General features: G+C 36.5%; 8 protein-coding genes across 16 annotated transcripts in view; 2 read left to right on the top strand and 6 right to left on the bottom strand.

The window, feature by feature from the left end:
* The window catches only part of hoxd3a (homeobox D3a), a 19,181-nt gene extending 2,124 nt beyond the window's left edge, over positions 1-17,057 (bottom strand). The window contains exons 1-3 of one of the 6 annotated variants that reach the window (XM_038280196.1): positions 16,747-17,057; positions 3,109-3,168; positions 1,061-1,631 (exon numbers count right to left, since the gene is read on the bottom strand). In XM_038280196.1, coding sequence (XP_038136124.1) covers positions 1,061-1,553 — 493 coding nt within the window. In that variant the 5' untranslated portion in view covers positions 1,554-1,631; positions 3,109-3,168; positions 16,747-17,057. Of the gene's footprint in view, positions 1-1,060; positions 1,632-3,108; positions 3,169-4,695; positions 6,155-6,517; positions 7,484-14,378; positions 14,529-16,746 lie in introns of those variants that run through there. The other 5 variants (XM_038280201.1, XM_038280198.1, XM_038280200.1 and 2 more) reach the window with 5 other exon arrangements.
* On the bottom strand, positions 8,510-11,739 carry hoxd4a (homeobox D4a). The gene is made up of 2 exons (XM_038280204.1): positions 10,744-11,739; positions 8,510-10,335 (listed from the first exon to the last, which is right to left on the bottom strand). Exons 1-2 carry the CDS (start codon positions 11,141-11,143, stop codon positions 10,037-10,039), a joined length of 699 nt encoding a protein of 232 aa, XP_038136132.1. The 5' UTR covers positions 11,144-11,739; the 3' UTR covers positions 8,510-10,036.
* Positions 17,058-22,327: 5,270 nt separating the features above from the next.
* On the bottom strand, positions 22,328-24,749 carry hoxd9a (homeobox D9a). The gene is made up of 2 exons (XM_038280203.1): positions 24,087-24,749; positions 22,328-23,739 (listed from the first exon to the last, which is right to left on the bottom strand). The coding sequence occupies exons 1-2, from the start codon at positions 24,664-24,666 to the stop codon at positions 23,495-23,497; spliced, it is 825 nt and encodes a 274-aa protein (XP_038136131.1). The 5' UTR covers positions 24,667-24,749; the 3' UTR covers positions 22,328-23,494.
* A 1,364-nt stretch (positions 24,750-26,113) lies between these two features.
* hoxd10a (homeobox D10a) lies at positions 26,114-28,189 on the bottom strand. 2 transcript variants are annotated; one of them, XM_038280186.1, is made up of 2 exons: positions 27,336-28,189; positions 26,114-26,812 (listed from the first exon to the last, which is right to left on the bottom strand). In XM_038280186.1, the coding sequence occupies exons 1-2, from the start codon at positions 28,039-28,041 to the stop codon at positions 26,535-26,537; spliced, it is 984 nt and encodes a 327-aa protein (XP_038136114.1). In that variant the 5' UTR covers positions 28,042-28,189; the 3' UTR covers positions 26,114-26,534. The 2 variants fall into 2 exon arrangements, with proteins under 2 accessions (XP_038136114.1, XP_038136115.1); XM_038280187.1 differs by having other exon boundaries at positions 26,114-26,809; positions 27,336-28,187.
* A 2,133-nt stretch (positions 28,190-30,322) lies between these two features.
* On the bottom strand, positions 30,323-33,182 carry hoxd11a (homeobox D11a). Its single transcript, XM_038280246.1, has 2 exons — positions 32,400-33,182; positions 30,323-31,776 (listed from the first exon to the last, which is right to left on the bottom strand). The coding sequence occupies exons 1-2, from the start codon at positions 33,025-33,027 to the stop codon at positions 31,541-31,543; spliced, it is 864 nt and encodes a 287-aa protein (XP_038136174.1). The 5' UTR covers positions 33,028-33,182; the 3' UTR covers positions 30,323-31,540.
* Positions 33,183-36,942: 3,760 nt separating this feature from the next.
* On the bottom strand, positions 36,943-38,894 carry hoxd12a (homeobox D12a). Its single transcript, XM_038280247.1, has 2 exons — positions 38,325-38,894; positions 36,943-37,254 (listed from the first exon to the last, which is right to left on the bottom strand). The coding sequence occupies exons 1-2, from the start codon at positions 38,839-38,841 to the stop codon at positions 37,022-37,024; spliced, it is 750 nt and encodes a 249-aa protein (XP_038136175.1). The 5' UTR covers positions 38,842-38,894; the 3' UTR covers positions 36,943-37,021.
* A 15,026-nt stretch (positions 38,895-53,920) lies between these two features.
* On the top strand, positions 53,921-59,109 carry evx2 (even-skipped homeobox 2). The gene is made up of 3 exons (XM_038280184.1): positions 53,921-54,850; positions 55,225-55,466; positions 55,839-59,109. Exons 1-3 carry the CDS (start codon positions 54,457-54,459, stop codon positions 56,454-56,456), a joined length of 1,254 nt encoding a protein of 417 aa, XP_038136112.1. The 5' UTR covers positions 53,921-54,456; the 3' UTR covers positions 56,457-59,109.
* A 9,855-nt stretch (positions 59,110-68,964) lies between these two features.
* The window catches only part of lnpa (limb and neural patterns a), a 15,882-nt gene continuing 13,940 nt past the window's right edge, over positions 68,965-70,906 (top strand). For 2 of the 3 annotated variants that reach the window (XM_038280193.1, XM_038280195.1), the window contains exons 1-2: positions 68,965-69,103; positions 69,721-69,823. In XM_038280193.1, the coding sequence (XP_038136121.1) occupies positions 69,797-69,823 (27 nt within the window). In that variant the 5' untranslated portion in view covers positions 68,965-69,103; positions 69,721-69,796. Of the gene's footprint in view, positions 69,104-69,254; positions 69,280-69,720; positions 69,824-70,906 lie in introns of those variants that run through there. The other variant, XM_038280194.1, reaches the window with a different exon arrangement.

The raw sequence follows: 70,906 nt of genomic DNA, 5'->3' as shown, positions 1-70,906 counted from the left end.
TCCAAGTATTTAGTTTAGAAATCTATACAACATTTATGTTAATTCTGCTATGCTCAGTTTTTTTTTTGTTTGTTTGTTTTTGTGCTTTATAGATAATGTTGGCTTGACTAACCCTGCTTTGAAATAAATAAAAGGGGAAAAAATAGCAACCTTAACTAGATTTTCAACCAACTTTGTATATATTCTTACTAACAGTTTATTTATTTGGGTTAGGTGAACTGATATAGTTGGGGTAGAGTTGGAATAAACATATGATTTACCTGTGGCTTCCAGTTTTGGACCAAGATATGAAGAATTATTGAGGTACTCTAAAGTTTCATAGTGAAAATCTAAATAGAAATCTGCAGAAACTATGCTATGCATAGTTCATTAGACACTGATCATGCTTTAATCCTCATTTTTCTTCTTAGTCATTTTGACTTTTTAGACTTTAGGCACTAAGAATTTTAGCTTCTCAGGGATATTTGTCAAGAACATTCAGCTGATATATACTTGGTAACATATAGACCAGAAAAAAGAAAGAAATGGGATTTGATTGTACAGTTTAGTGAGGATCTAAGGAGACATTCATTTGGCTCTTCTATCCAGGTAATCCACCAGCCACCAAAACACCTCTCACCTTTCTGTTCATATTTCTATGTTTTAGAATTTGTACTTTTTGCATGCAATACCTTGTTTCAATAAATCAATGGTAATATATTGCATTATGTTTTGGTTACAATCAAGTCACTTCAAATTGTTTAGTACATAAATAGTCAAGAGTTCCTTATAAACGTATTTTTTCATTTTATTTGTTATTTTATTATCAGTAATGATGTCTATTAAATTTCCTTTAGTTCAGAACACAGGGTGAAAATGAATACAGTTTCTTGGTTTATAGTAGTTTATCATAATGAATAAGAAGAGGTAAATGTTTTATGTTAGAATGCTTTTTAATAGAGAGTTAAGATACACGAATATTATCTCTGCTAACAAAGATTTTCTGGGGACCAATGGGGTTAAAGTTTGCTTATACCTCAGGCCGGCCCTGCATGGTCTCCACACACTCACACATACGCACCATCAGGATCTCTACCTGCAGCAGCGCAGCTGTTGTTGTTCTTCTGTTTTGAGTTCTGCCTGGTCTCCTTCATCCAGGGGAAAATCTGTTTGGTGAGGGCAGGGGTGGCCGCCCCTGACGCGCTGCCATTTGGGGACTTTTTCTTCTGGGATCCAGAGCTGTTGGAGCTCGGGGAGGATGCAGACAAAGGGGGAACCTGCTGCTCAGAAATCCCGTTCGCTTGGCTGCTGCCGCTGCTGCTGCTACTGCTGCTGTTGGTGTTGCTCTGGCCACCGCTTTGCCGCAAGCAGTCCCCGTTTAGGTCACTGTCTTTGAGGGCCGGAGGTGGCCTGACTGCAGAGCTCTGAATAGGACACACTGAACTCTGATAATCAGTGTCAATATTAGGAGCAGGATAGGACTGATGAGCAGGGCCGTAGTTGTAGGAGTCTGGTTTGGGGTAGGTGTAGCCTCCAAACAGTCCAGAGTTATCGTAATAGGTTGCCTTCTGCATTTTGTGGATTCAAAGCCACAAAATGGGTGTTGATTATTCACGTGATTGGTGCTTCCCACAGTTGCTCCAGTCTGTGAGCTGTAGGTAGACAAATATCACTTATTATAACTTTAGCACCTATTTTGAGGATAAATTATCATTATCAAAGTCAATTCAGCATTTAACTGAGAGAATCACATTTGCTGGTCTTTAAAGCACTTACATGTTAAACTCTAACATTTATCCAGCTTTAAACTCCTGTCATCTTACTCTTTTTTGCTACAAAGCAGTTAAAGTTTAACTTTTTACAAAAAGGGACCCTCTGGGAGGCTTTAGTAGTTGCTCACAATTAAGTTGAATCAGCATTTGTCACACACATAAACACAATGCCCTTTTCAGTAATCACAGGCCTCACAAAGCCCGCAGCGCACTCATTGTTGTTTCCGCGCACACGCATTCAAGGATCCATTTTTACGCACGCCAGAGGCTGATATTAGGGGAATTATGAACGGGGGTGGGCTTTGCGTGAGCGTGCACGATGGATCGAGCGTGCTCGTGAAATGGAGAAAGAAAAAAAAGAGAGCGGGAGAGAAAGATAGCAAAGAAAGGATGCAGCGTGTCATGGTGGGACATGGATTATTCATTATAACTTGGGCAATGTCACATTTTTATGTTTCCATATGATCCACGCTTTATTAATTAATTTATTTATTATTTTATTTTTTATTCTTCCTTCCACTCCCCAAACTATTTTTTTCTAATTGATTTCATTATCAAAAAAAAAATAAAAATAGATAAATGTTTTAATAGCATACTTGGTGTAATATAAATATGACTGGTAAAAAAAAAAAAAATGCGGATAAGAACATTTTTAACCCAAGGCAAAAAACATCAAAGACTCGCGTTTACTGTACGATGGTGTCTTCGGGAGGTCTGCAGTCTGCGCCGCGCATAACAATTGCACCTGTCAGTGCGGACCGCGGCGAAATTTATGGCCGCAAATGTCCTGGTTGTAAAACGGCCTCAGAGAGGAATGAAAAAGCAAAACACTCCCTGAGAGTCTACAGCCCGTCAGAAGTACAAAACTAAGCGTAGGAGGAAGGCAAAGTGAAAGAATTTGAGCCAAGCAGGTCTACCCCGTTTGTAAACGATTCTGCCTCCATTCTGCCTCTGCACTGCGAGCCAGCAGCTGTAGCAGGACAAACGGAGTCAATTTTGTTGTATTTTTTTTAACCTACGAGTTTGGATAAAATTGCGTAATTTTCCCTTTATATTCTTTATTTTCGTTTTTATTTTATCCTATTTGTTTATTTCGTTTTATAGCAACACAACAAGCGATTAACAAAAGAGGAATTTATTTTCAGTTCCTGTTCTTGTTTTGTTCTTCAAGTGGACTTGCAGAAAATGGAAATATGGCCTGCGTAAAGATTTACGCGTCATTCTTCATGCCTTCCTTTGATCCAATTCTTCTACGAAACACTGGGGAGCTTAAATGTGCCGCCACATAACGCATCGCCTTGTTAGCGCATGTTTTAGTTTGGTATCTCGTTTATCAATTAAATAAAATGTTACTCACCAAAATCTGCGCAGATCTCTTTTATAACGCTCACGCATTCATCACCGCCTCCATCTCGACCTGGAACACAAATAAGTGTTAAAAATAATATCTTAGTGATTTTTTTTTTGTTTCAGTAATAAATCCTTCATGTTTCATCTTAAATTGACATTAAAATATATTTTTTTTATTCGAAGAAACTCCAATAAAACAATTAAATTAATTTAAAGCTTTAAAAAAACCAATAGAATTTTCCTAAACTCATCTAATAACCACCCAACTTTTTTTTTTCTTCCTTTCAAGAATGAAAAGTCTTACATATGCACTTTCGCACAAAGCGACGGGCCAAATATCTAGCAGTCATAAGCGTTTTTAGGTGACCTTTGGGTCATTCTGCATTAAGCCAAAGTTTAATGAACAACGAGCTTTTTTGGCTCAAGGAGCTAAAAGTCGCCACCAAATTCAGATCAGTTTCTTTCTGCTAAGAGAGACAAGGGGATATGGTCGGCTGGAAATTTAACGCGAGATTTTTATTATTTTTTTAATTCCTTTTTAATTACTAGGAGGGCACCATGCAAGCCTGTTGTGGCACAAACCAATTTATTATTATTTTTAATTTGTCTGATTATTTTTATTGCATTGTGTGAAATATATTGGGAGGCTCGCTCGATAATTTTCGCCCTCCAGTTGCTGTTGAGCACCCCGAGTTACTAGTAGCAGACAAGCCTCCCTTTTCACACGAACTGTGTTTTTCGCCTACGCGTTGTCACGGTAAGTTTGATCAACACAATGGGTCGGGACTCAAAGAGAAGTATTATTATCTCACGCAGTCGTTCAGACCTTCCAAAACCTTCTTAATATTTCTGTTGAATACACATACTTTCCAAAAAGGAGGAAAAATGTGATTTTGAGTTTGCTGCAAAGAAAATATCTATTATTTTGCATGCAATAGGCTATATGTATATTTTTTTTCTGTAGAAATCAAGTAATTTAAAATTGCTGTGGAAATAGAGCTGTAAAATAAGTATTTGAATTAAATGAACTAGAATAAGGTTACATCTTGGCGCTTTTATATTTGAATTACAGACAAAACCATGTAAAGAAGGCAAATATCACTCAATTAATGCATTGTTAACTTAAAAAAAAAATACATATATATTTGTCTTTTGCTATTTGTCAAAACCCTTAAAGAAACCTCGAGCACAAATCAGTACAACATATAAAATGTTGCAAGCTGACAAAGCCATATGGAACAGAAACCACATAAATCAGAGCAAACGCCAGTGTGACGATAAGACAACAAATTAATGTGATTTACGATCCAGGACTCAAAAAAGAAAAGTTCCTCCTACTCTTCTCTTCTTCTCCCTCCGATCAAGCTTCCATAATGGGCTGAAAAGAACAGGTCTCATTCTGTCGATAGTATTCGAATGGGAAACTATATTTATATATAGGCCTATAGGTGGTTATATGAAGAGTTGTTGCATATCCACTCATTTAACAAGCATAACCTCCCAGATGAAATGCATCAGAATATGAGAGAAAAAAATCATTTGCATTGTATTAACCCGCTGTTGAAGGTTTCTTTCTCGCCATGCATTTGCTTACCTGCGAATCAATTCATCAAAAAGCGGCTGCCTCACAGCTCTGACTTCCTCTCCGTGCAGCTTCTAGAATAAATCCTTCACCCCTCTTTTTTTCCCCCTGTCTGCAGACGGTACTGTCCTAAACCTGATCTTGCTGTTTTTCCAACATTTCCATACACCGGTTGGAGACAGTATTCCCGAAAGAATGGAATAAAAAAAAGCGAACCAGGTATCCTTATTCCAAGGAAGAGGGGGGAAACAGAAAAAAAAATCCACTGGCAATCAATCAACCAGTGAGATATCGAGGATAGGCCTGTGTAGATTGGGATTTTTTGGGGGGGCTTGTTTCTGAAGCTTTTATGATGACAAATAAAATGGCACTGCCTTTTAGAAACAAGCATATGTGTTCACGTGATTTGCCCTCTTCCTCATGCAGGGAGCTCCTACCGGTCCACTTTGATAAAGGGTGGCGTTTATATGCTCGTCTGAGGTTTGTGATTGAGAAAATGTTCCTACTTCTTTGAATATCAAGGACTGCAACCCGCATGCCTCAATATTTAAAGGCAGGACTGTTTGCTGTTTTTTGTATCTATTATCAGTCCCTATTATTGCATTTTGATAACAGCTATTCTATAATCTATGCAATAACCATGTATGATGATAAGGCAATTTTGCGTTGCAATGAGAGTACTTTGATAAAGGCTTTTAAGATTAATACATTTTGCAAGGAATTTATAAATAAAAAATAAGAAGAGTGCTTTTGACGCATCACCCATGGAGAGTGGCATTTCTGCAGATCACTGGTGTGCCATTTGTATTTTACAATGATTTATGAAATAAATTACACGATAGGTTTTCTTGCAGCTGTTCCTGGATTGTATTCAAATAAAACACATTATCATCCTGCGTTTGTTATTTGTCTCTGTGTATGTGTGTCTATCTTCAACCCCTGCTTGCAGCACAAAGAGCCACTGGAGCATGCTCGGCTTCTCTTGCATTGTTTTCCGTATTAATCATCAAATAAAGGGAATGACGCCAAATAATAATAATAAAAAAAAATGCATTGGAAAACTAAAATGGATTAGCAGAGATGCATCTCGCAACTGCAAGCTGGTTTGTTGAGCGGCGGGTTGTTCTCGCTGCAGAACAAGAAAAGAAGAAGGGGTTGCAGAGCTTGTACAGCGTCACCGGCATATGTACAGAGGGGTAATAAAAGTGAAAGATTTACAGTTTTCGGCCGGCCCCCCAAACAGTCTCCCTCGCACCTTTTCAGGAATTACTGGGAGTGATTTACAAGGAGGCAGAACTGTCAGGCGGTCCAAACCTCCAGCACTTCTGATGAACCCAATGCAAACAATGCCCTTCTAAGAATAAAAATATTAAGACATAAATGCCCGAAAATAAAAAAGATGCATGAGCAGCTATTCATCTTATGCTGCTACAATATCCTATAAATCAACATCAATTTATAACTCACTCCTGAGTGTCATTTTAAAGTCCTAAAAAAAATAACTTTACATCCTTAAATGCTCGTTTAAGATATATTAAAGAATGCAAAAATAATAAATAAACGGACTATCACTACATATTATGATTACACCCCTAAATTCAGTCAATATAAACGCTTAAAAACAGTGAATCTTAAACAAATGTAATGATAAAAAATAATAATAAAAAAAGAAGGAGGAAATAGGCTTGTAGACACCATAATCCGCAGCTTAAACATTTGCGCCCATGCAGGAGCGCACACAACAGAGAAGGGGGTGCAATACATCAAATATCATCGACATTTGATATCGTCATTTGCCAAGCTGAGGCAACATGAAAGATGCTGAAATATTTACCTACCCGAGCATCCATCGGTTCAGAGCCGCAGCTAACAGTCGCGCCGAGTATCGGATATTATTTTCTTTGGAGGGGGGATCTCTTCAGTTTTCAACTCTGATAGAGTCCTTGCGATTAATGACGACGCCGTGTTTCTAGGGGGACGTGCTGCATTAATTATTTAGACAATCACGTGGTTAGAGAACAGAGAAGCGGAGTGGTATGTTCTCTGGATTATATTTCTGAATGCAGACGGAGCACTTTAATATTATCTTAAAGGGGGGGTTGGTTGGTCGGTTGCCTGTCTGGCTCGGAGAGGCTTCTGTGAACCAACAGCTGGAAATCAAATATGGCCGGATGGAGAGCAGCAGCGCTGTGTTCCTGTGCACTGGTTGCAGTGTCATTGAAAATGGCACTGCCTTTGGCTCCCATTTATTGCTGTTCAGACATGTAGGTCAGTGTGGCTGCACGCTGTATATTATGGGCTGTTCTGACCCGCTAACAGAGTTGTTTGATTTTATTTTCTTGTTGCAGTTCCAGCAGCTGCATACAATGTAGAGGGATTCCACTAAATAATGAGTAAAATAAAATGCACACACTTATACCAATGGAGCAGTAATGCATATTAAGTCATCTACAGGATTATATGTGCCTATATCATTTCATCTCTGTATGTATATCACACATGCTTAGGTTGCACACATAGGAGCATGAGTAAATGGAAACGATAGAGGGAGGACTGCAGATTGTCTTTCCACATGTCTGTTTATAGCCGCTTTGTTTGTATCAGAGTTGATTCTTAGAGTGAAGGGTCGGAGGTCACTGCTGCAGAGAGACATCCCCAATAAAGCCACAGCTGAAATAAGCACAGTGCCCCGTTCTATGTCTGTGTATCTTAACGGTAGAAATGAAAAAATACAATGTGTTTTCATGATATGTAGCCATGATAGGGGGCAATGTGGTTTTTGGAAAGATGCAAGTATGTGTGATTGGATTTTGTTTTTGTCTTGGGTTTCAATAAAAACAAAGATATTAAATTTTTTTTTTTTTTTTTTTTTTTCAGTATTATTCTTCTTACTTTTGATCAATTCTGCAGGGAAGACTTTATCGTTTTGGAACCGCAACGGGAAAAGAACATTGGCATGTTCAATTAGATCAGCAAATTGGAGTATTTAGGTGCTTATGCTGAATATTAAAAGTACTTACTGGATTTTTTTTTTTTTTTGTGGGGGTGGGAGGGGGGGGGGGTGTTCACACTAATTTGTAAACTCTATTCAGAATATGTTAACTCAAAAATTGATTTTGATCTAAAATAAAATATCAATATTTAGTAAGGTCTCCTTGCAATGTGTTTTTTTTGTCCCTTCGACTCTTTTTAATGACTTATATTGACTTGGGGGGGACATCTGTAGATCCTTTTAGAAAGGATCTACAGATATATCTAAAAGATACACACACACATATATATATATATATATATATATATATATATATATATATATATATATATATATATATATATATATATATATATATATATATGAATCAATCCTCTTTTCATGTAAAAACAGAGCTTCCCCCTAATGCGAACAGATGAAACATTGTTGTTTGTGAAAGTCACATTTTATAAGGACAGAAGGCTTTATAAACCCATGCAGTGCGCATTTGCCCCATTTGTAAGTATTTTCTGAAAGCCTCCATGTGTTTAGCCTCAAGGGGTGATCTTCTTGCTAGAACGTGTATACACACAAATATATATATATATATATATATATATATATATATATATATATATATATATATATATATATATATATATATATATATATATATATATATATATATATATATATATATATATATATATATATATAAATGTGTGTCAAAATGAGCTGACAGATTTTAAATAGCCCTTTTATTTTGAATGAATTATCTCCCAATCTGCGTTATGTTTCATTGCCGGGTGAAGGAAATAAATAATAATAAAAACTATAAAACTTATTTTGCCAATATTCAAACTAATAATCAGTAGAAATCTTTATTATTTATATAATTCTTACATCTCAAAGCACCGTACAAAGTAAAAAGCATTTACAAAAATAAAAATTGAGGGAAAGAATTGCATATTGACAAATGCAGGAAGACAAATACAAATCAGAGCCTCCTTAGGCAGGGGAGGGGTAATATAAATACTGTTAAAACACGTGTAAAACTGCGGAATTCACTGGCTCTTTACTGTGAATGAGCTTTAGCTTCTTCTTTTTTTTTTTAGGCAGTCTGACAGGCTTTTTCTCCTCCAAACTGAAGTAGCGCCTGGGAGAGAAAATGTTGCCTGTCCGGCGGGTCAGGAGGTGCTGGGGTCAGTCCTTGCGGCTGAAATGTGTCCCCTGGATGAACCTGGTTTAGCTGCTTTTGTCGATCTTCGGCTGAAATACCTTTTCAGTTCTCTGTTCAGAAAGACTTAAGAAAAGAGAGCTCCTCGCACTGGGAAAACGATTGGCCTTTTCTTGTTGTTGTTCGAGCACAATGACGGCCTAAAACAAGAAATATTTGCCCCGATGAGTGACCTGAAAGCGCTCCCTTCCTCCACTCGGTTGGTTTGGTGTTACCAAAAAAAATTATCATATTTTTGATCGAAAGTTTTCAGAAAGACATGCTAAAATGAGCAAAACCTACTAATTTTTATTAAAAAAGAAACTTTTTAACGAAATTTTTGAGTAAACGCGTGTGCTTTGCGAAGATTTACATTTTCTTCATCAAATAAATAAGTAATAATCAAGGGAAAATAGACATACATTCCTAATATTCAGGATTTGGGGAGTTTCTAAAAAAGAAATGCAATTTTGGTGCCATGCAAGAACAAATAATCTTTCATGTGAGAGAGAGTTTTCTGAAAATGTACACTGTTTACAAAGATGTCAAGGGAGATTTATAAGGGCACTCGGAATCCTTTCCGCGCGGGAATGTCTTAGGTCTGGGAATAATATATGAGCTAAGATAATTTTTTACAAAATAAGTTAAACAAACAAGTTACAGAATGAAAAATATATTTTTTTTCTTTTTTTTTTTTTTTGGAAAGAAAGTTCTACGAGTGTTTATGCAAATAACGCTTCCTTCAAGTACCTATATTGTGCGTTTTGTGGGATGAAAAAGAAAAGATAAAAAGCGAGGGTCTTGCCTCATTGATGTAATATAAGAAAACAGAAAAAAGGAAACACTGAAATTTATGTAAGAGGAAACAGTTGGCCTATATTCGTGAAATTAAACATTAAATAAATCATTATAGGCCCAATACAAATATAAAAAAACATTATTTTCTGACTGTGATGAAATTAAATATAAGTAAGAAATATTTCCAACCTCTCAGTAAAAGAAAACGATTGGTTTTCTGATTCATTCTTGGGTCAAAATTGCTGGAATCAATTTTGTTAAATTAAAAAAAAATTCACAAACGACACCAGTCCATGCAAAAGTCGAAATGCAGCTTTTGTCTTTGTTTATGTACAAAATATGTGTCCTGAAACCTCCTCCTATGTCCTTTATAACGCTGTTATATCAGTCTGGTTGTCCTTCTGATGGTTTTGCAAATGGCCAGAGGCCGGCGCGGATCTGCCTTTGGTGTTGGGAAGCTTGTGGTCCTTCTTCCACTTCATCCGTCGGTTCTGGAACCAGATTTTTATCTGTCTCTCGGACAGACAGAGTGTGTGGGCAATCTCGATCCGCCGCCGTCTGGTCAAATAGCGATTAAAGTGGAACTCCTTCTCCAGCTCCAAGACCTGCTGCCGAGTATATGCGGTTCTGGAGCGTTTGGGCTCTGATCCCGTGTAGTCGGGGTTCACTGGTTTGGAAAACAACAAGAAGAGGAAGGAGGAGAGAATAAATCAAGAGTTACCGCATGTCACCAACTGAAGCATGCAGGCAAAAAAGAAACAAAAAACAACAACAAACAAAACAAAGAAAGTAGCTGTTGTCAGTGCGCAAAAAATCCATAAAAAAGTGTAAAACGCAAAAATAAGAAGCCCATTGATTAGTTTAAAAGAACAAAAAAAACTTTTAAACATTTCCTCCTCAGATACATGCACTGGTGGCCAGTATGTGCCCTCTGAAGCTTTCTGTGGCCTATTTCCTCAGCTATAAAAATTTATGACTAGTGTAATTGTCTAGGCCTTTGAAAGACGCCCATAAATATTACATTAAATGACTTCCTATAACTACCAACAGGGAAAAACAGGAAAGTAAATCTTACCAGTAGTTACATGAACTTTCTTCATCCAAGGGTAAACTACTGCAGGTTGCTTGGCTTGGATCCCATTCTGATTCTTTGCGTTTTGCTGCAGCCCACAAGTCCGAGGTCCGGTGTTTTGGACTGGGGGCCCTTGCTCAGTCTGTGCCCCAAAGTGGGCCGTGTGCCCGGGATGACCCCGGGGCTGCACCGCGGAGTCCGACACGGGGCTGCAGTTGAACGGCTGCTCTGTGTAGTTTGATCGCGGATAGAGGATCCCTGGGTGCTGGAAGTCCGCGTCCTGCGCCGGGCTATAGAAGTCCGAGCCCTGCTCAGGTATATAGTTGTTCTGCGAGTATTCCTCGCAGGGAGGAAATTTGGGATCCACATACTTAGAGTTCACCATATACGAACTCATGGCCATTAATTTCTGAAGGTAGAAAATACTAATTTTTCTCGAGTTGTCTTTTTTTCCTCTCCTCCATAGAGCCCTCCTACTTGGTGTCAACTGAATAAAGTTAGCGAACCATGTGACCAGAGCGGCCAATGGAGGTGATGCGGGTCCAAACACGAGTAAACATACAACTAAATGGGATCTTGCCTAAATGAAGACACACCTAGATAAGATTCATCAGAATAAACAAACATCTAAAACTGCTGCATTAGTGAGTAAGCAATACCAAAATTTAAAATGCACACAAAAAACAACAACAACAATAAAAAAAATTAAATAAAAATGTAAACCATTTGCACAATTATGAGAACATTTGCATAGAATTATTTAGAAATATCTTGCAGGTTTAAGTTTTACAAAAGCAGATATATAAAAGATAGAAAAGTTACTTGAAAGCATGGTGTTCAACAGAGGGACCAACAAAAGCTACAAAAAGCCCCTTGGCATAAAAGCAGTGAAATAATGACCAGGGACAATTGATGGACAGTGGCTTTGTCATGAAGGGGTCATCCAAAAGTTACACCAATCTCATCCCTTCATCTGCCCCTGTCTTTCTCTTTTTAAACCGTTTGTTTCCTTTTAAACCGTTGCTGCTGCCCAAAATTTCTATTGGGCAGCAGCAACAGCAGCAGCACTCCTCTGCAAATCAATAATGTGGAGACACAAGAGCCAAAAGCCACAGCTGGAGCGGGCTGAAGCTTCTTTTTACTTAATGCATTTGGATTCTCATTCCAAAAAAAGAAACAGCAACCTCAAAAACAGACACTTTCCTGATCAAATTATTCACTCTCACCAGAATCCCATTGTGTTTCTGTGAGTAATGTGTTGTTAAGATTTACTAGGACTTTTACTGTAACAATACTTTGGGCCTCAGAAGCCCATAACTCAGGGTTTTGAAGGTTTTTCATCGACCATATACTCCCCTAGAAACGAATCTGTGAATCTGGTTCCATCACACAAATTCGGTTCTACAGGGTATATATAGACGACGGGAAGTGACACTCTCCAAGGCATCAGTGTTTCACATGCACAGCAGTAAGTACCCCATAAGATAAGATAAGATAAGATAAGATAAGATGAAATAAAATAAGATAAAAAAGGCGTACAACGCAACATTTGAAAACCTATGCAAAGCCAAATAACTTTTTAAGGGCCTTTTACATTGGATGTGCAAATAAAAAATTTGGCATTCCTAAGAAAAAGCAGAATAAAACCCTATAATATTATCTAATTGATAGATGACACATATCATTCCAATTTTGACTATATGCATTAACCCTTATGCATGTTTTCATCAAACCAACTAACATTGGCAATTAAGAAGAATCGCCCATATATATATATATATATATATATATATATATATATATATATATATATATATATATATATAGTGGTGTTTTTGAGTATTGTGCAGATGACGGAAAAGGTTAAAAGTTATAAAACATTTGCATTTTAAAATCTTTAATTTACTGTTACTGTTCTATAAAAAATCCTAAATTTTATGTGAGATTGAATAAATAAATGAAATTGTAGATACAGAAAATAAATAAAGAAATAAATAAATAAAGCCCTAAGGCATAAACATAAAAAACATACTTCATCATTGTTCTTATCCCCTTCAAAAAGCCCAAGTTCATCCCAATAAACAACCATCCCACCAACGAATAGAGACTAAAAAACGTTCTAAATATCTGAGGGGTCGTTAAAATCTTCCAAACTTCTGATATAGGACTTAAAGCTTTTGTCAAACAGTTCAGCACCACTTTGGGCGCATGAGCAGATAAGCCCCCAGACGCTTCGTGTGGCTGCTGGATGATCTTGAGGCTCTTATCACCGACTGGCCGAAAGATGAGGCTAAAGGCCAGCAGGGTCAACCAGAATCATTTACAAAACTATCAAAAACTTTAATTATTTTTGCTGCTGCTGACAGCTCAAAAGGGTGCAAAAGTTTACCAAATCCTCCCCAGCTGATACCCCAAAGCAGCCATAGCGGCGTACCACGGCGAGAGGCCTGCACTGGATTTAAATTACTTCAATTCTGGATTTTAGTTACTTTAATTTAAATCCAGTACTTCACAAATTAGATACAACGGAGAAAATGTGTTTTTAAAGATATTTTGCATCAAACCGACGATTTAAATAGTTAAAGGATAACAATAATAATAATAATTTAAAAAAGCAATAATCCAAATAAACGTTGGGTACTTAGAGGGAGGATTCTTGGATCGAAAATCGAGAAAAAAAATTACATTTACAATTAGACTATAAAGATTGGATCACAATCATAATCAAACAAATGAATAAAAAGATAGATAGATGACTAAAGACGTCCGGAATTAAGCAAATTATTCACTGCAAAACGTTTAATTTAATAAAACTTATTATTAGTGTTTTTGTGCGTTGAGGGGTTAATTCATAAGGCCTTAATATAACCGAAGTAAGCCTAAAAAATATATATATATATATAAACATTTTAAAGAACTTTCTGCCAACGAGTTCCATGTTTTACACATTAATGTAACTGAGAAAACAAAAGAAGAATTGGGGACCTTATTTGTTTTATTGTTTTTCATTTAGGACAACAATTAATGTATGTGCGGCAGCTATAATATGGGAAATATAAAAACCTCCTTTCCTACTTCGGGTTATAATATAAGACGCCCTGACCTGCCTTTCACCTTCCCTGCTAGTCGTCCAGACGGGTCAAAGCCGAGAGTCACAACAAAAGGAATGATAAAGTCAGCATTTCCTGCTGCTTGACCAAAAGGCAGCCTTTCTGAGAAGCCTTTCTTTTAATCTGAAACCATATTCTGATACAGCACGGTCAGACAGCTATTCTCTCAAAAAAATATTGAATTGACTGTAAATAACAGAAAACAAATCCAAACCTGTTTTTGAGCAGTCTAAAAGCTAAATAAAATCTAAAACAGCAGCCATATTAAGACAAAAATAGGATTGTCAGATGTTTTTGCATTTTTGAAGACAAACAGAAAACAAGGTGAAAAATCAAAGCATATTGTTTAGCCAGGCCTCTTGTTTACGCAGAGTAATAACATCAAGCTCAACTCCCACACATCAACGAGTTGCGGCGTTAGCTCCCAGCCCCGTGCAAATCCAGCTTTTACAGACAGGAAACGGTTCAGCCTGAGCATTACGCATGTGACATCACACGCCCATAGCACAATGATAAAACAGAGCTTACCATAGAGACTGGAACACATGGTGCACCCTGCGCCAAAAACACATCCACAGTGGAGGAAAAAAAGGATAAAATTCAAGCCGGTGGAGCTCCCTTCTTTGTATGTCATTGGGAACACTATTCCAGCCCATCTGGACGCGCTCACTTATACACAATGAGAATTATATTTTGGCTTGTCAAGTCCCAGGCCATAAAACAAACTTTAATGGCGTCACGTGCTTTCTCACAGCCATTCACGACGCTGCGCGGGCCCATAAATAACCCTCAAAGTTGCACTTGCTCAATAATGCAGATTGCATTAATGCTCCCTGCAGGAGGGAAGAATGAGCAGAAATGGAGAAGCTGATTAGAGAGAGAAAAGTATTTGGCAGCATTACTTAAATTTACATTCTTAAATATTTATCAGTGTTATTAATAACGATGCAAACAGATATGTGCAAAATTATTTGATTTAATAACATAGGGTTGTTTATTTCTAATTTTAGCTTACATCTGTACTTAAAGCTTTTGACCTTTAATTTCCTTCTTAGCAGTGTCTCAAGTGCATTTATCTCCCAAGTGCGCTTGCAACAAGACTGATGTCATTTATTCTTCCACCAATCCCTGACTGCAGCCAGCCTTTGCTCCTCCTACACTAGCTGAACAAATACAGGAACTCTGAAAAGATTTCCTTATATAAAAGTTCTTCTGTTATTAGATTCCCTCATTGATGTGTTTGTTGTTCTATATCAGTTATTTTAAAGATATTCTATAATTAACCTCTGCAGTCAATATAAAGGCCTCATAATGAATGACATCTCCATGAAAATGTTTTATATAAAAAAGGTGCATTTCTCTTTTTATAGCAAAGAAAGGGGTCAAGTTTCTGTCAGCACATCATATTTTCTGTGTGGATAATCTGAAATTAACATTTTTTGTTATTTCAAAAATCCCACTCAAAGACAAGCTAGACCACATGACTCTCAACCCATCCATTCACTGTTCACAAGGAAGTAGCTTGTAAAAGAGTCGAGAGGCTGAGTGTTGGGCAACAGCGCCTTCTGCTGGAAATTTACACTCTTTTCCCACTGCAAAAGGATGCATTTCTACATTAAGGCCAAACAACCCAATGATAAAGGACATTCAGTGACGCAGAAGTGCATCAGTAGAGAGTTATTGAACAATACGACTGCAAACAAATAGTCATGTATCAAATGACATGATGGAAGGTAATGTTTTGTTGTTCAAGTTGCATTAATTCCCAAAATGGCACAATATGTTGAGAAAAACAACTGCAAAAGCATAATTTTATGTTTCATTATTTGATAAATGTATTAATATCAATATAAGTTAAAATTGCAGTTTTTGGTATGAAATTGGTTTACAGGACAAACTGAAGGTGATTCTGGGGATAAAAGCACGTTTTAATAAAATAAAATGAAAATAAAACACCTGAAAGAATTATGTTAAAGTAGGTTAAACTGAAAGCACCTTTGAATATTACTAATTAAAAAAACAGTTTACCAACCAAACCTCTCCCCATAAAACAATGTTAAAAAATCCAACAGATTAAAAAACACATCAGTTAATATACATGCTAAATCTAATCCAGTGGTTTAATTCCTCTCAAGCATTTAGGTTGTATAATCGTCCATAAAATCTTTGTCTAGGCGAAAGCTGCCTAATTTTCTCAAGCTTTGCACCTCTCCTCTATAGCAGGGTCCATTTTGCCGCATTGCAGTAAGGCTGTAAATACTTTCGCAGCTGCCTGTCAAGCTGCAGTGAAATACTGTCTTTGTTCAGAGGCCCTCATCTCCAAGCAGCTAAAAACAGCCCCAAAAACTGGACTTTGTATGTTGGACTGTGCAAATGTGGAATATATTAACAATTATCCTATCCTGTGAAAAACACAGCGCAAAATCCAACGATTTTAGCTGCATGGAGTAAAGGATTAATATTATTGCTCCTGTGTGCAATGATTCCACACATGAAATCCATTCAGATCTGATATATAAATGAATGCAAATAAACAAAAAAAGTAAAATTTTCAAATTGATATCTTTCCTAAATAATATAATATAGTTGTTTAAATAAAAAAATGCAGCCTAAGATCTTTTTTTTTTAGTCGAGCAGTGTTTATGCACAATGTAAAGAAGCTCCACCATAAAAATACAGTTTATCATTTATCAAACAATTTTATGTCAGCACCACAGCACTGTAGCAGTAAAATATTAAAATTAATAGAAGTTTGGATAAAAATATAACATTTTAGCATACTGTGCATCATCCGAAACTTGTCACAGGATTACCTCACCCCTCATTTACATGACTAATGAAACAGGAAGCTGTCAGACAGCGCACATGCACAGGGACGCGCACAGGCAGATCTTACCTGTATTCTGTAGGTAATCCACTTTCGTTCTTTCATATTGATCAAAACAGTACATTTCGACCAAAGCTCCGATGAACTGCAGCTACTGCTCTGCAAATGGACGAAGAGGTAGAGCTGGAGCTGTTTTGTTTTTTTCCCCGTCGCTTATCTCTTGGGCTTGAAGTTTGCTCAAAAACTCGCCGATCTGATTAGACGGTTTTTCTAAAACGAACTGTCGGAGATTTTAAACGGAAAAAGGCGTCTGGTTCGTTTTGGTTTTAACGGCGTATGGACGCAGAATGCAGTGAGGGGGGAAAAGTCGCCTGGGAAATCAGGAAAAGGGCCATGAAGACGTTTGCCTCTCACACATGACCAGTGGCATCCAATGACAGGCGATGGAGGCGCATAAAAACGCTCTATTGCCGAGTTGTAAATTGTCCTCTCACAAAAAAAGGAATTTGGACTGCAGCAATTCTCCCTTGCTCTGCGCATAATGGAGAAGCCCTTCACTGTCCTCCGTCCACTGATCTTCCCACAGAGTTTTTGCAAACTATTGCTCACCCTATGAAGGCCCTATAATGTTTTTGGCTGAATTGTTTTATTATGAATGCAAAAAACTAAAAATAAATAGATAAAAAAAAAGAAGGCAAGAAAAATCATTTGGAAGCTGCTTTCTTTCATATTATTAGATTATAAAAGTATCCAACTATACATAAGGCTAAGGCTTCTAAATGTCATATAACAAAACTGATTTTAAACATTTTAGCTGAATCCCCACTAAACGTAAAGATCTAAATTTGATTTGAAATGTTTCTTAAAGACACAATTAGAATAATTCTCAGATTTCTATTGTTCTGAAGCATTCATTTTAGCCTTAAAAGCGTATTTTACGCACCGCCCTCTCTGCAGCTTTTACAAATAAAATAGCTAACCTCTTATTCCGGGTGAATGTTTTTTAACCAGCTAACCTTCGAGATTTGCAGTCTGAATAATAATCCAACCTCAGTTTCATGCATGTTACCATTCCTTCCTAGCAGCAAAAAAGGAATTTCCCTCATTTCATTCTTGTTCAGTCTGGTAGCAGCTGGAGTCAGCTCTGTGGGATTTATTGTAAGGCTGTAGCTTTAGTTTCCTGTATGTGCACGTGTTTTCACCAGTGTTTTCGTGTGGATGTGGGGACCACGACTTTATAGTGTCATTCCACGGGAGGTAAATAGATTAAGAGATTATTTGTCACTTATTGCTCCTATATAGCCACTGCAATGCTCTGACATTACAGAGTCGCCATGGTGCAGCAGATTCCTTTGGTCTTCTGTTGACCATATGCGGGCAAAACCAAATGAACAAAATAGTTGAAAAATACAGGGCTTGGGTTTACATAGACCTGTATCTGTAGAATTTATAATGGTCAGCTTAATAATACTGTGCATTTCTGCAGGTTTGTCAGTGAATGCAAAGAATAAAAGTGGCCTTTTTTTTTTTTTTTTTTTTTTTTTTTTTTTTTTTTTTGAAGGTACCTTATTGATTAAAGAGTATAAACAAAATAAATGCCTTTTCGACAAATTTTCTCTGTAGCTACCATCGGGGGCCAGCAGCTGCAGTTTTATCGGACGAATGTATGGATGTTTACTTCTATTATTCTTTCAAATAAACATGTATCCCCACGGTTCAGTTCGGGTGGGGGAGGTTATATGGAGGGTAGATTTAATTGCACAGCTTCAACCCTACTGGACACCTAGTCTAATAAAGACTATGGGCTTCTTTTATCTTTTTTTCAACTCTCCATTTCAGTTGAGTTGCAGATTGTCACGGATAAAGACAATTGCTTAATATTAAGGAAGTTATATTTCTTTGCGCAGTTGATGATGATCATCGGTTTGCTTTGACTGGTTTAAATGTTTTAACAAAGAATTTTGAGTAGGCTGTTCACCATCAAATTATGTAACAAATGCTAAAATATTTCAAGGTTGGTCGCAAATCTTGGAGATATATCAGTGCAATGAAAATATTATTAATTAGATGTCTAAAGCAAAAAAAAAAAAAAAAAAAGCATCTCATTCAAGGAATTCTAACATCCCTTGTTTCACCCCAAGCAGGATTTTTTTTCTTTCACGACAGACAAAATGTCTGTTCCTTTCTCAGTATACACTTTTCTTCCCAGGGAGTTTCCTTTAAGCTTTGTTCTGTTTCATGTTTCGATTTAAAGCTCCAAGGAAATAAAAAATAATGATTTTGATTTCGATTTCTTAAGGTGAATTCAGTTGATGGTAAACAATATAAACTGCATTAAGTTTGCTGCAATATACAGAATTTAAAAACGTGTAGCATATATAACATTTATTAAAATCTTTATAAATATGTGGATGTTTTGTAGGTGTTATTTAAAGTATTTTTGCTTAAAGTAAAGATGCTTCAGTTATTAATAGCTTTAATAAACAGTGCTTCTAATGCGTGTTTTTTTTTTGTGTGTAGTGGTCAGGGTGTAGGCCTTCTCCTAAGGTCACAAAGCGTGTGAATATTACGAAACCGCGGCTGCAGCATGGCTACAGTCTAACATAGCTCTATCATGGTCATGCAGGCACATGACACATTGTCTCTCTCTGTTGACACTGAGAGAAAATTCCGGCAACACAACATAATGCACTCCAATTTGCATGCCTGCGTTATATTCCTTCTGGCCTCTCTTTGCTTCAGCCTGCGGGTTACAAAAGAACAAACCAAACCAGAACACTGTTTCCCTCCACAGTTTCAATTGTTCACTTTACAGCCTGCACTAATTTAGACTAGTCATATCTACACAGGAAGGGGTATTTGATTTTTTTTTTTATTGTGGGCTAAGTGTCTAATCAGAAGCACGTGGCCTCCATTTCAAAGGGTGCAGTCTTTCCGGCCATGACAGTCGCCTTAAAATCTCCATTAGAGGCGGTGCTCTCATCACACGGACACCCTGAACACATCAAGGTTGTAGATTAGAAGCAGAAGAATCAATTCAACATGTCTTCTAATTGTTGTAATATTTGTCTTTGTCTTGTGCTTTAATGGCGCCGTCCTCTGCTTGTGTTTGGACATTTGAAACATCGATGACGCTCAGGACTGTTTCCATCAAATGGAAGCAAAGCCCTGAAAGTGTGGCCAGTTCTCCACAGCATAGTAATATATTTCTGTTCGTAAAGGTGTTAAGTCTATTTGATGGAGAAAAAAATGTTGTCCCCGAATTGTATTGCTAAAAAAACATATAACAACCTTTATCCATAAAGAAAAACTGAATTTAGTTGAAGTTGCTGCATTGCGCTTTAGCTGTTCCCCCAAGGAAAGGAACGGGAGTTTGTGATTGGCTATTAAATTTCCACCATTTTTAAATCTTCATCCACCATCAAAGAGCTTAAGGTCCTCATTCCAGATACCGCACCCCCCACCCCCAAATAAGGTATTTGAAAATCATGTACTCCAACTCTCTTTGGGCTTTATAAAGCACACTGCAACAAATAGCTTTCTGATAGATATGCACTTGATCAAAAATCAAAATCTAGATAGGTCATTTTTTCTTAAAATAATTGCATTTGTTCCTGAATTGAGGTAAAAGAGGCATTTTGCCAATGGAACAAGACAATTTACACTTAAAATAAGAACACACAATTATTTTATTTCAAGTGCATATTCTCTAATTATCGTATTTTAAGAGTAAACATATCATTCCATTGGCAAATCTTATTTATCTTCTCAACCTGAGGCTAAACACACTTAATTTAAGACATTTTTACTAATTTCTAGATCATTTTTGCAGTGTGCATGAAACTTGCACTTAAATTAATATAAAATAATACCAAATAGGTATTATTAAATAAGTTCCTAGTTTTCCCAGATTAAAAACCTATGATGTCCAGTTTTAGCTTTTGGTTTCGATGCACCCAAAGGCTATTGGTGGCCCCCATGTGGCCAACCCATTCAAAGCTTCCCATAGTCCCCCATGATTTTATCACAACGAATCTAGCATTTTCACACGGTTTATTTGCCCTATTCCATTTTAAGAGAACTCTTTGGTACCAAATACAAAGAGTTGTTTCCACGCTTATTTTAGATTAAGAATGTGCGTTTTTTTTCGGGGGGTAGGTAAAAAAAAAAATGAAGGGGAGCTTAATTTTTTTCACTCCAACCACGGCCGTATTGTTGTTGTCTTTGATGTTGCTTTTGCTCAGTAAATTTGCTGTTATTAACAGCAAAGTTTGACAGAACGCTGAAGAAGCGCCAGAGCCTTTATGTTAGTATCAGAACTATTAAACCACTTAATACCATTCATCTGCATAACATTTATTGCATGTTTTATCACTGCTTTGGCTAAATTTACAGATGCTCTCTTTCTAAAACACACATCTATCAAGAGACTAACTATATAAATGAGGAAAAATAAGTCTACATGCAGAATTACATAAAGATAAAATAAATCCCAAACATTGAGAATCTTCTTCCACTGCATAAAACATCTAGAATTAAGTACAAAATTTCTTAAAATAAGTGTATTTACCCTTAATTTTAGTAGGTAAATAAGATAATTTGCCAATGGAATGAGTATTTCTACTCCTAATATAAGACAATTAGATAATATTCACTTGAATTAAGACAAAGCAATTTTTTTTTCTTATTTTAAATGTAAATTGTCTTTTTCCATTGGCAAGGTGTCTTACTTATCTCCTCAATTCAAGGCAAAATTAACTTAATTTAAGCAAAACAAACTCATACAGATTTCCATTTTTTGCAGTGTCCACAGTTATAATAAAAATAAAGTTTCTTACAGCTTACTTTATTGTCTAACCAATGTAGACTAGTTTAACGTGGATTCAGTTGTTTTATTCCAGCCATGTATTATATTAACTATACTTATAAGGAGGTAGATCAATAGGGGTTCTGTAGGATTCTGAACTATAGTAATATGTAGACTTTAACAGTAATATCGCAGTTTAATTGCTAATTTGTTTATGCATTAGTAGTAGCAATGAGTTGGAACCAGCTTATAAGAGCAAGTGGGTGACTATTGGGTTATTTGTGTAAGAGAAAAATAAAGGCAGTTTGTTACATTTTGCTTAGATATGTTTAAAGATAATACAACACACCGACAACACAGCAACAAACCCCCTTTTGTGCGGGCAGGAAAACAGGACATAAATTTGATTTATTTTTATTCTTAAATTAATTATAATAGCGCGAAATGATAAGAACATCATGCCTCTCGCTTAGTTTCAAAACATGGTTATTTTCTGACACTGATATCCCGTTTGAGAAAATATGTGACATTCTGCAGTAACGTGGAGGCGGGGGTCTGGGTGCTGCTTTCCAAATATTGCTCTTGTTTAAAAACGCCAAATACATATAAAAAGCTTGGGTCTAATTTAAAATAAACAGAAAAATGATGCTTCCCTTCGTCTGATCATACGTGTTTTGTGTGCAAATCACCAGACTTATCTATGTGATTATATTTAATACATTGATCCTTAAAATCAGCTGCTATTAAAGACCAACATTGCCCTCTAGCGGGCTTTTTTATCCCTGAAAGTGCTTCAATCAGGATGGAATGTTACATTTTAAATTGTTTTTTTGTTTTTGTTTGTTTGTTTTATTTTTTTAGAGAGATCTATATTTTTAGTGAAATAGAATAAAAAATCAAGTCAGCAAGTTCGAGAGCAAAACCGCATTATTACAAATTGGCAACACCTGATGCGCACACAGAGCTTGGAGTAGCTTAGCATTTAACTCTAGAGTCATTAGATGCAGGGCCCACACTGCCATCCATGCAGTCAAAGTGAAGTTTTTTCCCATCGGTGGGAAGTGCAGTTGATGAATAAACCTGACCATTAGATTGGGGGGGGGGGGGGGGGGGTGCATTTGGGGTGAATTTCCTCTAAAACAATTCATCGTCCAGACACCCCTGGTGAAAAAAGAGCGTCTATCCTCTGTTTGTCAGCAACAGACGCAAAAAGCCCAAGGAGTAGCTGATAGGGGTTTTCAAAGAGAGGGTGCAATTACTGAGCAGGCTCCATAAACTAATTTAGGCCAGACGTCTGGCCATTTCTATAGCTTTATTGGGCCGCCTTTCTTCCTGCTTTAAAGCAATTACTGATGCAACTTGGACAATAAATTTGAAATCCTCCAAAAATGCGATTTTCAAATAATAAACACTTTATTAGTACTTTAAAACCCACTGTTTTTAAAAAATGCGTCATTTAAAAATATATTTATGTCTTAACTCCTGGTATTTTCTGTTAGAAATAGGATAATATTTGTGGTGTGAAAAAAAATAACTGTCAGAGCTACTTTGAACGTTTTTAATTATGCAATAATTATTTCGAATAGGCGTTTTTTTTCTGTAATGATCTCTCCTCTTCAGTAAGCTAAGCTGCACATATGCTTATTATTTTCTGTAAACACTGATCATATATAACTCCCGACGCACATGTCACATATGTGTGTTTGCTCAATGACATAACAGTCAAAAGCTCTAGCTGCAGCAGAAATGTTTTACTCCAAATCTAGAAACAGGCGAAATACACTGGCACATTTCATGTTGCTTTTACGTCCCAGTTTGCAGCTGACGATGGTGAGAAATATTCAAACCAGTTCAGCTTGAAGTGATCCGCCAGGATCTCATCAGAAACAAATTCCTCATATGTGAGGCATATGGGTCCTTGACGGCGTCACTTAAAGGCCCATCTGAAAATGGCTGTACGAAATAGATTTGAGAGTTCAGATCGAGTTTCTTGTTGCAACAAAAACGAGTTTAAATGATCTCCTTTCCGCTTCTTTCTCTGTTCATCTTCTTCATCTTCATCCTCCGGTTCTGGAACCAGATCTTCACTTGTCTTTCTGTTAAACTCAGTATGCGGGCCACCTCGTAGCGCCGGTCCCTTGTCAGATACATATTGTAAAGAAACTCCTTCTCCAGCTCTAAAGTCTGATATTTAGTGTAGGGGCAGCGCTTCTTTCTCGTTGAGCGGGCGTGGATCCAGTTAGCTGCAGGATTGTCTGAAAAACAAACAAAAAACAAAAAAATTTAATTTCATATGAGGTTATCTCAATCGTGGTTTGAGTTCTTAAATACTATATTATGGGATATTTGATGAAACGAATGTGTATATAAATTAAGAATTAAAATCGTTGTTATAATCTTAAAGCATGATTGATGTAACTGATTTGGTTGTATAAAAAACATTTAAAAAGTTCCCTACCCCTCCCCCTCTGTCCACATCCCTGGTATAATCCAAGAGACTTTTATAGGTTTGTAAAACTGGAGGTTTTACGCCCCCAGTCCATGCAGTTCTCCTGGTTGTAAATCAGCATCAGCTATTTCGACTTTTTTTTTTTTTACTTACTTGGGTCAAGTTGTTGCTTCTCGTCTTTGGGCTCGCCATGACTCGAAGCCTCGCTCCCACTCTGCTCCCGGCTCGGCTTTTCCCGACACTCCGCGCTGCCGCAGGAGAACTCCGCCGCCGGGGGACGCGCCTCAGCCCCAGGAACCGTTTCTGTCTCCTCCAGCGAGTCGCAGCCTGCAGGCTTCGCAGGCAAAGGGAGTTCCGGCTTGGTTCCGTACGGTCTGCTGCCGGAGGAGTGGAAACCAGCGAATGAAACGTGGTTGGAAATCGGGTCCATCCAGGAGCGCATGCCGACGTATCTGCTGTCCGATGCGGGCAGATGGGACTGGTGGTGGTGGTGATGGTGGACATAGGGGTGATACAGTCCCTGAGGGTGCATCGAGGTCCAGGATGGGGAGAAAACGGCGGACTTTGGCGTAAAGCTACATGAGGAGAAGTCTGCGCTGTCCCCGGCACCTGGCGGTGGCCTCGGGGTCACGGTGTGCTGGGGCTGGATGAAGCGAGCCCCGTACAGCTCCTCCGGCTCCTGTCCCATTACAGCGTCCACATAGCAGTTACTGAGAGCGCCGCTGGAAGACATTTTTCCATCCCTTCCTTACTCATATAAAAAGGGTCGTGCTGTTAACGGGAAGCTTCCCTCTATGAACAATCATAGTATTTTTGCTGGCCTGCATCTTACAGGGATTGGTTGCATGGATCACGTGATCATATTTACCAATACAGCTAGTGAATCAATCCTCCCCTTTTTCATCAGGTTTGATGTAGATTTTTTTATCGCAGTGAAGGATAAAAACTAATGGGATTTAAATACATGCACCCATGTACATATTCTGAGAAAAAATGCAGCATTAAGATATTTAATTTTAAGATCAATTAGAATTTCTCCTGTTATGTTTAGTAAAATTCTTATGATATCACCCCGACATACCCCCAATGCCTGTAAAGCTCTTTATAGACTTACAAAGTCCTCGTAAAAGACATGTAATAACACGCTGTAAAGTAGCAGTGGCCGTTTCCGTTCACAATGCGGTGTACGCATTGTTAATATTTGGCAAGGAAGCATATATTATGCTCTACTCAGTCACATTACGGCTTGGATTCATTTTGCAAGTTCATGGAGGAAACGGAGGAGGCTAGAAATGTTTTCATTCATGAGAGAAATTATGTTATAATAAATGTTTTATGAGGTGCTGTGATTATACATGTCGTCATTTTTTCTAAAACAAAAAGAGTCATTTGTTGAGATTTAAAAGTGTTTTTTTTTTTATCTCTTTATTCTATTTTGTACTACGGGATGTTCTCTCAAATTCCAAACAGCTGATTTTCTTCCCTCGTTAAATCCTGGTAGGATTTCCAAATTAGAGCAACATAATAATTGAAAGATTTATTTAGCTTTTAAATGTTATAATATAATATGCCGCACGTGCAGTTTTTTTTTTTTTTTTTTTTTTTTTTAAGCAGGATAGTTAAAAGGACTATGCATGGCTCGGGTTGCATTTACAGCTTTTAATTATGCACGAATATAAAAATCTCTTATGCAATGTTTATTGAGTAATATTTAAGTTATAAACAGGGTTAAACATCAAGGTAATCGCTTGTTCGTTTACAGAACCCACGCCTCTTTGCATCGCCTGTTTTTTTATGCATATGCACAAACAAACCTGCGGGTTTTCGTTTAATTATCTGTGCGATTTAAATCACTACGATTATAATAAACCAGTATGGCACTATTTATATGCATTCTCACAAAACCCAGATGTTTTTTCGTCTTCTATCATTTCATTTAGCATTAAGTGTTCTCTTCTGAGCTCTAATATATTTAGAATGAAGCAAATGAACGTTTTGAAGAATTCAGTACACATCTTCCAATTAACATATTTTCTTTACCACTTTAAAAATGTTTTGTGCAACTTTCGGTTAGTAAGCGCAAAAAAAATACCTTAATAATTTCTATACGTTCCGCATATATTCCTCCACTTTGGATAACAGCAAATATCCCCTGTTCCCATGAATACAAATAAAGAAACTTATTTGACCACATATTTATTGCAAGATACACATGCACCAAAACATGCACTAAATCCACAGTTCATCGTTGCTTTCCATTGAGGAAATGCGTTGGCACCAAGCAAAAACAGGGGCTTGCACAAAAAAAGAGAGCAACACAAATTATTCACAAAAACACCACAAAATGTGTTCCCGTGATTCCACAGCTTTATCATTTCCACTCTATATCAGGAAGTCTTTTGGTGAAAAAAAAAGGAGTGTCACGTAATGTTTTGAAACCAAAAAGTGCTTTACCCTGTTATGAAATAACACTAAAACACGATGCTGCTCAACACAGGGGACAGTCACAGCTTTGTTGAAAGTTAGGAGAAAAGTCCAATGCCACCAAAATAATTACGGGGAATTTAAAAATAAAAAGAGCGATAACCAAGTGGAGCAGGCTCAGGTAAAGGTGAGAGTCGAGGTCAGTTCTCGGATGCGGTTTTCCCGGTTCATTTTCTTCAGTTTCATCCTCCGGTTCTGGAACCAGATCTTGACCTGTCTGTCGGTCAGGTTGACGCTCCTGCTGATCTCTAGGCGGCGCTCCCGGGTCAGGTACATGTTGAACAGGAACTCCTTCTCTAACTCCAGGGTTTGGTGCTTGGTGTAGGGGCACCTCTTCTTCCTGCCGCTCTTCGCCGTAAGCCAGTTGTTTGTCAGCGTCTCAGTCTTGCACTCTGCTGGAAAAAAAGGGGGAAAAAGTCAAATTACACACGGCTGAATACAAACATCTCACCTTCTGCTTTTGGATCTCACCTCTGGGAAATAAGAGACAATTAAATGCTTTCCCTGAGTAATAAAAATAGTTTGGAGCTTTGTGGAGGTTAATGAAAGGACTAAACCAAAATAAACTATATGATGCAAGATCATATTTTCATCTTTTTACTGAAATCCATTCATATTTTTGAAAAGTGCCTGATTAGTTACATATTATTTGTGAGATCAATTTAATGTGTATTTTAAATGCAATTTGAGACAAAAACCTCAAATGTATTTTTACAATATATATTGCAGTTACATATAAGGGGAGGCTAATACAGCATAGTGAAAGCATCCAGCTGCCCATTGCTGCAACCGGATAAAGACTATCATTAAACGTTACGACTTTAGGGCTGTTTGTGTTTTATACTTGCTTTTATGATGCTACTGGAGCCTCCTCAGAGCTGCAGATAAAAGCTTTTCATTTCACTACACCCAACCCACCTTTCCCTTCCTTCTGCTGCAGCAGCTCGGGTCTGGACTCTTCTGTTTTCTCATCCGAGCCCGACTTTGGGTCCGGGCTTTCACTTCGAATCGGTGTGCTGCTGATCCTTTCTGGTTCCCGGACGCTATTTTCCGCTTCTGCAAATCCAGAGGAAGAGGAGGAGGAGACGTGCTGCGGTTTCGGCGTGACCCGACCGAGCTGCGCAAGCGTCGGTGTCGGGCTTCGAGGCTCCTGGCAGTAGTTTTCCGGCTGCTTCCCGTTAGTGTAAGCTTGGCTTAGTCTGAAGTAGCCCGGAACCGGGATCTCCGGACCGTCCACGGCGCACGGTTCGTTAATGAGATTGGAATATCCCTCTTTGTGGACTCTTTTATCTGAGTACATGCAGCAGTTGCTCTCTTCCTTGATGCTCTGTGGAAACGTGCAGTTTGACATCTCTGATCTGCAGGTTCTGCTCGGATCAGCCCAGGTGTCTATCTGAGGTATATATGAGTGGACGTTCATGGAAGTGTTTTGGGGGGCAACATCTCCTCTTTTACCAAAATTCGGCAAGAGTCCACAAGTTTGCATTCCGTATGTCCCGTGCATGTCCGAACCGGACGGCATGTACATGCTGCCGTTAGAATAGAAGCTGTCCGTCCGGCATGCGCCGATCAAAGAGTCCACTAGGAACGGGTTGGCTGCAGGTGAGCTGCTGGAGAAAGACATCTCTAATTTTTGAGTCTTTAAGTTCTTAAGAGGAGAGAGATGTCTTTTTGTAAGATGACATGTCTTGGAAAAATATTCTGTAAGTCAGGATGCCTCCGCACCACATGACAAAACCACCAATGAGATTTGAAAATGGCCTTGAGACGCAGCCTCCTCTGGCTGGACGCACACACTATGAGGAGGGAGACGTGGTCAACAGCGACACCTATGACGCGTACTTGAAATTGGTTTTGCACCAAGTGCAGGAGGCAATGTAGCTTGTGGCAAGTTTTTTCTTTGTGCGCAAAGTCTGAAAATATGAAAATGCGAGTAATACCGGTACACTAAATTTGTACTATGTGTTTGGGTCACTGTATGTATGTATATGGTGTCATGAGTGTGGTTTATTTTGTAATATAGTTTAGTCCAGTTTATTAAATAATATCCTCACACACACACACACATCCACAACACACACACACACACACATATATTTATATATATATTTATATATACACAAACACACACACACACACACACACATATATATTTATATATATATATATATATATATATATATATATATATATATATATATATATATATATATATATATATATATATATATATATATATATATATATATATATATATATATATATATATATATATAGTATGGAACAAGAAAAATTTACATTTAAAATAAGAAAACAAAATTGCATTGTCCTATTTTTGTGCATATTATCTAATTATCTTATTGTAAGAATAAAAAAATCTAATTCCACTTGCAAACTATCTCAATTACCTACTCAAAATAAGGGTAAATACACTTACGTGTATGTATTTGTATATATATATGTATATATGTATGCATCTATATGTATATGTTGAAATATATGTAGTGATTTAACATATAAACAAGTATAATATATAATATAATGTTCAAAAATAAATAAAAGCAAAAATGCGTACCAATTTACATTGATGTGTGTATCTTTTTATTTGTACAACGCTGAAAGCATGTTCATCGAAAAAAAAAAAAAAAAACATCCAAGGAAGGCAACTGTGAGCAAGATGAGAGTACTCATCAATGAAAACAATAATGCAACCGTTTTTTGAATTAACCTAATCATATTTAGTAACTTTATCACAATTTTTTATGTTAGCAGGATAGGACAAACCATTGTGTTAAAGTAACTAAATATGATTAACTAAATGCCAAAAGCGGCTGCATTACATTTGTCAGTGCAGCTCTAATACTGAAAAGCGATTATGAGGATTCTAAGTCACAGAATCGGACTTTTTTAACCCAATTATTGGCAATAAATAATAATAATAACAACAATAATAATAATAATAATAATAATAAATATTATTATTATTATCATTATTATTATAATAACAACAATTATAATACTTATAATAATAATAATAATGTTATAGCAATAATATAAAAAATGTGTGAGGTATATGTTATCCGTTCAACATTGTTAACAGATGGAGAACAGATGGAAAAAACAAAATAAAATACTGCAGCACAAATAAGCCGAAAAAAATGATTTACTGAAGAAAAAAGAAGTAAATTTTTTTTTTTATTATGAAAATATTTTTAATGCTGATGATCCTTTTTGTAAAGTCAATGTTATACTTTCAGGATAGTGTTTACGCACCCCTTCTTGTGGGGATATGCCGGTTAATTGAAGCCATAGATTCATATAATGCATTCAAAATATACACAACAGTCATTGGAATTAAATGGATCAAACGACCCGACTGAAAAAAAAAACAATTTATTAACAATGAAATAAATGCCACTATTTAAAATAAATAGCAGAACTATTTCGAAAGAATAATATAATATAATATAAAACGATTAAAGCGTTTTAAGATTTAACATGAGTGTAACTCTTTTAATAACGGCTGAGTTAACCACATACATTTTTCGATTCAGCCTTGATTCATCTTAAATTTTTCAAAGAACACAGACATATACAGAATATTGAAATAAGAGATAGAAAATGCAAACATCAACAATGTGGTATTTTATACGTTGAACTGTGTCTGACTTGCAATCAACGATTGGCCTTAACCACCCATTTCAAACTTCATGGATTGTTTAAAAATGTGACTTTATGGTAATTTAGATATTCAGAAATACACTGTCTTAAAAGAAATAATCGATAATAAAGATGATCATTTATAAGAAAGAAAGAAAGAAAGAAAGAAAGAAAGAAAGAAAGAAAGAAAGAAAGAAAGAAAGAAAGAAAGAAAGAAAGAAAGAAAGAAAGAAAGAAAGAAAGAAAGAAAGAAAGAAAGAAAGAAAGAAAGAAAGAAAGAAAGAAAGAAAGAAAGAAAGAAAGAAAGAAAGAAAATCTAACTACTGAAATAAATTATTCGGTTTAAGGAACTGCTTAAAATAAAATCTCAGTAAACCTTGGGCAGAACAGACTGTCCTAACCTCGGGCTGGTTGCTTTCCATGTTAAATTTGCTTAAGTCTGCATTTTCACTCAGTTAGATTTGAAAGTCTGCCCTCATGTGGATAAAATGTGAATCAAAAAGAAACACTCCACTCAGTTGGTGATCTGCTTTCATGTCGGTAGTAAATCACGATCCAAGGAAATTAGAGGACATGAATCAAAAAGAAGAAAAAAAATCAGAAATACCTTCAACATTAATTCATATTCACATGAAATCACCAGTGATTTGTTCTGCACTGCATGTATTATTAATAGGTTTCTGAGAAAGAGGGGAGGAATTGTTGCAGTCAGATGCAGAAAGGAGACACAAAACTAATTTAAAGCACATTCCAGCACATTTAAAAACTCTAAAACAGGAGAAAAGTAATCTCGTTTCCCTCTCAGCGCCCCATTAAAAAAGACAAAACTGAAGCTGAATTCGCTTGAAAGGGGCAGAGAAAAGTCTCTAGATGTTAGAAGTTAAAGCGCTTTAAGACCGGAAGGATGCGTTTTCATGTGGTTTGGGGGCTGAGACACCACAGTCCAATAGCCCCTTATTTAGACCTTTACAGCTACCATTTATTGCGCTGTCTAGACGGTTCAAGGTTTAGCAAACAATTCAGTTTTTCAAAGCCGAGGAAACAACGGAACAAAATAAGCGTTTGAGTGCCAAACTGAAGTTTCTGCTCCTTAATGCTTTAAAAGAAAAGACAAAAATTATTATAGTAAATCTTTGTTTAGCACAATTAAAGCAATTTTGTAACGGAGAACCATTTGGTTTGCTTATCATTTCACAATACACAACATTTATTACATGCATGTCACAAATATGTCTACAAAAAAGAAAAATAAAGAAAAGGACAATATATGCTACTTGGTATGATTTAGAATAAAAATATTCTGAACTGACAATAAAGCCAATATATGATTGAATACATTAAAATAATCGTACCACCCATATGAAATAAATGGGCATGTTAGGTTGCAGCTCTTACATAGTACCTAGGAGCTTCTTCAGCTGAGTCTGTGTTTGCGTTTGAATGATTATCTCAAGCCTCATACATCAGAATAAAGGATTCCCAGTAAAATATTGTAGGCGATCGCGGTTGAGTTTTTTCTCCTTCATTCTTCTATTCTGAAACCAAATCTTCACCTGGCGATCTGTCAAATTTAGCATTCTGGACAGCTGGAGACGCTTCTCTTTGTTAATGTACACGTTGAAGAAAAACTCTCGTTCAAGTTCTCGGATTTGGTATTTGGAGTATGGACACCTCTTCTTCCTGGACTTGGTTGATGAACCTGCAAAACAAAACGAAACAAAACAAAGAAGCTATCGTGAGAAAAAAAAACAAACACCTAAAAGGAAAAAAGGTATGGTCAGTCCCCAGGACAACCGCGCTTAGGAGTGCAGTAAATACGCAATTAATAAGGCTTTACTTGTAGAAAGGGCCCTGTAACACCCCCCACCCCCACCCCCTGCACACACACCACCCAAACACACACACACACACACACACACACACACACACACAACGACAACAATCACAGGCTATTTGCATAAAAACACCCCATTCCAATGCGCGAATTTGCAAAAAAACGCATCGATTTTTCCACTCAAGTCTGTCATAAAGGTATGCATCTGTACACCAAAATGATCCCATTTGCTATGCTTAATCAATCCAAGTTAAATAATTCCACTCTGCACACAGAAGACCTTGAAGAACGGTTTCTTTAACTGTTTCCCATTGTAAATTCTTTTACAACCGTAAAGTAAATCTTATAGGGATATAAAAGCTTTTGCATGCTTATAAAAGTGCATATAACCCACGGGCCGTCACGGAGGTGGACACTGTGCAGCCAAGACGCCTTTAACAGCTTCTGGTTGATGCAGAAAAAAAAAGGAAAATGCTAAATAGACTTACTCTGACGATTGTTCTTGTCGCCACAGTTAGAGGATGAGTCCTCGTCGGCGCTGCCGGGAGGCTCTGCGTTTTGTTGCTCCAATTTGGTTACAGCCTGGCTGATGATCGTGGCATCATGGTCATCACGGTGATCGTGGGAAGCAGGCTCAGCAGCCTTTTGTTTGGGAAGCTCCGTGTTCGGAGAGTCAAAGAACTGATCGAAGCCCTGGGGGAGAACACCGTTTCGACCCACTCCTGCGAAGAAATTGCACTGCGCGCTGGTTCCCCCATGATGACCGTACAAGGGCTCATTTTTAAATATAACATCTGCCCTGCCGCTCGACGACTGGATCAGTTCCCGGTGCATTATGTCGTCTGTTGAGTAGTAGGAAGCGTAATTGCCCCTGTAGTGCCATTTCGGATGGTCCAGTCCATAATCCCTGAAAGCGACCTCTCGGACAGGTTGGACTTGGGTTATGTTTGGCGAATAGGGAAAATTGATCTGACACGAAGTGGTCTGCGGTAGAAAGGAGGAGACTGAGGTGAAATCGGGCGTCGAAACGTAATAAGTGCAACTGGGCAAAAACATATTTGACGCACAGCTTCGGTCGTCGAATTCCGTCATTTTCCTTCTTCCTCTTTCCTCCATGCAACAGAGGGACGGAGTTGGTGGCTCGACCGCGTTAAACTTTGTCCATCTGTAGCACTACGGGCGTGTGGAAAGACCCCGACAGGGAGGCAAAATCGGAAACGCAGGCAGACCTGCAATACATCTTGATCGATTCCTGAGGTAATTGTGTCATGTGATCCAGCTAAGAAATTACCATACATCAATATCAGTCATTAAAAACAGCCTGAAAAAAAAGCAACTCATGTGAGCTCTTACAAGAGACTCTATTGGCTCCCTGGCTCCAACGGAAACTCCTCTCCAGCCCTTTTTTGCCCCAAAGCTCAAGGGAAAAAAAATATATTTTTTTAACCATTGCTGAGATATTGACTGTAATGCTTTACAGAGGGATTATCTCCGCTGGGGACTGATCTCTGCAACCACACCCACTTAATGCTTCAGTAAATTCAGAGAATGCATTGTCTGCAACAGTTGAAAAGATGATCCGCACGCTTAATCTGAAGGCACCATGCTATCAATTTATGATTTCTTGCTAAGAAATGTTAAACTGCGCAGGTTTATGGTCACTGTGCGATATGCGAAATTTAACAGTACCCAAATGAATGGGAGAATTGGAAGCATTTGCATTAATTAAGAGACAAAAAGGAAAGATCAGCACCGAGGTGGAACACACACGAGGCTCTGGTGAAATAGTGGAAACAATGACAGATCTCAATCTCTAGCAAAGCAGGGAAACACTTGTTTGACAATTAAATACTTAAATATTAAATTAATAAAATGCAGGGAATGATTAAATTACCCTAAAAAGAAAAAAAAGAGAGATTCAAATGTGAATATCTGGAAAGTTTCTGCACTGCCAAGTCCAAAACAACTGGCTTTGACCGTCTGTCGTGTCTAGGTGATGTCCAACAAGTCTCCTCCGCAGCCATATCGTTTTATTGCTCCACAGGCAGCCATGCGTGCAAAGCTTGCCTCCTTCCTCGGTGGGAACACTCTAGTTAAAAACACAGAGGGAAGGAAATAGCTCATCACTCCAGCTTCGAACAATATTTTGTTTGGAATTGTGAGTATTTTTTCTTAAGCTTTTTCTACATTTTTTTACCCTCTCTCTTCTCCCCTTTTTATTTTTAATTTTTAGGTGATACTGTAATATGATAATATCCTCGCGTCACTGGGTTAAATTATATGCTGCATTCAAAATCCTGTGGTTTTGTAATTTATTTTACACAGAGCCACAGTGCGTGATGACAAGCCGAAAAGCAAGTAAAAATTATACATTTGTTGGTCGTTATAATTAATTTTTTTGGGGGGTCTACTTTTTGATTTAACGTGGATGGACATGCAGAACTGTTTGTCTGTCAGTGAATAATAAATTGTAAAAAATCTATGTTTTAAGATATTTTCTACGTGTTTGTCTCTATGTGAAACTGGGTTATCTTTTTTGCCTATAGTTTTCTTTTACTTAAATTCAACCAGTGTTTTTTTCTTCAAAGTCTGAAACACAAACAACAAAATAATTGTCGATTGCTAAAAGCTCCGTTTTTTTCTTTACATACAGGAACACTTACGTTAAATTATTATCAGAAAAAATACGGTCATGCAAATCAGGTGGCCTTTACAGAAATATGGTCTTTTTAACTTTTTTTATTTGAACTGTGTCTGACGTAAGTTTTGATGTATTATAATTATTATTATCGTTCGAATCTAGATGTAGCCTACATAACTTCTAAATTCTGGTGTTGCAGACTTGAGTTTTACGCAAAGCTAACTCGGTGAATGTCTTTAAAACGCAAAATGTGCAAATAGAATGTTTGGTCGTTTAAAAAATCTCGTTGTGGTTTTGCAAAAATGCTTGTGTAAAAATCTTTTTTTAATCAAAAACCTTATCTGGATTGCTTCTTAAAGTTAAAGTGCCTATATCTACAAATATCGTTGCTGTCGGGCTGCACTGGCAAAACGATCTAAAAATAAGTAAACATTTCTTAAATGAAGTGTATTTACCCTTAATTTGAGGAGGTACACGAGATAGTTTACCAATGGAATGAGTATTTTTACTCTTAAAATAAGATAATTAGATAATATGCACTTAAAATAAGACAATGCCATTGTGTTTTCCTATTTTAAATGTAAATTATATTGTTCCACTGACAAGATGTCTCTTTAAACGCCTAAATCCAAGAACAAATTCACTTATTTTAAGAAAAAATGACTTATCTAGTTTTGGATTTTTTTTCAGTGTGTTTGAAGCAACTTGACCTTAACTTTGTTTTCTTACCCCGAATCGTGTTTAGGAGCTTGAGCAACGTGAAGGAGCTTGGCAAAAACTGACATAATAATACCACGAGGAGAAAAAAAAGCAAGCAATACTTTTTTTTTTTTTGTATTGCATCTTCAGCACTTAAAAGTTGAGGTACAAGATAAACAAATGGCGAAGTACACAAAGAGGTGTTTATGACAGTTTTGGGGAGATATTTTTACCATCTCTCCCTGTCTCCCTCCCTCTCCACCTCTCTCTCTCTCTTTTGGGCATCATAGGGTGCAATAAGTAGCCTACGCCAGAGACACTCAGGAGGTGTTTCTCTGTTGAATGGTGGGTCGCAGCCACAGGATTTTCCAGCTCTAAGTAATGGTGGTTACAGTCTTACGCACGGTGAAAAAGATACGTATAAGAAAGTGAAATGATATCACTACAAGGGTATTTCATATTAAGCCAGGTCATCTATCACGAGATATGATATGATAATTATGACGTGGAATAAAAATAATCTTTAAAGCTTGCTTGCTCTCAAGGGTACTCAGAGGGCATGCTGTTATCTAATCACAGTGTTATCTTGGCCGAAGAACCACACACACATATGTGTGTATATATATATATATATATATATATATATATATATATATATATATATATATATATATATATATATATATATATATATATATATATATATATATATATATATATATATATATATATATATATATATATATATATATATATATATATATATATATATATAGTGCGGGTGTGTGTGTGTAACACTTTGGAAGTATACATATATATTTAGAAATGGTCGTCTGCTACTTCCGGTTTACCAGCACCAGTTCTCCCACTACCCATGTAGGCAACTGCTCATGTTACCTGCAGTTGCATGCTTTGCAGTGCTAAATATAAACACTCAAATACAACTTTTCAGCCAAATTTTAGAATCACAAGTGACTTCAGTGTGGGAAACATTTTATTTGGAGTTGAGTGCACGGCAAAGACATAACATAAATCAAGATAATGTTTAGTCGGAGACGCTTCAAAACCTTCCACATCTATAGTTCGCTGGAATATATTCCCAAGCAAATGGGCGGAAATAAATATTATGAAATAGAAATACAAGATAATAAAATGGATTTAGAATTAAGTTAGCACATCTTAATTTCATCTTAGTAAAATTGCGATAAAAGGGGCATGCAAGCACATATGGTATCTAATATCCTACATATTTCCCAATGGATAACATTCCGTTATATCAAAACTTAAAATAATTTTACAGACAAGAAAACAACAAACGTTATATTAGGAAATTTGATTCAAAGATCAGTATTATAATTTACTTTGAGTCTACTAGACCTCAGGGTTCTAATACTAGAAATAACAGCATTGCAGCTTAATAATATTGTTATAAGGAATACGGTCTGCGTAAAAGTGTGGGTGGGAATTACTTTTTTTTTTTCAATGAAAATTTGTGGTTCAACCTAAATCCTTCTTTCTTGCTTTCCTAAACTGAACCAAGGTGCTTTTGTTTCTTCAGGCAAACTACAGTCAGGAGCGAGTAGCCATCCTGTCTGCAGCTTGACAATCGTTCAATCTGTGCTCCTGCAATCCGCTCAGCAAAGCTTCCAACAGACACAAATGATAAAACTGACATGTACAATTTAATATCATTGAACAGAGGAGGGAGAGACGACACAACATGTCTGGAATCAGTGTCCAGTCGGTTCAGGATCAAGTCCAAAGATCACATCAGTAGAAAGCGTGTTCCCGCATCATCAGGCGCTTCTTCTTCATCCTGCGGTTCTGGAACCAGATTTTCACCTGCTGGTCACTCAGGGAAAGTCTGTCTGACAGTTCCTTTCGCCTCTGGCGATTGATGAACTCGTTGAGCAGAAATTCATTCTCAAGTTCAGTGAGTTGGGGTTTGGTGTAAGGCTTCCTCTTCTTACGCGCTTTAATGTGTGAAGGGCACCATGGAGCACCTGGACAGGGAAGGGAAAGAAAGCGACAAGCTTTACACCGACTTGATTAAGAATTAAATAAAAGTTAAAAATAGATTGTAATGTTACCCAACTGGAAAATTTTGCACAACTAAATATTTGGACTGCTTGCAATTTGATCTAAATATTTCGGTATGATAGGACGGAATTTGGTGGGTTTGATTATATTGTAAGAGAGGATTGACTTCTTTTAACTGCTAGAAGCAAGTAATTAATGGACAGGTGCAAAACAGAAAAAAATGGCTTCAAACAATCAGGAATAAAAGAAAAAATTAAAACACTTACAAAAGTTATCATTTTTAAACTATTCGTCTGATGTATCAGCAACCCTGGAAGCCGATCTATAAAATGCATGAGGTATGTTTACTGTTATAATCGTTAGATTGAACAGAAAAACTGATAAAAAAAAAATATTTCGTGTGAAAATGAATCCACCTTAAACTTAAAGTAGAAAGCTAAAGGTGGAAATGTTTAAATAGGAAGATGTCTAAACAGGTATTATACATGATTGATGTTATTATGGTATTATAAAGAGCCCGTTTGCCTTATAGTAATGCACATTCCATTTGTACTTTAAATGCACAATGTTACAAGGATTTAGATAACTGCACCGGCCATGATTATTTCGTTTTTGTAAGTTTATATATTCATTTTCAGTAGTTTTTTTTATATATTTTTTTTGTGTGTACGAGATTTATGTTCCTGCGTTTTTACTGGTACATATTTCCGGAATATTATTTGATATTTTGAGTAGGCTACTTTGTCTATCACCTATGGAATTTCTTTTGTTGTTATATGTAATGTTTTTGATCAATTTTGTTTCCCTGCTTTTACCTTGTGTGAAAAGAAATCTGAAACGAATCCTTGGAATCTTTGATCTTTGGTAACTAAGATTTTCAGGCCATTCAGGATTGTGTTTACCCATTTAATGTTGAATCCAGTCTAAAAAGTTTTTGTCATTATGAAAAATAAAAATATTTTTAAAGAGTGAAATAGGTTAAAAAAAATAAACATTTTCTTAATCCTCGAAAATCTGCAAGTGAGTCCTTCACCTTGGCCAAATGTGGTCCTGCAGCATGGATCATTTGATGTTGCCTCAGTGGGTTTGTGCTCCTGTTTGGTGTCGCTCACAGGAGCTGATGGTTCCGGATTAAGCTGAGCCTCAGAGCAGTTTGACCTTGTTTGCAACTCTGAGAACCCACGGATCCGGTGTTCCGACGCGTATACAGCTTCCTCTAGTCTACCAGCCTCATCAGTCTTTTGAAAGCACTGAGTCTCGTCACGCTCCTCCGGATGCGCCTTGGTGAGGCCGCCGGTGGAGCTGGTAAACGGCGGGCAGAAGCCTCCAAAGGAGCGGCTCTGAGTCGGAGGAGCCGCGGCACACGAACTTGATGGAGACCATGGGTGCGCGCACACCTCTCTCCTGCCGTACGCAGAGAGCTGATGCAGTGCCGGTATGTGGGCCCCATTGCCGCGGAGATTGGAGAAGTAAAGCGATTCTGGGGTCGCGAAATTCAGCAGGGAACCAACATAGCCTGGATTTAAGGGATTCCGTTCACACATTTCCATGAAGCTTTGCACAAACCGCTTTCTTGTCAGCTCTTTTAGCAACTCCTGAAGAATAAAGGGAAGGTAATTGTTGATTTGTTAATGCAGCGTCACGTGATATGCAAAATATGTTGTCCGCCCCACCCTTGCCCCCCAATCCTTCAAAACTAATCCATCGGGTAATATGTTGATATGAACTAGATCAATGATCTGTTTTCATGCTTCATTCGCTACATTACAATATCTTATGAAACTCTAATATTTACTCCAGCTTCTAAGAATCTGAGTTTGATTACATCATCTAAAACATGTCCAAGGTGACCGAGAGCCACAATGGGAGCGCAAAGATCAATTCCTCTTTCATATAAAGCGCAACATAAGCATAATATGTGCGCCGCACATAAAATATTCAGATCCTGTATGGTGCAGAGCTGCTCCTGGAGCTGCTTTCTTTGTGGTCTCCATTTTACAAGCTGTTCACTCCAGGTTTTATTCATATAAAGGCCTTAAAAATGTGGAGAAAAGCGCAATTATGAAACACATCAGCACGAAAAGCTCCGTGGGATTTGGTTTGGCCAGCACCCTCCCTTCTTCTTCTAATGCTCTCTTTGAAAAACCTAATTCATTTTCAAAATATTCCACCTGCATCATCTTTTTTTTAAACAAACATTTACAGATTAATTAAAAAAAGGACCTCTGGTTTACCTAAAAATAACCGAAACAGATACAAAATATGGTCACTTTCCTATAAATGCTTATTTAGAACGCATATTTCCACCTCAACTGCAAATTATAGGCAAAATTAATGATTTACGCACATGCTTTTGATTAAAACACATAATAGAAACCACAACATTCCCACTCAATTTCCCTATATGTAATATTCTCCCATGTCTTCTGCTTTAGAGGGCTAACAGTGCATTTGGATTCAGACACCCGATTGGACCTCTGTATTGTATTGTAAAGGTGCCAAATACCGATAGGACGTTTCCACTGCTTGTTCGCTGTGTTTTCAGCTGTTTCAGAGTTTATATTTTGGAAAGTATTTGATATATTGTAAAATAATTATTTAGAGATATCAACTGCTATAGAAACATAGCAGTTTAAGAACATATTTTACATATTATATTGAAATGTTAGAACAGACTAGACTGGATTAGATTGGAATAAATTAGATATGTCCGTTTTTTCAAAGAAGGAAAAATTTGCGCAGTCTTGTATGGTGTAGGCAAAGTTTGCGTCGTGTTTTTTTTTTTTTTTGTTCTATTTTCTTTGGTTTTTTTCAACAAATCAAAACGAAGGAGAGGGCCAAAAACATGTTGCCAGCTCTATTTCCATCTATTGCGTTTGGTTCTCAGCCCAGAGCAGTAAGACGGACATATACATGGTCAGTGTTGTGGGATTAAATATAGGCAAGACCAAAAACCGCTGTTTAGAAGGTTTTCAGAATTGGAAGAATATAAGTTCCCAATCCTGCTTCAGTTATCTTAGCGAAAATAGCTCATGTTAAAGTCAAAGTAGTTCTGAAGCTGAAAGGTTTAAACCTAAAAAGGCTTTGATTCCAAAATAGTGGAATAGATTTAAAATATATTAGTATTCCTTTACGCAAAATCAAAAAACAGTTCTTAATTTCAATAACATTTCAAGAGCAATGCTTTGAACAAAATTATATTGGAATTAGTTAGAAAAAAAGGATGTTGAACAAATTTAAAAAAGTCTGAAAACTTTAATTACAACAGGTTGTATTCTTAGTCTGCCCTTCTTATTCTTCCCCAATCTCAGTTAAACATATATATATATATATATATATATATATATATATATATATATATATATATATATATATATATATATATATAGCCTATATATATATATGGCTGTGTGTATGTGCGAGAGAACGGGTTTATTTTATTGAAATAGTGACTTTTTATAATAAAACTCTCAGTTTTTTATTTGGTAAATAATATCGTATTACTATTATTACAGAAACTACTGAAAGGAGTGTCTGGTTCAATTAATTCAAACATTAGGATAACATTTAAACTAGCTGCCGAAGAAAAAGACAAGTAATGTTTTAGTTTTATTTCTTCAATGCCCCAAGTGTCAAACAATGGATGTGCTTCTTTCTCAGACTACAACCAGCGAAACCAAACGGACATTAATTCAGCGCCATGCGGCTGTTAAAACGTGTAATTGTTGTTTTATCTTTCCTTATATCAAACGCATCAAACGCGGCTGTTTGTATTTGCCTTTTTGAGCTACTTAATGCTTAACTCGGTAAACCTAAAGCTGTGGCTACTCCTCATAAACGCCTCAATTGCAAAATTAGGGAGCGTTTTAGTGTTTTAGTTTATAGCTCCTTGATCCCCATGTTTACGGTGCCAGGAGCCGAAGTGAGGAGCTCCTGTCTGGCTGATTTCCACGGCCTTTGAGGAAAGCGCTTCCCCGTCTTTTGTCCTTGGTAATAAACTTGCCTCTCCCCTCGTTCAAGTTCTTTGCACTGAGAAACGACTGGAAACGTCCAGACTCTCAGCAGCAAACAACAATAAAGGGAAAGTAGCCTATAATAAGTGAATTAAAGATGTAGAAATAGTCATTCCTTTTTACATAATTTAACAACGTCAACATGAACAAGAAGTTCACTTTGTGAAACTAATATATATTTAATAAATTCAATCAGTCTTCAACTTTATTTTGCGTTAAAACAAAACTAGACCAGAGTGCTCCTTTGAGATTTTAATTGAATATCAAGAGAAAACTGAATTATTTCATCATTCCTGCAAAGTTAATTATGAAGCCGTGAGTTACTCATGCTCAAACAAATTAAATCTGAAAAGAAGAGCCATTAGGCACTAATTAAAAAACAAATAATTTTCGGCTAAACATTTTCGGATCTGTTTGTTATTAGGGAGAGGAGGCAGAAAGAGGATTTAAACTCACTGCGGAGAGCGATTTTTTTCATATAAGCAATTTAATTTTACTGAGTGGAAAATTAAACAGCTCGTTTGATGTAAAAACGCGGCTTGTTTATTATCGGCGGTAATAATCATACGCTGTGATGCAGCTCTCACTTTAATATGGAGCTCGCTAAGAATAATAAGATCAAACGATTAAAATTAGGAAATAATCAATGTAGAAAGGTGGTAAATTAATTATGAGTAAAGTCTGGGTTAGAGCGGAGAAGCTATGGGTACTGGTTCTAAAAACATAAAAACAGCTGCACTAAACTATTTGCAAAAGTCCAAATTTTTGACAAAAATGAAGCCAACATCTTTCCTTAATATTTCTCTTTAGTATGGAGAGTTATATTTTGTCTTTAAAATAACATATTATTCCTTTATGCGGGGAAACTTGATGAGAACCAAGTTCAAATAATCAATTTTCCAAATTTCAAAATGCCATATATTTTTATATATATATATATATATACATATATATATATATATATATATATATATATACATATATATATATATATATATATATATATATATATATATATATATATATATATATATATATATATATATATATATATATATATATATATATATATATATATATATATATATATATATATATATATATATATATATATATATATATATACACAAACAGTTTGGAATCTACGTATACGCTTTATCGAAATAGTCTGACTCAATTATTTCCATTAATATATACATTAATATATATTAAAGACTTTGTGACTTGGAGGTCACAAAGACAAATATTAGTGTTTTTTTTCACTGCACGATTTATTCCAGGCGGATCTGGAGCTTTGGTAGAAAGGTTCCTTATTTCTTTTTTCAACATAAGGGCGGCCAGAACAGTTGATTTCCAGTTGCGCTTAGCTGCATTTGCAAACAATAACCACTAGATGGAACTCTCATTTAAGGAAAGAAAATGGAAGTGGGGTTTCTTTAAGAAAAAGTCACGTTTGCATACTGAAATATACATAAAACTAAAACTCAGAAGTATTTCTTAAAGCCTCCCAACCCTAACTTTCATAGAAGTAGACATGTTGTTGTATGTTTGGTAACATGTCTTTACCAAAGTAGCATATATGCAAACAGGTGTTTTTTTTTTTTTTTTTTTAGATTTTGACAACCTTAGTCCAACTTGATGGAGATGATCTCAGAACTTCAGTTATTAAGCCCTCAACAGTTTCTCAAGCGGATTTATTTGGACTTTTAACACGCCATTTAAACATTCATCTGATCCAAAGCATTGGTTCTTAGACTTTTTGCACCACATGGCACTGCACAATATATCTTTCTGCTTTTGGCATAGAACAGTTATGTGTTCTATCTGCAGTAATTAAGTTAGCTAGTCAAGTTTTGTTAAACATTTTTTACACCTTTTGGGTGGATGTCTTTATCTTATCAACAGTAATCTTACATTCCCACCAGACATGTGTGGCTATAATATGTTAGAAAGGAAAAAGAAGTGTTCATCTGTAACTAATAAAAAAAAAAAAAAAAAAAAAAAAAAACATAATCTCATTTATCTGCTTGTTGAACTGTAAAGGAAAAATGTTTTTGATCTTAAAGCAAATTTGACATAACCTTTTCAAAATGTTCTCATATATTCTGAGCTGGTTTAATTTTATGAGATCATGCCTATGTGGGGAAACTTCTCAGTTGTACCAACATGCCATGATTTTGTCTCAAGCCAAGCAGCTCAATCTGTGTTTAAACCTTTGGCGCTGTTGTATAAAAAAGCACTCAAAGTCCCAGATCAAAGAATAATGAAGTGGTACCACTACAAAATACTGGAGAAATAACAGTCTTTTAAGTTTTAATAGTTTAATAAGTTTTTCCTTTTTAAAATTAACTTTTACATATATCAAGGATCTTGTCCCAGAATTAGAACGATTCCCAAAGTCAGCAGAGCTGGAATCAGAACCAGGGTTGCTGTGGAAACTATAAACCTGCAAAATATAAAACATAATTTGGTCAAGGTTCCTTCTCATTCAGAGGGCCTCATACCAGGAACAGTTTACCACCAGCAATAAAAACGCTAACTGAATTTAGACTTTTTATATCCAAGGTGAAATAACAGCTGACAAAAAAACAAATATGTGAACACTGATCTACCCTGTTTTGGAGAGATAGTTCTTCTGTATTAGGTATTTTTATGCTATTTCGAATGTAGTCCTAGAAATTCTATATGAATCATTGCATTTAATATTATTTTTTATTAGTAAAGGTACAACCAAAGACTGAGTTTTATCATTTGCCCGTGGCTGCAAAACCAACGTACAGAATTAGTTTGTTTTTCTTCTATATTGTTATATACTCTGTTATTGATTAAATAAACGTAATCAAATCAAACGTACTCTTTCAATTGCCAGCTTGTGTTAGTAAATAGAGAAGTTTGTCACTGGAAATGGCTAAAATGCAGAGGCACAGACATAGATGATTTCTTGCAGATTTATTGCAGCCAAAGTATAAGTCCAAAATTAAACATCCAAGGTACATGGGAAGCAGAACAGACTTAACAGGAGGAGAGTGACAAGAACTGATAAAGACATAATAATGAGGATCCAAACAGATAAACTGCAGAGGAAGGGTATATATAAAATAAATATATGTATACATATCTATATGGATAGTCTATGAATCTATGAAGTCTAATGAATCAATCATTCAATAAAAGCAAAAAGATTGGATTAAAGATCTGAGTGGGAACAGATGTGCAAGGAAAGAACTAGAAGAAAACCAAAGGGAAGGAAGGTGACACTAGGGGGCAATGGAGAGTTACTGTAAAATACAACCTAAAGATAAATGAAAAAACTATAGGAAAGACTAAGTACTGCTGAATAGGGAATAACAAAAAAAAAAAAAGGAACAGTAAGTTATTCAAAATAGATTACTGTTAACAGAAAAAACAGAGTATTATACTGTAAATCCAAGCCTAACTGGAAACCCAAAGTGAAAACTAAATAAAACCAAAAATCCCAAAATGGCAGCTCATAAGAGCTAATCCTTTATCATTGTCTCTCGCTCTGCCCTGATAGATGCCAACCCTATTTCTCTTCATGTTACCAAAGGTTTGTGCAGGAGTTTTCTTTCCAATTATTTCTATCCATAGACAACATCATTATTTTCCTGTTGCACATGTTTGCTTGGTGAGCTCTACTGTTTTTATTTCCTAAATATTTTGGTTTATAACTTTTGTTTTTCTGTCTTTACCTTAAAATAGTTGTTAGCAAAATATTTTCTTCCTAGTTAAGGCCACTGTTTCAGATCTGTAGATCCAAACAGTTCATTGTAGCTCTGGCTGTATGCTTAATATGGTTCCAATGACAGGACCTCCACTAGTCTCTGTCTCAAGTCTTTTTAAGCCTCCAACAGGTTTTCATCCATGAATTCCTTTTTGGATTTGGCTCCATCTTTCTTACCATCTTGTTTAACCAGCTCTCATATTTCTGCAGAAGAAAAGCATCACACATACAGTAAGCATGCTGTAACCACCATGATTCACCAGCGAATGGTGATGACTGATTTGTTGGGGTGGCACATTTTGTTATCTCATCTCATCATATCAGAGTATCATCTAAATCCATGTTTTCCTGTTCCCTGTTGAGTTTTGACAAACTTTTATCCAGACCTCTGATGCTTTCTTTCAACCACAACTTTCCTCTGGTCAGATTTATGGAGTTTTCATATAGTAGTCTTTGAGCCTTCAGCTGCTTTTCTGCTTTTAATGCTCTTTTTCCCACTGAAAAAGTGTATAGTTACCCTTTTTTGGAATGTGATTTGCTTTCTTTGATTAATCTACAGCACATACACTGGAACTACACCATAAAGTTTGAGACATATTTTGACAAAAGTATAAATTAATTTAGATTATTTTGCAAAGCACTATATTATTTTTGCTCATTATATTGTTAACCCCTAGAACCCTGCGGACCCACCGGTGGGTCCAGCTGCTACGTGACCTTGTAATTTTAGCAAACCCCTAGTATTGATGTAAAAACACATTTGGCACAGTTTGGTGACATTTTTGGATAAATGTGCCAAAATGGCCTCTCCGCCTAAGAAATTTCTCATTAATACCATTCTAAAATAAATATGATTCATCTGATTGAGTCCAAATTTGGTATATTTTTACACAACATTTAGATTTAAAAGTCTTTACTACTTTTTTGTGCTATAAATAATATTTTGGTAGTGTTTTGCAATGTTTATTTCAAAGAAAATTTTGGCGAGGTTCAAAAAATGCTAAATATTTTGTATTTTGTCCCTAATATTTCAGGCAGGGTCAAAGCTACAATGGTCCTGACACCAGAAAACCATTCTATGACATCTTACCTTTACAGAGGTACCAAAAGTTTCTTCTTAAATCTTATAGCTGTGAGGCTATAAGTGATTTACTTTTGTGTGTTTTTGTCAGGCAGAAATTTATTTATACCCCCTGAGGGTGTAAGAGGTTAAGCTGTCTCTGCTTATTCTCATCATAGTAGCTTCATCTGGTTTGTTCCTGCTTGGCTGTGACACCATCCTGGAGAGAAATATCAGCTGTGCTGCTGCCATCAAGACCTTTGTCTATAGATGTTTGAGCTCTGCCTGTTTTTCAGTGTAGTCCTGTTTCTCTGACTAACTATATTTGCTCTCTTTCATCCTCTGACATAGGAGCTGACTTGGAGCTTGTCTGTCTTCTGCTTTTATATCCTCGGCAGATAACAGCTTACACTGAGCCTGGTTCTGCAACAGGTTTCTTCAAGTTAAAAGGGAGTTCTTCCTCTCCACTAACACTGCAAGCATGCTTGGTGTGAGGGATTGCCTTTGAGTCAATGAGTCGATACAATCAGCTAGTAATGGATGACTGTCATGAACCGAGGACAGAGGACCCAGTATTCAAGGAGAGACAGTCAGTAGGAAAGTTAAAAACGTTTATTAAATAAACAAAACTGAAGTGGAGCTGTGGCTCGCAGACACTGCAGGAGGAGGGGCGGGACACCGCCCAATCATAGACATTCTGCAGAACAAACACAGGTAAGTGACCACGATCATCTGACAGAAGATGATTATTTGAGTTGGCCACTTACCTGGTTTAACAGTCCAGTCCAAGAATGTCCCCAAATGCTGCAGTCCCAGAGGACATGCTGGAAGTCGATCCTGGTCAGGGATGCAGAACAGACAGAACAGGATCCAGATCAGACAGGAATGGAACAGGTGGCAGGATCCAGACTTCCAGGCATCCACAAGCTCCCAAGCGGGTTCAGAGTCTGACAGGGTCTGAAAGCATGACCAGGTGGTCACGCACAGGAGCAGACAGGATCAGGTGCAGATGGGCAGGCTCAGTGGCAGAGGGTAGCCGAGACAGGACGTGGAACCAGAACTTTATGCAGGACCTTTAAACTGGTCTTCTCACTGGAGCCAGGCTTATTTGGATAAAAACTGAACCTCCCCATATATAGAGCCAAAAACCCAGAGGACTCAGCGGGGGAGGCACAGTGGACGATCAGGAGACGAGACAAACACAAAACCCTCTTTCCACTGGCTGCCAGGATCCAAAACATGGACAAAGGAATCAAAATAACAGAGAGGCTAACAGAAAGACAAATAATGATCTGGCACTGAATGCTCAGGCTGAACTGAATATAAACCAAAGGAAACAGGTGAGAGGAATAAATGATAATTGAGGCAGGGAGGGAAAACGACAGGTGAGAGAAATAACCAATAAACGGGGAGCAAACAGGCCAGATCATGACAGATGACTGTCCGGACATTCTCTTTCAGAACAGAACAGAATCCATAGTCCTATAATTTAAAGTCGTTTCCTGAATCACTAAAACAAGTCCAAGCTATTACCCTACAATGTTTGGAGAGAACATAGCCAAGCCTGTATATTTTATTTGGATGAATAGGTTTCCATCTTTTAACCCTACTCTTTAAACTTTTAAAGAGCTCTAATTATTGTTATCACATAAAGAACTCACTAGCACATTTTATCAGAACTCCAGAAGGCCTCAGCAGAAAGCTGCTCATGCAAAGTCTGGTTCTGCTAAAGGTTTCTTCCTGTTAAAAGGGAGTTTTTCCTCTCTACTGCCTCTGCATCCATGCTTGGTGTGAGTAATTGCTGCAAAATCAACAAAATCAACACATGCAAGAGCATGCACAAGCTCATTTCACCTCTGTTTAAAAGTTTACTGTGTCTGAACGTACTCCCTAACCCCTAAATCCCTCAATAACTATATAGAGCAGGGACTATAAAGTGGACTTTATAGCGAACTCAGTTAACTTACCATTCAGACAGATGATCACTACTTTTTGTTCCCTGTTGTTCACGTAACTCCTCCTCCCCGAGCAGTGCCTGCACCATCTTTGTTATTAGTTATAGGCTGTCGCTACCCATTACATTACTGGTTACTCTTGCTTCGGTTTGATATTTATAAGTATTTATTTCATGTGCGCCATCCAATGCAGATTATTGGCGCCATCCACCTCTACTGAAAACTAGTGTAATTGGATGAATCATAAAACGCAAACACTCATTGGCTAGCTAAAGGAAATCATCAGAAGCAAGAAGGTGTTCTTCAAACTGCAAACGTGAATTGTCTATGCCATGCTACAATATTGGATTCAGAAAAAGATGTCGAAATTTCTGAAAGGTTGGACACAGGCGAGAGCGTATCGGGAGACGGAGACCAACAAGACCTCCCTCATCCTTGGCCCTATCTCAAAGAATTTTTAGAAATAGTCGAAAAATTTAGCTTTTTCATATAGTGGTGTCTGGTTATTTTTTTTTTTAAGGTAACTTTATACTTTAATTAGTTTTTGGAGAACATACTTTTTCACTTTTACTTAAGTAAAGAGGTCAAGTTGATACTTCGACTTTTAACCAGAGTGTTTTTAAACTGCAGTATCCATACTTCTAAGTAACAAAAGAGTGTACTTTTGACACCACTGCATCTCATTCAATATGGTTGTCAACTATGGGTTTCCTTCTTCTTTGTACATAGTTACCTTAGTTAAGCTGAATTTCACTACTTTTAGTCAAGAGCCTTTGACTGAAATATATTTGACTTAGAGCTGAATGATTTTTATTAATAAAGTCTTCTATTTTGAATGAACTTGTGTTGAATATATTTCTATGTACAGAATCTTCTGTGTGAGCGGTATTTGAGCTGGATTCACACCTTCATTTGTTTTTCTAACACACAGCCAGTAGGGCATGTGTTTACAAACAATATACAACAGTCCATTATTATCTGATTAATTATTTGTCAACCCTACTGGAGTCGAGAATAAATATATCAAAGGTACACAACAACTGGATTTTCTTTGTAATAGGCCGTGTTAGGATTGGGGCTTTATGAAAAAACTGAATTAAATTGAATTGAATTATCAGGTAAACATAAACTGTTTTTTTTCAGCAGCTACTCTACACCTTTAGGAAAGAGAAAAAGTAAAGATGAGTCTTGCTGATGTTCAACATGAATAGTAAAATGGGAAAAAAATGAAATTTACAAAATACTGTGCTCTTTAAAATGTATTTACCAAAGCAAAAACAAAACAAGAAGAGTATTTCCGAGAGCCAATGCACCTTATTAAACTATTACATTTCTTTATCTGCATGTTAACAGATTCTGAAGAAAAATGTTAGCTTTGCTTCGTTTTCTATCTTGTCTGTTCTAATATGTCACGAAGGACGTTGAACTCTAGAACCATTGGAACAACAATTGCTTTGAGGTGAGTGGTATATGTTGCAGTTCCGCCACTGGCCACTGGAGAGGGACCGAGTTCAACAAAACTGGTCAAACTGAGGGATTTGCTGTTGGCAGTCATTTTGTCATTTTAAAATCTTTTTTTTTTTTCTGACAGGTTTCAGTCTGAATTATCAGCAGCCATGAATGATGTTGATAGCAAAGCACCACACAGATTTTTTTTCTTTCTTTTTCAGGACAATCTATATATTTCAGTGAAACATGTTTTTATGTAAAAGGTTGACAGTTTTTATTGTAGTCCAGCAAACGTGATGATTGCATAATTTTGATACCAAGCCCTCTAACATATGACTGTTATGAAAAAGTCTGAAAAGATTTCCTATTTTTTCCCTTTTTTTTAAACCCAATCAGATGTGGGCTATGTTGTTATGCAACATATCTTTTCTCATAAAGATGCTTGTATTTAATGGTGCAACTTCTTCCTGCTTCCCAGAGATTATAAAGAAAATTAATTTTACAGTTTATAAATGATGAGTCCAATAATACTCTAAAATAGGTGTTTTTGAAGTTATTTTTAAAGTTTTCCATTTAAATATATTTTATGCCTTTTCCTCTCATAGTCAAAAGAAGCACTCAATGCAGATAAGATCTTGATTAAAAACCCAGTTAAGTTTAGACAAACAGATTTATTCTGTTTTCGCTTTCTTTTCACATCAATTGAGAAATGGCTTATACCTTTAAGAGAACTAAGTAGGCTAAACTGTTCTGCTATCTTCACTTTGATGAATATATATTTTTGTTAATTCATGTTCATGTTTTTAAGAGTAAAAATAACTAATGTGTAGACATATTGTTTATATGGACAATGTAGATAAAAAAAAATGCTAAATTCCATCACTGTAAGAACATTACTCCAAACATTTATTTAGTTGCCTCAAATCTGATACAGAATTTACATTAAAACAGCTATAGTTTGGTATTGGTGAATAAAGACAAATTAAAAACCTTAACTTCATGTCAAACATGCTGATTCCCAATATAAGTAAATCTCTATGAGAAAAAAAAGAGTTTTGTAAGTTTTAAAATAGCACATTGATGATAATTGACTTCTGACGTTATCATATTTATAAAACTTCTGGAGAAGAGTTTAAAATATATCTTTCATTTTTGTGTCCTTTTTTTAGGTAATGTTTGCCACTTGGAACTTTAAACACTGTTTAAATAATCCACTTCATTAAACAAATCATATCCTGTCATATTATTTCACATGAATAAAATTCATGCTTTATGTTCTGTTGCAAATAAGAAACAAACTCTCCAGGTGACTTTGGATGCAAGTCAAAGAACCTCAAACCTATTATGTATGGTGGAGAAACTGTGGTGCTGAGGGCCTGTTTCTCTCTAAACCCCCTGAGCACCTTATTTTAAACGTTGTTTGTTGTACAATTAACTTTTTAAGATCCTTTGAATAAAAATCCAACAGACTCTGCAAGAAAAGATGAGATGGGTTAGTACTGGTTTTCAAAAGGTTCATCTTAAACATACTGCTCATCATCACAACTCAGTGGCTGGATCTAAATCATTGATTCCAAAAGTTACAGAAAATAAATCAAACAAAATATAATACTAATTGTGGAGGATATATGTATTATAGTATTTAAATGTATGAAAATAATTCACTCAATCAGCAGTTGATTCCATGTTAGGACTGTTTTGTGGGTCAGAAACTAAAACTTTTAAAACTGTGATCTAAAACTTCAATGAATGATTCATTGATGATAATGTATATATCTTCTTCTCATAGTAGATTAACCTGGTCTCTTCCTGTTTGGCTGTGACACCATCCTGGAGAGAAATATCATCTGGGCTCCTTTCATCAACACCTTCAACGGATAGAGCTGTTTTTCACTGTTTAATCATGTTTCTCTCAAGAGAACACATTCAGAGAGAACTGTATTTGCTCTCTTTCATCCGTTTTGACATCCAAACTACTTCAGAGTTAATCTGTTCTGCTCTCATTATTGCCGAGACCCACTGTTCTTTTTCTTTGCTTTGTTACTGTTTTTCTCTGTTTTATTGATTGCCAGGCTATTGGGTGAGGGTACCTTTTCAAAAATATAAGGTATTTATAGATCAGTGCTTCTATTTTCCTCTTGCATGTCTTCTTCTCTCTTCTTAGTTGGCCTTGGCCTAAGGCCAATCACACTGAGTTTGGTTCAGCTGGAGGTTTCTTACTTTTTATAGGGAGTTTTTTTTTCCTCTCCACTGTTGCTGCATGCATGCTCTTGTGAGGCATTGCTGTAGAGTCAACAAAACAACGGAAGTGAATATCTGCTGTTCATATACTCATCAAGGAGGGGCATACCTGAAAATGACTCAATGCAACCATCTGGTTTTCCTTACATTTCACTGATTTGACTGTATGATCTGATATCTGTAAAGTGTCTTGAGATGATGTGCTGTAAAATCGATCTATAAAAATAAACTGAGCTGATTAGAATTACATTGAAGCCTTATTGTATCAAGAGTGTCAATTATTGTAGAGGGTGCTGTGTTTAAAAAAAAGTTTTAAAAACACTAAACAGAATTACATTTATAGCCCTGCAGATATATTCAAAATTCCTTGACCTGCTAATCTGACTATATTTATTTATTTGAATATTAAATGTTTCACAATTCTATATTTGAATTCTGCTCTATTTACCTGACAATGGGACATGTTTAATGCTCAGTTCACAACCACTACCTTTATAACTTTTATAGTGAAAAGTTAGACGCTAATCGATTCACATAATGTAGCGCATATCAGTGGCAGGACAATTCAAAGTGCTGTTCACGAGAAAACAAAGGAAAAAGAAAAGAACATTGCATTTAACTAATGTTTAAATAGATTCAAAGGCCAGACACTAATAAATTACCTCTAAATGATTTCTCTGCCACTATAACTATCATAATTTAGTGGTTTAAGCTGACATGTGTGTAACTGATGCCTATATCTATCTATCTATCTATCTATCTATCTATCTATCTATCTATCTATCTATCTATCTATCTATCTATCTATCTATCTATCTATCTATCTATCTATCTATCTATCTATCTATCTATCTATCTATCTATCTATCTATCTATCTATCTATCTATCTATCTATCTATCTATCTATCTATCTATCTATCTATCTATCTATCTATCTATCTATCTATCTATCTATCTATCTATCTATCTATCTATCTATCTATCTATCTATATATATATATCTATATATATATATATCTATTTTTTTTTTTTTTTTTTTTTTTTGTAAAATGTGTCTGCTGGGCACTCTAGACAAGCAGGGGGCTCACATCTAAATATGTATACCAAGCCTGCACCCAAAGTGGTGTGTTTTTTTTTTTTGCCTCTTAGATGTTTCTCATTTTATTTTTGCTTTAAAAAAATGCAACATTTATTAACCTTTGTGTCAAAGCATCATTAATAACTTGCCTCGTTTAGATATCAAAGTCTTTACAATTCAGAACTTGGTCTACTGGTCAGAATTATTGGAAAAGACTGTTTTTCCTTTGCAACTGCTTCATCAAAATAACTACAGGCATTGGCATGCAAAGCAATTCCGGCGAAGATTCCCAATAAAGGTCAGGAAAGATATAAGTCAGGACATAAAATGAACCACTTCGCAAATTAGTCAGCAGTAAACGAAAAAGCCTGCAGGGTGCGCCAGAGGACATGCAGAGGAAACTAAAGGCGTTGATATAAATCGTGGAACAATCAGTGGATGCATGGGTTTATCTTTACACGTGCAGAAAGCATGTTAACAAACGTAAATGCAAATACATTTTAAAAATGGCTACAAAGAGCTTTACAACTAGGATGAGAAGAAATCGCAAATTAACTTAATGTAAAGATTAAGAAAAAAAGCCAACTAATTTTGTGAATTATAATGGGTTAAATTTGACATCGATGGACAAAAAGAAAAAACAAACAGAAACGAACTTTTATTTACATGTAACTGTGGCATTAAAATAGTAACAGATACATTAAGGCATTTTAAATCATATCTGGTTTTTATCAAATCATATTTTGCGGAGTTTTGAATATATGCATAAAACGCGCGTTTTGATGAAGCGGTGTCATTAAAACTAAACTTAACTGGCACGTTTTCTTAGTGAAAGATAAATCACTTTTACCTAAGGAAAAAATTATAATAAAAACGAAGAAATCATGATTCTCTTAATATATGAAAACATTTTGTCAACATTTTGTTCTTAATCATATAGGAGCTCAAATCCAGATAAAGGATCTGCAAAGACAATAAAAGAGTAAAAGTAATCATCGGAATAAAAAAAAGGAACAACGATTAGAGAGGGGGAGGGCGAAAAGAGAGGAGGCAAACAATAGAGAATCAAAGCATAATAATATTCCTAAATGAAGAGGGAAACGCTGCTCCGCTCATTTTATTAATCAGACTGTCAATTTGCCCCCAAGAGACCAAACCCAAGAGCGATCTGAAACAGACTCAAAGATCAAGCCAGGGACGCGCACCTCTCTCCTCACTCTTCTCTTCTCTCTTCACTTGGATATTATTCGTCTGACCGAAGGCCGCCTCCATCATCAAGTGACAGCCCTCTCCTATTTATTTGCTTATAAACCTGTTACAATAAATGATCATTGGAGCAGCGTCAGCCCAGCGTTTTAACAACGGAAAGCGAGCAATTTTTTGATGAATTACTTTTTTTTCCACCGCTGCATGTGAGGAGGGATGCACGTCTGCAGCTCGGTTGCATTCATGTTCTTAAATTTTCTTGCGTCTTACTTATAAAACGGTTGATCCAGACGCGGTAAAGCAGAGTTCCATGCGGATTTGGCTCTGACAGAACTTACTGGTGCTGCAACCCATCCTTGGACAAGTTTTGTGCCTACTGCTTCTTTTTTTATTTATTTTTTTCCTTTTCTAAACGTCTAGATGATGGAGAGGATAAGAAAAGAGATGATATTGATGGAAAGGGGTCTGCACAGTCCTGTTTCAGGGAAGAGACTCGGGGACGCGCCAGGAAATTCAGTTCTGGAGGCCCTGGAAAACTCACAACACGGCGGGCGGCTAAGCCCGAGAATAACATCGGCTTCCCTCCACGGAAATCTCGGGGACATCCCAACTAAAGGCAAGTTTGAAATAGAAAGCCTCTTTGGGACGCACCACGGGAGCGAGAACGCGTCTTCGGCGGAGATTTCGTCGTCGGAAAGCAGGAAGAAAATGAGCCTTTACTCCGAAGTTTCACAAGAATCAGACATAAACAGCGATGTGGAGGTGGGATGCCCGGCGCATCGCTCCCCGAGCCAGCATAAGGAAAACAATAAGGGTGAGATTTGATTTAGACTCACTGTTATTTTAATTGTTTTTTTATTATTTAAACGCAAGTTAGAATCACACACGTGTAGACGAATGTTTCTGCTTTATTAATCTATCTTTATTTTCTACGTTAAACCACCCCTTTCCTTAAATTGCAACAATATTAATACTATTATGATAAAGTTAAAAAAAATAATAATTTTTTACTTTTTATTTCTTTTTTTTCCCATCTAAATATTTATCCAAAACTGCCACAATAAAAACCGCTATTAAAATGATGCAATTACAGGCCTACGAAGGTGCACACAAATTGTATTTGTATTTTAGCTTTTAAGGAGGCTTTAAAGCAGGCGTATAATTCTTTTTTTTTTTTTTTTTTTTTAGGTTTCTCTGACAGTAATTCAGCGTCCTCCAACACAAGCTCGAACTCCCTTGCGAGCATGAACGGAAACTCGGCTGGAGGATCCAACAATTCCAACACCGACCAGGTTCGGAGGTACCGGACTGCTTTCACTCGGGAACAGATCGGGAGGCTGGAAAAGGAATTTTATCGGGAAAACTACGTTTCCAGGCCAAGGAGGTGTGAATTAGCAGCAGCGCTGAATCTGCCGGAAACGACAATAAAGGTGAGGCTGCTTACTAAGATTAATAGAAAAAGGAAGCTATGAAAACATGCTAAAAAAAATAGATATTTTAAAGCAATATTTTAATAAAAAAATAATTGTTTGAGAATTTTTTATTTTATCTTAATGTGCTCACACAAAAAATTATTTCGTATTTTGCAGAATTTCATTATAAAAGATCCACCCAAATATATATTTTTTTGTTTTTCAATTGTTGCATCTCATCTAATCCGCATTTATATTTTAATAATTTTGTTAAAAAAAATAAAAAAATTGTGTGTGTATGCCCTGCACCCCCTGGACCCCTTTGTAAATGTGATGCTTGAAAGCGATGCGGCAGTCTCAACAGGGGCCTTGTTCTGACTCTATGCGCAGGTGTGGTTCCAGAACAGGCGGATGAAAGATAAGAGGCAGCGCCTGGCCATGTCTTGGCCCCATCCTGCAGACCCCAGCTTCTACACTTACATGATGACGCATGCGGCCGCTACAGGAAGTTTACCTTATCCTTTCCACTCACACATGCCTCTGCACTACTATCCGCACGTCGGCGTCACGGCGGCAGCAGCGGCCGCCGCGGCGAGCGGAGCCGCCTCGTCGCCCTTTGCCACCTCTATCCGGCCCCTCGACACCTTTCGCGCCCTCTCCCATCCATATTCACGTCCGGAGCTCCTGTGCAGCTTCAGACACCCAGGACTGTACCAGTCGCCGGCAGGCCTCAACAGCTCGGCGGCAGCTTCCGCAGCAGCCGCGGCTGCAGCTGCGGCGGCCGCGGTCAGCGCTCCGTCTGCCTCCGGGCCCTGTTCGTGCCTAAGCTGCCACAGCAGCAGCCAGGCGGCCAGCGCGCTGGGCTCCAGGAGCGCCGGCGCTGACTTTACCTGCACGGCTTCTGCTCAGAGATCAGAAAGTGGCTTCCTGCCGTATTCCGCCGCTGTTCTCAGTAAGACCTCTGTCCCATCGCCCGATCAACGAGAGGAGAGCTCACTAAACAGATAACTGATCACCTTGTTCAGGAGGGATAGGTCAGTTTTTAAGGACACATGTGCATAAAACGTTGTAAACAGACACACATTATAATTTGTAAGTAATATTTATGACAAAAAACAAAAAAAAGGACTGGACAGTACATAATGCAATGCAAAGCCTACTTTTTTTTTCTTTTCTTAGACGTGTCACTGTCATGCGAGTGGACAAGCTTATATTGTTGTGCTTGTCATATCGCCCGCTCACCATTCCTTGCTTTAGCTGTTCTGGTCGTTTCGTGCCCCACGTTTGTATCTTGCTCCGAATGTTTCATGTAAACTCTGATTCATTTGATCTCTGTTTCGAGAACAGATTACTAATTGTGTTCTTTTGGTCTCCTCATATTCCTCTAATGTAGTATGAACTCCAGATTACAAATACCTACCAGGAGATCTTTTCAAAAATATTTTGGATTGATCTGTCATAATCTTTCATATTTTATAAGAATGAACTGGTCTATAGATCTCAAACACAGGGTTATAAACAGACAAAGAAAAAAACAAACAAACATAAAATTTGTTTAAATTTTGAGGGTACATTCTCACAGGTATTTATTTTCATTTCCGTATTTCCTATTTTCACATCTAATAATTCAATTTCGCACCTCTTAAGAAACTATCAGCTATAGACTTAAACAAGTGTAGTCAGTTTCACTTTAATCAAAGATTTCAAGGACTAACTAAACATTACTATTCTAAGATCTCACTTAAAACAGTGTTAAATCACCGACTTAAAACAAACAAACAAAAATAATAATTTAATCCTCTTTTAGAGCTATCTTACTCTTATGAAATTTCAGAGATTTTTAAAATGATCGAATTATTTAAACACAAACAATTAAAAAGCAAAATGGGAAATATTTAAAACGACGAAGTTTCGAAATAACCATCGCCCTGATTGGATCACATGGGTATTAGAATCATAGCTGATTAAATTGGAAGGATGCAAAATCTTACAGAGATATCATACAAATTCTATTGTTAAAGATGCCCATAATTTATAATGGAAACTGACTATCAAAAAAAAAAAAAAAAAAATCTGATATTTAATATTTTTGTGGCTTTTATCTACGAAACGGAATTTGGGTACGAAAATGAGTCCAAAGATACCTATCCAGAAGACTAAAATGGCATGCAAGGAGATGGGTACGAAATGAATTTAGGGTAGGGAAATTGCGAGATCTGGAATTGAAAAATGGGCAAATTGTTATTGTGCAATCAAAACAAAACATCCTCAGTTTAATTAGTTTATTAAATGGCATCTTGATTGACTTTTTTGTTTAAAGTGCCATTGGATGTGCTGATTGTAGTTTTAAGTAAAGTCCAATAGCGCTGAAATTCAAAAGTCCAAATTCTACTTTGCTGTCTATTCTACTTTTAAGGTGCAGTTTGTCAAATCTTCAAAAGCAGAATGTATTTTCATTATTATGTGTTTCTTGGCCAATCTTTCTTCACTAAGGTCTAGAACAGTATGATATTTTGGCAACAATATAGCTTTTCCAAGACCCAGTCTTTGCTCTGTGGGGACTTCCCTAATCAGCTAGAAGGTGCATATCATTTCACATCGCGTCTTCCATGTCAGTTTTTATGTTAATAACGAGAGGATCATGACAAAAATTGCCAATCATCGTACCTAGATGGAGCTCCTTTGAACACACGGCCGCAAGAAAAGTTCGTCGTTTTGAGACCCGCTGTCATGCGCTAACAACCCGCGGAGGGAAGTCATTAGATATACAAAAGAGCTGGAACAAAGCGACACTCCTGGCACCCTGTAAGAGGAGACCGGCTGACACATGGAGACTTTAAATTTCTGATAAAGCAGCCTTCCAAGAGCCCCCTGAATGATCTTCTGCTCCAAATAAGTGGGGGGAAGTGGATTCACACAGCAGGATCTGCTTTATTTACATTACCGGACCTCCTTATATCACCCCAGTATAGGTAATTCCTGCACACAGTGATGGGAATGGACTCAGATCAGATTGCCCACAATGCTTCAAAATATGTCTGCATCCGCAAAACAAAGACAAAAATAACAACAAAAAACAATAGGAATTTTTAAAATGTGCATTTCAGTCGTTCCATTTGGGACATTTCAGATATGTTAATTCTAAAACATGTGAACTGTAAAAATGCAAATATTTCTACTGATTAATTGAATTGTTGATCTAAAAAAAAAAGGACCATGAAATGTAAATGGTAGGCAATTTTTCAAACACTTTTTCCTTTTTATATATATCTATATATGAATATAATTTATTTTGTGTGACTTGATGAATGTTTTTTTTATTGTTTAAACACTGGAAGGACCTGCCCATTTGCTAATAAATTCAACAGTAATCGAAATTACTGAGTGAAATTTCAAATTAACGTGGATATGTAGAATATGTCATCAGGGCCCTCTAAAAAATGTTTTTATGATTTTTTTTTTATTATGTTGGAAATTTTTTATTCTTATTTTTCGCCTTTCTACCATTGGGTCTGTGTTCAACTCTGTATTTAAAATATCAATGACTGTATGAATTTAAATATTTTAACTTGAAAAAAAATATGTGCAATATGAAATGTAAATCCTGTTATTTATTGATCGTGTTTGTTCTTGAAAAGGTAAATAAAAATCTTTACACAAATCTATCCAGTGCTGGCAAAATAAACGACATACCAAAGTATAATTCCAAAAAATTAAATCTTTAATTTGTTCGCAAAATTTCAAATATGCACTATATATATATATATATATATATATATATATATATATATATATATATATATATATATATATATATATATATATATATATATATATATATATATATATATATATATATATATATATATATATATATATATATATATATATATATTTATATATATATATATATATATATATAGATAGATAGATAGATAGATAGATAGATAGATAGATAGATAGATAGATAGATAGATAGATAGATAGATAGATAGATAGATAGATAGATAGATAGATAGATAGATAGATAGATAGATAGATCTATATATAGGCCTATTTCTCTATATATTAAAAAAAAAAAAAAAACGCAGGACGCTACAGGGAATATGAGGCCTGCCATCACGGGTCATTCCGGCCCTATAATTTACCATTATTTTTACATTACCTCTAAATGATACAAGCTGATACTCTCGTTAATTGCACTTGGTTTAAAAATATAGCCAACACCATGAGTGGCCCCAGGAGGACTTTAAGATAAGTTGCTTTTTTGAACGTCCCCATTAAAAGAAATGGGATTAGGGGCTGTGATATATCACCAGGTTTGCTTGCTCTTTACTAAACAGAGGCTTGGAACGACATAGATGGGGGGTGTAAAAGGGGAAAAGACTGAGGCCAGAAAAACACTGCCCACTTTAACATGATGAGTTTTATATCCAATGTGCACGACAGACAGAAAAAAACAACCTCATGATAATAATGTAGAGGACTGTCTGTCAGCCTCACTGAATAGTTTTTGACAAGAAAATAAATCTTTGGCTTGTTTAATACACTTTATATTTTCTTTATTTCGGTGCTAATAGAAAAACTAAATTAAATGTCCAGCAGCGAGATAGGAATGCAAAGATCGATGATCCTGGCCCTTACTGTCCAATCAGCCCCTCCCCAACCCCCGCTTAATTGACTGTATTTTCAGGGTAATTGAACTGCTTGTTGTAAATTGGTAGATTTTATAGAAACGACATGAAAACTGCATTTACTGACATTCATCCCATCTTTGACATTGATTATCTGATCAGCGCCGTGTCATGCCAACCTCCAATTCTTCATTACACACTGTTTATGAGCTGTTACAGAACAACTCGGTTGTTCCAGAGTGATTGATTGCCTTATTAACGCGTGTTCTTGTAAGTGTGACCGGACTGATTACGATGCATATGTTTAGTATAATGTTTCATTTAGCTGACTGCGAGTAATGCAGGGTGACAGCTGCTGCAGGGAGGACAAAAAAACCCCAAACAACCTAAACTACAGGGAGCAAGCGGGGCCAAAACACGTTTTAAGGTGGAACTGGAAGACAGCAGAGCGCACATATGCACGGTCAAACGCTCAACAAAAGGAGGGACCGTCTTCTTATGGGAATAGAGAAATAATACATTATTTTTTTTTTTATTATTATTCCAAATAGTTTCACTGTATTAATAGTCAAATTCAGTGCGAGTTTTCATGGGATTGTATATGGATAGACACAATGTAGTGTACTAATGTTACGTGTAAGGAAATTTTAACCTTTTTTCCTGGATAAAAAAAAAGCAAAGTGAGTTGGGCATTTCCACTTAGCCCACTTATTAAATATTTTGTGGGAATATCTCAGTGCACTTACAGTGGCAACTCTTTTGGATTCCTTGAATATAGACTGAAATTTCTGTCATTCCAAAAAAAAAAAAAAAAAAAACAACGACATGGCTGGACAGACTCTATATAATAATCTGAGTTTGCACAGCACCAATTAAAATTAGGTTACAACTTTAAGTGATCCATTTTAGGGCAGCACATGTTGATCTAAACATTGTCTTTGTAGTGGGAGAACCTCAGCCTCAATCTTAAGTGTACCGTAGCCTTTAGATTTGGACTAATCCCGTATTTACTGTAGCTCCATACATTTTAAGCCATCTTTGATATCCCTGTTTTTAAAAAAGCATGATTTTGCTTTGTTGGGATGGTGTGCTGAAGTTAAAGTGCAGTTTGTCATTCCACCCATTTCTAAATGGGTTCCTTAATGGCTTAGTTTCTTCTCAAGAAGCCCAGATTGGTGAAGTTAATGTAAGAGATGTTCTGTCTCCAAATTCTCCAACCTATAGCACCTTTTGAGATGTCATTTTCATTTTTTCAAAAACCTTGCATTGTTTCATTACACTTTACAATGATGCATGACACTCTGGTCTTGTTCTTTTAATTTTCAGCTGATGGACCTAACTTTACTCCATGAGATTTTTAAGATTTGGGCTATGGACTATTTTCGGCTGTAGTTCTGTTCTAAATGTCTTCATAGTGAGTTTGTTGTGTTTCATGGTACTGTTTGTTCATTAAGGTTCTCTGAAAAATCTCTGAGGCCTTTACAGACCTGCTGTCTTTACCCTGAGATTTAATTGCACAGATGTGAATTTAATCTTCTCACTTCTGAAGGCTTGTGAGAAGCATTTAGTTTTATTTAAGGGTATCTTAATACAACATGGTGAAATGCATGCCGTACTTTCAATTTGTAAAAATGTCTAAAAATAATTTATAAAAATATTTCCGTTTCACAATTCCGAAATAATCTAGGTTGATCTATTTCAAGAAATCAAAACAAAATATTTTTAACCTTGTGATTGTAAGGATGGAAAATATAATGAATTAATATATTTGCAAAGCAAATCTAATTAATTTTCCACAAAAATTCACACCTAAAAACATAATTAATGTTGGAAATTGCTTCTCTTTTGTGCCGTGCAACATGGAGTGTATGCAGCCTGCAAAGATCCATGCCACCATTATGCATCTAAAGTAGTCTCTGCTCTGTTTGTCTCAAATCATTGCCTCTGTTCAAATGTTACTTTCATATATTACATGACATTAATTCAACTATAGCTCATTAAGACAGAATGAAATGGTTAAATTAACTTATCAGCTCATAATGATGATGAATGAGGTATTAATTCAGATACAAGCTGGGCAATTTGCAATTTGGTTGCGTTTTGATGGTTGTGAAATAGCATTTAATACAGCTGGTCATTCACTCAATCAATTACGCTGAGCGTATAAGCTGGTAATATGGAAAATGCCTTTTTCATGCATATGTATTGAAACATGTTCTCAATTATTTTGGAAATTGCTATTTATTGGTTTATGAGTTTTTACTTCAATAGCTTTCTAAGCCTGTATGTATTTAAGGTGGTAATTTACATTGGTTCTTTGCTTTCAGCCTATCAAAATATGTTATAACACCACATTTTTTCAAAGGCAAATAGCCAACTAGTTAGATAAATATACAAGGGATAAAGTATCTATTATTTTTTGTCTGTATTAAGAATTCTTTTTTTAATGTTTATTTGTTAAAATGAAGAATGGTAATCAACCAGCGCATAAGTAAACTATTACAGATATAACATGCCATTAAAATAACTTAAAAAACAAATAACCCCAAAAAAATAATGAACAAAGTTATTTATAAATCAGCTAATTATATGTAATGTAGCACCTTAAATTCTATGAATGCTCCCAACTAATTAAATTACGCATAAGTTGGAATTAGAAAGGAAGCTGTAATTACTAAGTGACAAAATGTATAAGTTATACATAGTGGGTAAAAAAAAAAAAAAAAGTAAAGGAAAATGCTGCATTGATTTCAGCTCATTTCAAAATGATAATATACATATTTAATCCCCTCTGTTTTATTTCAAGCATCTGTCAAAATTCATAACTACCCAGCACCTTACTCATAGCCTGGTAGAATATATCTTTACATTACACTGACATTTTCAAGTAAATACATCCATAATGTATTTACTTTACCTGCTGATGAGGAAACTAGAGGAATTAATATACATTTCTTTTAAAGAGAAAATAAAAAGTACTTTGTTATAAAGTGTCAGGAGGACTTTGATAACAACATCTGTTAAAAGAAAAGCTGACAGTTTAAAACAAAGCTTTGGAGAAGTAAATAAAATATAATATAAACTATACCAATATTCTGTTTGCTGTAGTTCCTTCCATCCTCCCAACATTTTACAGAGATATGTGTATTTTACACATATCTCCAGTTCTTGTATAGCCCTGGAGATATGTTTCTCTTTCTGATTCAGCATGTGTCTGGCTACCTTGTCAGCTTATGCTGCTATTTATTTTGCTATTTATTTACTTTTTCAACAAAAGATATAACTTCTTCAACTACAATAAAAAAATATAAAAATTAAATAATACAGATTTTCTGTATAGAAAATTTGAACCTAACCCTTAATGTTTTTAATATAGCCAGTCATAAAATACCCTGGTCCTCTTCTAGTAAATATCTGTTAATATTCTTTGGAATTTAGTTTATTTGTTACTTGATGGTTTCTGGCAATATCTGTGCAGATGTGACACCAATATATCTTAATCAAGCCAGTGTGTGGACCACAAATGAACAATTTCGATGCCTTAATTATATAATTTCTTTGCCATTTTGTTCTCTCTTGCTACACCAAAAAAACTAAACTGCCGCATGGCCTAATTTACAGTTTGGTTCAGGATGACCTCGGTGGTTATGGGAAGCCAGAATCCTGCAATTTTGTTTTTTTTAAATGTCTCCTTCACCCACCACTGGAATTCTCTCTGTTTCCTCCAAGCTTAGGTCCTCTACCAGAGGCCTAAGAGCTTGATGATTTTGCACAGTATCTTTGCTGTTCCTAGAACTGCACTTTTCTGGACCGATATGTCTGATGTATTTCCAGGTATCTGCTGTAGCCACTCCTCCACGACCACGGGCACCTCTGATGTATTTAGCTTCCAGGTCTCCTCCAGCTCTTCTCTGAGCCCCGGGTATTTATTTAGTTTCTCATGTTCACTTTTCCTGATGTTGCAGTCACTTGGTATTGCAGTCTACCACAACAGATTTCCTCTGCTTTTTGTCCACCACCAAAATCTCAAGTTGGTTTTCCATTACCATTCTGTTCGTCTGGAAGTCCCACAGGATCTTGGCTCAGTCATTCTCTCCACCTTTGGAAGTGTTTCCCACTTTGAACGTGGGGTTTCCAGCCCATAAACTGCACAGATGTTCCTGTACACTATACCAGCCACTTATGGCACACAATGTAAGCTTTGCCTGCTAGCATCTTACACCCTACAGTTATATGATGGATTGTTTCAGGGGCCTCTTTGCACAGTCTGCAGCTGGGGTCTTGTCTGGTGTGGTAGATCTGGGCACTTGTTGCTCTGGTGCTGAGGGCCTGCTCATGTGCAGCCATGATGAGTGCCTCTGTGGTGTCCTTTAGTCCAGCTCTGTCTAGTCATTGGTATGATTTCCTGATATGATACCACTTCAGTTATATTTTGGTGGTACATCTTGTAGGGGCTTGTCCTCCCATGACGGCACCTCCAGCAAATCATCTTCTGTTCCTGATTGTCTGTGACATTGACTGAGCATGCCATGTCTTGGAACCTTGTCCTTGATATACTTATGGATCTTGGATGTTTCAACCTGGATAGTGGCTCTCACACTCACTAGTCCTCGGCCTCCTTCCTTACGGCTAGCATATAGTCTCAGGATGCTGGATTTGGGGTGGAACCCTAAGTGCATGCTTAGGAACTTTCTTATCCATCCTTGGCCTGTATCTCATCCTTTAGCCAGCTTATTGTTCCTGCAGGGTATCTGATTAGTTGTAGAGGTTAGCTATTTATTGCCTGGGATTTGTTCCTGCCATTGGGCTGGTCTCTAGGACCTGCCTCACTCGTTGGAGGTATTTGGCTGTAGCAGCTTTCTTTGTCACCTCATCGAGGTTACCATTTGCTTGTGGGATTCCAAGATACTTGTAACTGTCTTCAATGACTGATTTCTGGGAGTTAGATCCCCTCTGTGTGGATTAACTTCCCTCTCTTAGTCACCGTCTGACCACACTTCTCCAGTTCGAATGACAATATCTGTGCTGTAGATCCATCTGATATAGATAGGTGAGTCACCTTCTTGCTGATTCTTAGGATACAGCTTGATGTCATCCATGAAGAGGAGGTGACTGATGGTGGCCCCATTCCTGAGTTGGTATCCATAACCAGTCTTGTTGATTACTTGGCTGAGGGGGTTCATAGCTATGCAGAACAGCAGTGGGGATTGCGCATCCCCTTGGTATATGTCACATTTGATGGAGACTTGTGCAAGTGTCTTGCCATTATGTATGTATATATGTATCAGAATCAGAATCAGACATATTATATATATATGGCTCCTAGGGTTATTTTAACTCACTGGAAAACACAAAGACACATACTGTATATTAAAGAATGGTCTGTTGAATAAATCTTGATCCTTTTGGAGATGGGGTTTTTAAGTGTCTGGACTTGGCTATTGGACTTCTGCATTTGACTGATATTTTAACTTCAGGACTTTTGTGCCAAGAGTTTAATGGCCTCAAATTGATGACATCTTGTAAATTGTATGTTATGTTGTCCAACAGTTCGCTTGTTCAATTAAACATGAGGACGGTGACTGTGTCATATATGGAACTAGCAAGGTGAAAAGTGAGAAACAGCTGAGGCAGAAGGAAAGAAGGAAAGTAGAGGAGCTGGGGGTGGACTTCAAATAATGTAAGAACTGAATGGAGAAACACACCCCCACACACACCCCCACACAAAAAATAGACCAAATAATTCCCGTAGTTCCAACAACCTAAGAATTACAACATGTCAGCCTAATTTTATTTGTTAATGGTCTGACTTACTGAACAGAGCAGAGTGTTTTATTGTAAACTTTCTCAGTTCAAGTAGGTCTGGGTGAAAAAGACACCTTACTACCTTTATAGCCGAACACATTCATGGATTGCCTCCCTTAATGAGGATGTCTTTATATACAGTTTTCTCCACAATGTGTCTCCAACATTTATAAAATCAAATCAATGAAAACCTTCACTGCCTCAGCTGCTGCTGTTTAGGTGTTCAGCTAAAAAGGTATGAGATGGCTTTAAAAATAATAATGTTAGGTTGTTGATCCATTATTTCAGCAAGGGCCGATTTACCTCCACAGCTGCTGGATAATAGCTGCAGTCTTTTTTATTTCTATCATGGGGTCAGTCTACAATAAATCTTAATTACTTTGGTATTTTCCCAAATTTAATACTTTAACATCATTAAAAGGCTAACTGAGTGAAGTGCCACCAATACCGAACAGAATGCAACTCAATCGGACACAGCTGTTGCAATGGTCACATTGCTTCAGATACTAAAAAGGTTTAAAAAAAATAATAATAATTGTCTAAATGTGGAAGCATTCTCTTTGCAACTACACAGATTAAAACGATGTTTTTTTTTTATACTGTTTGTGCTTTTCTGTTTTGTCTGAGCCATCATCTTGGCATCCTTGGAGACTAAGTGTTGTTACCACAAAGTGGAAAAGATTAAACAACTTTCAAAGCTCTGTGTAATGTTTTTTTTAAAGAGTGGCATATTGTGGTCAAAGTCTCCATGCCAACCACTCAACACCATATCACTAATTTTTTTGGGATGAGTAATGTCCCTGTCAATCTGTTAAAAATGTATAACTATAAAGTCTGCCAAATGTCACTTGGACTTTAACTGGAATCATGTGCTTTGGTTAAATGAGATTAAAGATTGACCTTCTCTGCAGCAAACATTTGGCCGGATTTGACATGAAACAAAGATATTTTATTCATATCTGTATGAAACTTTATATTTTAAAAATGCAACATAAGGAAGTTGAAAACAAATAACCACCCGTAGTGGGTTAGTAGTGCCCTTAGCTTTTGCCGTTTGTTTCAAAAGATTAGGTCAGATCACCACAGAAATTATTCAGCAGACGCTAAGTCAATCCTTGTCCTCTGCATCTCAGTTCAAAGGCCTAAATGGTGAGCTAAAGAGAGCAACAAAGTCAAAGAAGGGTTACAACATATTTAAAAAGATTTTACAAGGATTTCTATCACTCTGTTCCAACAAGACTTGGACTGAGGACCATCCTGTTGGCAAAAAGGGGATTGTAAGAATCATTCCGATTTTAGGATTTCTTTGTTTTTTCTGTGCAAGATTGCATTAGAAAAGTTTTAACCGATTTAAAAAATCCTCTGCTTGTGAAACCATGGATATAAATCAAATGTAAAAAAGGAGATACTTTAAGCTGTGGTTCATTTTTAAGAACATAAAATAAATTGAATTTCACCAGAGAATATGAACTTCCTTAATACAATGATAGCCATTAAAATTTCTGTTAGAATTGTAAAAAAGAATGATAACATTTATTAGCTTTCCAACAACAACCATTCAAAGTGGGGGCATAAACCATGCTTTGGATTTACAATGATTAGCAAAGGTTATCATGCTTAAAACTCAGCAAACTTTATCGCAAAATCTGCATCCAGTCATGCACATTTTTATGTTACAATATTAAACTTATGTGTATTTTATTTGGAAATTATGTGATAAGTCTAGATCATCACTAAGAAGTGGAAATATCTTTATGTATGACAGTATATATATTAAATAAAAGTGTGGCATGCTTCTGATTTATCTCACCTGAGCAGATATGTTTTAGAACCAGCTTTCATTCCAGATTCAACAGCAGGGTTTTCTGGTATGTCTCTAGCTTACAAGAGAGTTCACACTCATTCCAGATTTATTTTCTGGACTTTGAATCTGTCATTTTAACACATATGATTTTTTCCAAACTATTCTATTCTATTCTATTCTATTCTATTCTATTCTATTCTATTCTATTCTATTCTATTCTATTCTATTCTATTCTATTCTTCCAGCGGTCTGATCAGGGTTTTGGTCCCTGTGTAAGACCATTTATGGTCTTAAATAATAACAGTAATTTCTTCAACATGTAAGCTGAGTTCACTTCATAGCATGTGTCAAACTTTCATGTCTCTTATTCAGCAACAGCACATCTTCTATAAAAATCAGGTTTGCGGAGTACACAACTAATAGGTGTGTGGCCAACAGATCGCCTCAATTAATCTGTAGATATCTACAACTCCCATAGAGTCACCATGGGCCCTTCCACTGCTGGCCTAATAAAGGGACATTTGGTCCACGTAGTTCTTTTTTAAATGTTGAGCACTAACTTAAAAAAGTTTTATGAGGTCTCGTTGACCAACAGACAAGTTCAGTAGTCAATTAAATTAAATGTTAAAAGATAGAGCTGAAAAATTATCATCAGCCATGCGTTTTAGTAGATTAGGGCCACTGAAAAAAAAAAAAAAAAGTTAACCGATTTTTCAGTTAACTTTTCAGAATTGTCAGAATTGTCTCAGAATTCTGACTTTAATCTCACAATTCTGACTTTAATCTCAGATGTATGACTTTAATCTAAGATGTCTGACTTTTTTCTCAAAATTCTGACTTTAATCTCAGAATTCTGACTTTAATCTCAGAATTCTGACTTCAATCTCAGATGTCTGACTTCAATGTCAGAATTCTGAGATTAAAGTCAGAATTCTGACTTCAATCTCTGAATTCTGACTTTTTTCTCAAAATTCTGACTTTAATCTCAGAATTCTGACTTTAATCTCAGATGTCTGACTTTTTTTCTCAGATGTCTGACTTCAATCTCAGATGTCTGACTTCAATGTCAGAATTCTGACTTTAATCTCAGAATTCTGACTTCAATCTCTGAATTCTGACTTTAATCTCAGAATTCTGACTTTTTCCCATAGGCTATTAAACTAAAATAAATTTAAAAAATCAGTTAACCCTTTTTTCAGTGGCCCCAATCCTCTTCCGTATTTTTGTACCTTGTGGCTCCAATTAAATAAATGAAAGATAATGCGCCGCCACAGGGCGGGCGAACCCAGTTAGTCCTGTTCCTCAGTGCTCAGGCTGTCAGTAGGATACTCCCCCTTTCTTGACTCATAGTAAGTACAGGACGGTCTGCTCTGCTGAACGCTGCTCAAAAACTGGACTTCTCGACTGCAAAGGTAACGTCATTGTTTATACCCTATAGAAAACGTCCAGGTTGTCCCCGCTTTAACTTCAGCATCTGCAGAATCATCAGCTTGTTGGTGATCAAACGCGTTGGACAAGACCATTATTGCTAGCTAGAGCTAACGGCTACATAGTTAGCTACAGAAACATCAACCCTAACAGACGAGAGGTGCTTGTGTTTTTAGCTCAAAGGGTTATTTTAACTGTACGCTGTTTAAACTTCATCCTTCAACTATCCACGTAGCGTTAAGTTACAGTTTTTTTTTTGTTTGTTGCTAACGTCTATGAGCTACATCGTTAATGAGCTAAAAGCAGCTAGCAGGGGGGTAGCCCCCCTCCTGCAGCCATAGCAGAAAATATTAACGTGTTTAACTGAAATGTTGTGTTCAGCTGCTACGTTGGTGTCGAAAGTGGGCTGTTAAAGCTGGTAAACTATCTAATGTGGCATATTTTTGGTGTAGTTTGTCCTCCCGTTTTGGTCGGGACGCTCATGTGATTCAATGAGAGTGGTTTCAGTTTCTCCAAAAAGTTTTCTCTGTAAAAGAAGACATTTGTTTCATATTTCCAAATGAGCTGAAACATATTGATGGTGTACCACTGCTGTCTGCAGGTTGAGATATTAAACTAAGGAGGCTAACGGACAAAGACTCGTCTAAGAGGAAAAGCAACATCCCCTTGTCATCAATATGGGGGCTGCAATTTCACGATGGAGGGTTTGTATTCATAATTATGTCTTCAGGTTAGATGGTTGCATCTACTTCACATAAACTACCTATGATCCATCTTGATGCAAAAACAAGTAGCATCAAAGAGATAACTCTATTATTTAAAATGCAACTACTGAGTATGGATTAAGGGGTGTTTTTATAGAAAAAGTTGCATTTAATCTATGGACTTCAGATATGATGATGCAAACCTGCAAATATATTCCAAATTATGCATGTTTTAGTACCAGTCCTTCAATACATCAGTATGATGGGTTCATTGACATGCTTAAAGCACCAAACCAAGGAGTCTGTTCACATGGCAATTGGGACAGTGGCCATCCCACTGTTATTATCTGCAGCCTAGGCCTAGACATTATGGTCTGTGATTAATATTATAATATAGTTTGGATTTATTGCGATACATCTGTATCACAGTGCTGTAAATCTTTAACTTACATGTTATCTTCGAGTTATTTCATCCTGACTTCTGAATGTGACTGGTAAATGTAAAAATGTTATCTCATTCCAACAGTTGCACTGTTGCAACCATCTAATATTTGCATTTATGGTTATTTGTGTACATTAATTGCATCAACAGCTACATTGTTTTTCAGATATCCCTTTGGCATTCAACTTAAACTTTATGATATAGGTGTTTTGCAAAGTGATGTATTTTAAATGTACTTTATATTTTTTTTTTACAGTTAAGTAGGTACACAGGATAAATCCAATTATATTGAAGTTCAGAAATCTTCTAAAAGCAGTTTTGGAGCCCACGTTTTTACAGTCCACTCTTTGTTTTAAATATATTGTGCGATTTTTGTCTAAGTTACAGTGACAAAACAATCAAATTAAGTTATTCTTTTCTATGAAACATATTTTGGTTTTCTTTAGTCATGTATAAAGAGCTCCATTGTAAACTAAATGTCAAAGAGCACCATGGTAATGCTCCTAGGCTCATCCTGCAAATGGTTTCTCAGTTTGTTTCTCAGTTCAAAACAAATGGATTCCCATTTAAAAAAAGAAAAAATCCAGAAAATGCAATATGTTTTTTTTTTTACTTTTTATTTGTATGATACAGCTGCAAAT

This window comes from Cyprinodon tularosa, unplaced genomic scaffold, assembly GCF_016077235.1.
Source record: "Cyprinodon tularosa strain WSP-4 unplaced genomic scaffold, ASM1607723v1 ctg158, whole genome shotgun sequence".
NCBI classification, from domain to species: Eukaryota; Metazoa; Chordata; class Actinopteri; order Cyprinodontiformes; family Cyprinodontidae; genus Cyprinodon; species Cyprinodon tularosa.
Note: the sequence above shows the minus strand (reverse complement) of the source record. Positions and strands in the feature narration are given on the sequence as shown.

Coding starts and splice junctions, on each gene's coding strand:
- hoxd4a (XM_038280204.1), bottom strand. CDS start 11,143: ATGGCCATGAGTTCGTATATGGTGAACTCTAAGTATGTGGATCCCAAA. Junction 10,336..10,743: donor GAAAGTTCATGTAACTACTG/GTAAGATTTACT, acceptor TTTCCAAACCAG/TGAACCCCGACTACACGGGA.
- hoxd9a (XM_038280203.1), bottom strand. CDS start 24,666: ATGTCTTCCAGCGGCGCTCTCAGTAACTGCTATGTGGACGCTGTAATG. Junction 23,740..24,086: donor GAAGCAACAACTTGACCCAA/GTAAGTAAAAAA, acceptor TTTGTTTTTCAG/ACAATCCTGCAGCTAACTGG.
- hoxd10a (XM_038280186.1), bottom strand. CDS start 28,041: ATGTCTTTCTCCAGCAGCTCACCTGCAGCCAACCCGTTCCTAGTGGAC. Junction 26,813..27,335: donor GCAGCAGAAGGAAGGGAAAG/GTGGGTTGGGTG, acceptor CTTTTTTTCCAG/CAGAGTGCAAGACTGAGACG.
- hoxd11a (XM_038280246.1), bottom strand. CDS start 33,027: ATGGAGGAAAGAGGAAGAAGGAAAATGACGGAATTCGACGACCGAAGC. Junction 31,777..32,399: donor CGACAAGAACAATCGTCAGA/GTAAGTCTATTT, acceptor TTTGTTTTGCAG/GTTCATCAACCAAGTCCAGG.
- hoxd12a (XM_038280247.1), bottom strand. CDS start 38,841: ATGGAAATGTGTGAACGGAATCCCTTAAATCCAGGCTATGTTGGTTCC. Junction 37,255..38,324: donor CAGGACCACATTTGGCCAAG/GTGAAGGACTCA, acceptor TTCCCTGTCCAG/GTGCTCCATGGTGCCCTTCA.
- evx2 (XM_038280184.1), top strand. CDS start 54,457: ATGATGGAGAGGATAAGAAAAGAGATGATATTGATGGAAAGGGGTCTG. Junction 54,851..55,224: donor GCATAAGGAAAACAATAAGG/GTGAGATTTGAT, acceptor TTTTTTTTTTAG/GTTTCTCTGACAGTAATTCA. Junction 55,467..55,838: donor TGCCGGAAACGACAATAAAG/GTGAGGCTGCTT, acceptor CTCTATGCGCAG/GTGTGGTTCCAGAACAGGCG.